Genomic DNA, 61,374 nt, shown 5'->3' with positions numbered 1-61,374 from the left:
AAAACTGCAACTCTGCCTGCAATTATGCAATTAGGCTCTGTCAAAACAACTGCATGGGATGATTTTATCACCTAGCAGATTTCCCCACCTGCTTGAGACACCCACAGCCCACGTTGGAGTGCAGCGTGAGTCGCAGACACTGCTTCTGACCCAGCTTTCTGCTAACCAGAGAAGCAGCAGAAGATAAAAGTGCTGAGCCTGGGCAGAGTTCCCATCCTCCTTCAGCCTGGCCCCGCCCTGGCTGTTGTGACCATTTGAGGAGTGAACCAGCAGAGGGAAGATAGTCTCTCGTTCTCATTCTGGCTTTCAAGTAAAAAAAAAGAAAAGAAAAAAAGCCTTAAAATGCAAAACAAAACAAAAAATAAGTATGAACCATAGCAATTATGCTTTACTGACTAAAAAAGAAAGCTAGTGATTTTTCAGAAGTCATTGGACTGGTCAGGCATTGTTTCCAGCACAGGTAATTTCTGACTGAGTATATTTTTACCTGCAGTGCTGCTCTTCACAAAACAAAAATGCCTCTTTTAAGCTATTTTAGGCATTAGCAAACAGATTGGGAAAATTCTGCTGAGTCATGGTTCCTGCAAGGTTGACCTTGAGAGATTAAAAAACCACTTCAGTGCTTTTGGAGTACCTGGTGGAATTGAAATGAAAGTCATTTCACAGATGTCTCCTTCCTTTTTAAAAAGTCTCCTATGCTCCTGGAGACAGTGGTCCCCTTTATCATAGTGCAGGGATTTTTCCTCTGGGAAAAGAAGAGAAGGAAAGCTAACATTTTGTTGAGTTCCCACTCTTGTGTTAGAAATAAATGAGGGTAATATGTTTTATCTATAGTATCTCACTCTATCCTTGCCACAGCTTTTCAAGCCAAGATGTTATCATTCCCATTGTACACTTGAGGAAACGAAGGCTGGGGAAATGATGCAATCCAATGACGTAATTCAATACTGATGTCAACTTGGGCACGACTGACTCCTAGACTTGCTCTTGGAACTATGTGGGCTATTAAGAATAAACCTGGACTCTTTCACTGGCCTTGACTGTCCTCCTTCCTACTGCTAGGTGATCCTGTTCTCTGCCTCTGTAGATCCTCCCCATCCCTGCCTCATCCCTACCCACTGCCTCCCCCTCTCCTTCTGACTTCCTGGAGGAAGTGCTAATCAACTCAAAATTCTCTGGGGTTAAGGAGGCAATCATGGGCAGACGTGACTAAGCCCAGGGAAGAGATCCAAAGGATTAAAAAAAAACAAACCAAGAGTGCTTGAGTGTATCCCCCATAAGTTCATGTGTTGGAAGTTTGGTCTCCAATACGGGAATGTTAAGAGATGGTAAGGCCTTAAGAGGTGGGTGGGAGGTGAAAAGCGCTCTGGCTCTGCAGACACAGTTCTTTATCCAGCTGATTAAAGTGATTTTCATGGTTGTATCCTGATTATTTTGTCTGTTCCAGGTGGTTTTTCAAAGTACCAACCATCCTTCTATAGTGTCCTTCCCACTTGTCACTTTCTTTGATCCCTTTGCTCTGTAGTTTTAACATAGTCCTCAAGTGTTTCCTCCACATGATTAATTTGGTCTCCTTTGGTGTCATTTCTTCACAGGCACATCAGTTAAAGATTGTGTGTAGACCTGATTAGATAAGCAAACCGACTTAAAGAAATAACCATGGAGACAATGGAGGAAATTTGAACATGGCCTGGGTATGAAATGACACTAAGCAAGGATTATTAATTAGCCTTAGGGGTTTAATGATGGACTTGTGCTTAAGCTTACTAAAAGGAAAAAAGGAAAAAGAAAGCTTTGTGTGGCAGAAATCCTCAAGTGTTTACAGATAAAGTAACATTTATGTTTGGGATTTCCTTTAATACATCCCAGTCTACAAAGACTGGAGGGAAGACCATTTTTTCTTTTAAAGCGATATGCAAAATATTTATCTAAATTGGGCGCTGAGCAAAGGGAAACTGTTACATTACTCTGCTTTTGTGCATCTTTTATACATCACACAACATAAAGCATCAAAATTATAAAAAGAAAGTCCAGATTGTGCTGCTGTTAGTACAGGTTGAATGTATGCTTACCCACACTTTTCCTATACCATCCCATTCCTTTTGTATTTCTGCTTGCCTTGCAATAATCTTCTTTCCCATCTCAGGCTGCTTTAGCTCAGCTTTTATGTCTTATTTCGGAGAATAAAGTAAATTTTTTTTTAGAGCACTAAGCTGATAGACTCCTCTTACATAAAGTCTTTTTCAAAAGCATGCTCTTCTTACCTATCTTGAAGCTATTTTCTCCATTTTGCATTTTTCAGAATCTTTTCATACTCTCTCAGTTCACCTTCTAATTATTAACCTTGAAGAAAAAGTCTTTCCAAGCCTTTCCCCACAAAGTGAGTGCATGCTGTTTGCTGTCGCTCAGAAGCCCAGTTGACATCAGTGGCAGTAAATTAGAATCCCAGTTCCTGGGAGCAGGAAAACACTGAAAACTAGGTAGAGGAACTCCCATCTTTAGACCTCTCTCTACTGGGTTCAGTGGAGCTACTATGCTAGAAAGTGAACTTTATATATGTATTGGGGCTGGCACAGTGGCTCAACAGGCTAATCCTCCATTTTGCAGCGCTGGTCTCCCATCTCCTCACAAAGAGAAGAGACAGAGAGAAAAAGGGCTTCCATCTGCTAATTCACTCCCCAAATGGCTGCAATGGCTAGAACTGAGCCAATCTGAAGCCAGAAGCTTCTTGTGGGTCTCCCAGGTGAGTGCAGGGTGCCAAGGCTTTGGGCCATCCCGCACTGCTTTCCCAGGCCACAAGCAGGGAGCAGGATCTGAAGTGAAGCAGCTATGACACAAACCAGCACCTTCATGGAGTCCCAGCACTTGCAAAACAAGGGTTTATCTGAGCCCAAAGGTGAATTTTTCTATCCAGAAAGCTCCACACTCCATTTCTATTTGGCCACTTCTTCTTGTCTAATACAAGTGACTTTGCAGGGCCTCTTGATGCTACCACCTGCTACGTGGTTCTCAGCTGCCTCTCAGCCAGCTCTGTTCTTGCTAATTTCTGATTGCCACTCCTTTAGAATTTATTTCCTTTAAATTTTTAAAAAATTGAGTCAAAGAGAGAGAGAATCTTTTATTCCCTGGTTCGCTCCACAGATACCCTTAATATTCAGGGTTGGTCTAGACCTGAGCTGGAACTAGGAACTCAGTCCAAGTCTCTTATGGATAGCAGGGACCCAACAGCCTGCCAGAGATTTCTAGGTCAATCTCTGTAACAAAGAAGTGTGTGTGTGTATCCATTTGCCTCCATACTTATACTTGTTATTGCTTCTGCCTCTCTAATTGAAGCTTGAAGAAGTTTCCTTCTGATCTGTGATGCTCTTTACTTCCTTTTATTTCATTGCAGACTTTGAGAAGATTAACTGGTTTCTTCAGTATGATTCTGTGGTTGTTTTGTTGTTCATTTTTCTAGGTGAACCTCTAAGAAAGGCATTGCATGCTGAGTTATCCAAGTTTACCTTTAGAAGAACATGCCAGTTTGGTTTCCAAAGTGTCTATTCCATCTTCTATTCTCACCAGCAAAAGTAGGAAATTTATACTTGAGTATAGCATGAGTAGAGAAAATTTCAAAATGACTAGGGTTCAAGAAGGGCTTGAGAAAGTCAGAGGGATAGAAAGCAGTTAATTATATTCAACAAGGGCCCGGCATGATGGCTCAATGGCTAAATTCTCGCCTTGTATCCCTGGGATCCTATATAGGCGACAGTTCATGTCCCAGCTGCTCCACATCCCTTCTAGCTCCCTGTTTGTGGCCTGGGAAAGCAATAGAGGATGGTTGAAAGCCTTGGGACCTTGCACCTGTGTGAGAGACCTGGAAAAAGCTCCTGGCTCCTGCCTTTGGATCAGCTTAGCTACATCTGTTATTGCCATTGGGGAGTGAACCAGTGAATAGAAGATCTTTCTCTCTGCTTCTCTATAAATCTGCCTTTCCAATAAAAAATTTTTTTTGAAAAAGCCATATTCAATGTGAGAACTTCCCAAATTCAGAGAAACACACAACTATCACACCCAAGCATAGAAAAAGCAAAAGTTAACAGTGCAATCCAAACCCTAACAAGTCTTATACCCAAGGTCAGGGTATAAACAAGCTCTCCAACGTCAAGGAAAAGGAGTGATTCTCAAAGTTCAAGGACAAAAGGCTATTGATACATGAAGTGGATTCAATTCACCGAAGCCTTCTCAGCAGACATTCTACAGGCCAGGAGGGTGAGTATGTGTGGGGACAGGGGAAAGATTTTGTTGTTGTTGGATATGAAATTCTAGATTGACAGTTTCTTTTGTTTGAAATACTAAAACATTTTAATTTAAAAAAAATAAATAAGAATTATACACATTGTGGGGTATCATGTGATGTTTCAGTACATGTGTACCTGGTATAATGTCCAATGAAGGTAAATTTATTCATTTCTTCGAACATTTAACACTTCTTTATGATGAAAACTTTCATAACCATGTCTTGTGATTTTGTCTGCTAGCATTTTCCGTAGTCACCCTGCAAGCAAAAAAAAACTCCAGAGCTTCTTTCTTCCACTCAGCAAGAACTTAGTACCCATTAATCAAAACCATTCGTCATGTTCCCTTTTCCATTTCCCTACTTAATCTATTCCCCCTCTCCTCATCATCTGGTGACCACCATAATACTTTTTAAAAATTCTGATATCATTCTCTTATTTTTTACATCATTTGGGACACTTGCATCACATATAGGATTTGCTGATTGGAGTCCCATCTATTCCACTTCGGTCCATCTTGCAGTTGATGTACATCCTAGGAGATGATGGTTCAAGTACTTGGGTTCCTGCCACTCATGTAGGAGACCCAGATGCAGTCCTGATTCCTGGCTTCAGCCTGGCCTACTCTCAGCTGTTGTGTACATTTGGGTTTCTCTCTCTCTCTCTCTCTCTCTCTCTCTCTCTCTCTCTCTCTCTCTTACTGTGCCTTTACAATAAATAAAATAATCTTTTAAAAATATTTATTTTTGTTGAAAAGGCAGATTTACAGGGAGAAGGAGAAACAGAAAGAAAGATCTTCCATCCACTGGTTCCCTCCCCAAGTGACAACAGCTGGAGCTGAGTTGATCCGATGCCAGGAGCCAGGAGCTTCTTCTGGGTCTCCCACATGGTTGAAGGGTTCCAAGACTTTGGGCCATCCTCTACTGCTTTCCCAAACTACAAGCATGGAACTTGAAGGGAAGTGGAGAAGCCAGGATATGAACTGGCACACATATGGGATCCTGGTGCATGCGAGGTGAAGACTTTAGTTCCTAGGCTATTGCACGGGGTCTATAAAATAATCTTTTTAAAATGCCAGTTGGGACCAACATTGTGGCATAGCAAGCTAAACCTGATGTCAACATCCTATATGGACACCCGGTTGAGTCCCAGCTACTTCCCATGCAATCTAACTCCTTGCTAATATGCCAAAAAGGGAGCAGGACCTTACCCAAGTGCTTCGAGCCCTGTTCACCCACATGAGAGAACTCTATGAAACTCCTGACTGCTGGCTTTGGTCTAGTCCAGAGAGAGAGTGAACCAGCAGATGAAAGATGTCTCTCCCTCTCTCTCTCTGTAAGTCTGCCTTACAAATAAATAATCGAATCTTTTTGTAAAAAATGCAAGTTAAGATACCCATATTGAAGTGCACCATATTGAAGAGTCTGGATTTCATGCCCTGGAAATGTGCACCCAAGAAGCTGCAGAATAAACCAACCAAAGAAATGCTCGCTCAACTTCTTCACTCTGTCTTGTTTATTAAAAGAAAGAAAGAAAGGAAGGAAGAAAAAATAAAAAGGGAGGGAGGAGGGTAGGAAGGAAGGGAGGAAGAAGGAAAAGAATGAAGAAAAAGCTGTGATGCAAAACTATCAAAATCCATGCATATTTTTCCATAATATGCATTTCCGTGGATTTCCTAAAGATCCTTGTGGTTTTCATTTCTTAGTAAATTCCCTTCATTTGTTATTGCATTGTTTTTGTCTTTGACTTTATTTACCTCTTAAAATGTACTTTTCTGCCGAGTCCAACCTGTTTCTGTTGATCCCACTGTCTTATATTGGGGATCATCTCTTGTGTTTTCATATGCCTAGTAGTTTAGATTTGGCTATTGTGAATTATACATTTTGGAATTTGTAGATTTCTCTGTTCTGGGATTTTTCCTACCTCCAGCTTCCAGATTTTCTTCTAGCCTCTAATTCCATCCTTGGAGATGACAGGTGGAAAACACTGGGAGTTTTCACTGTCTCCTGTCAGCCCTGCGCTCTGACACAATGAGTGCTCGGAGTGAGCTCGCCGGGTGAGCCTGATGCCCATTCTAAGTAAAAAACCTAGTATAGGAATTATCCTTGAATACCCATAAAAATGGTGACAGCATTTATAGACATAATTTGGTAGAGTAATCCTCTTGAACATCAAAGTTTGAGACTGTGTGGACTAATAATACAAAGAAATTCCCAGGTAAATGAATGAATTTTCAGATGATCTTGCCATCACTGTAAGAGCCCAAGATGTGAATGAGGGATAGAGAAATCTTGACAATTCCTACTGATGTAGGCTATCATTCCTAAGGTGTTCTGGAATCTGTTGCGTAGATAATCAAGGCCTGACTCTGCTACTTCTCTTTGGCAAATAACCTTGCTGAGTCTTAGTTTCCTGTTGTGTAAAAATTAGGAAAATATGACTTCTCTCTTATACCATGAATGCAAGAATACCTGAAACAGACGAACGAAGAGTCTAAGACATTGTTTTCATGCAAGAGTGTTCCCCAAGGTTTATTCTCTAAGGGCCCAGGCAAATGAATTGCTTCTGTTTTGTCATCCTCTTTCCTGCTAACATTTTGTCTGCAAAAACGTCTTCAGTGAGCCACTTTGGAAAATTGGTAGAGCAATTCCCCTCACATGCTCCTAAGAGAGTGCACCTTGATGAGTAATGTATACTAAGGAGTCTTCAGCAAGGAAGAACAGGCGTACCGGTGGTGGGGATCCTGGAACATCCAATTCTGATACTTTCTATAATTCTGATACTTTGCTCATGGAAACACACTGGCTGCTGCTCTGGGGCCAATCTACAGAAGGCCCACACTTTCCAAAAACTGTGAGGACATAATGATGGGTATACAGCTGTGCCTCTACGGCAGATGAGAGGCGGGGCTGTGAAACCGTACTGACATCAGTCAACCAGAAACACAGCTGTGCCAGAGACCACAGGCAGTTTGTGGAGCCTGCTGGGGGAATGGTGACTCCCGCTCACGGCTTCCTGCTGTGCTAGAAACAGTGTGAGCCAGAGAACAGGAAAACACAACGTCTTGGATGTGCTGGGAGGAAAGAAAATACTGTTAGCCTATGCATCGAGAGCTAGTGAAAATGTCTTTGAGAAATGAAAGACATGTGACATTGTACAAAAGCTGAAAGAATTTATGACTGTTTGAATTGCACTACCAAAAAAAAAAACCTCCACACATTTAACAGAATTCTTCAAATAGAAGGAAAATAACACCAGGTGGAAATATGACTGTTGACAAAGAAATGAAGAACAACCAAAGTAGTAAGTCTGCGTGAGCTACAAAAGATTATTTTTTATCTAAATCTCTTTAAAAAGATAACTGACTGTAAAAATAAAGGTGAGAAACACACATTGTGGAGTGTATAATATAGTTTGAAGTATGATAGATGACGGACATCGCACAAAAACCAAAAGAGCTTAAAGTGTGAAATTGTCCAATTCTTCCTCTATTCATGAAACGATAGAATAGCACGTGAAGATAGGTTGGGATCAATGAAATCGCAAACTCCTGAGGTGTAGAATACAGAAAATAAACTTAAAAAAGTGAGACAGGTATCTGGAGTTGTAGTGGATCAGGTTAAATCGCCACCTGCCGTGTTGGCATTCCATATGGCTACCAGTTCAGGTCCTGGCTGCTCCACTTCTGATGAGCTTCCTGCTGATATGCCTAGGAGAGCAGTTGAGGATGACCCAGGTGTTTGGGACCTGCCACTCGTGTGGGAGATTTCAATTCATATTAGCATGGTATATATTTTTTCATCCTTTTCTATTTAAGCTAATTGTATGTTTAATTAACATGGATTCTTGTAAGCATGATTTATGATTGTATCTTGCTTTTTCTTTAGCCTCATTTAATAATCTTTGTTTTTAATTGGGATATTTACATCAGTTTCATTTTATGTGACAACTGTGATACAGTGGGTCAAGTCGCTGCCTAAGGCGCCGGCAACCCACATAAATGCTGATTTGAGTCCTGAAAGCTCCACTTCTGATCCTGCTTCCTACTAAGGCACCTGGGAAAGCAGCAGGGTATGACCAAGTCCGTGGACTGCTGCACCCATGAAAGAGACCTCGATGAGGCTCCTGGCTCCTGGCTTCAGCCTGGCCCAGCGCTGGCCAGTGCAGCCATTTGGGGAGAGAATTGATAGATGAAAGATATCTCCTCCTCTTTCTCTGAAACTCTGCCTTTAAAATAAATAAATACTTTAAAAATAATGTGAATTTTGGTAATGTTATGTCTGCCATTGTTACACTTCAGACTTCCCATCTCTTTTCTGAGTACTTTTTATAATTCCATTTTATCCCAATTTTATTATTTCCTTTCTCTTTACAAAAGATTTATTTGTTTGTTTGTTTTTGTTTGTTTCTTTAAAACAACTTAGAGAAAGAGAGAGAATCTTCCATCTGCTGGATTACTTCCCAAATGGCTACCACAGTCAGGGTTGAGCCAGATCAAACCAGGAGCCTGGCATTCCATCTGGGTCTCCCATATGAGGTGGCAGGGGCCCAAGTACTTGAAGCATCTGGCACTGTTTTTCCAGGAACATGAGCAGGGAGCTGGCTTGGAGGTAGAACGGCCAGGATGCAAACTGGTGCACATATGGGATGCTGATGCTGCAGCTGGCAGCTTTACCTACCATGCCACAGCAAGTGGCCCCTGTCACTGCACCTTTCAAATAATAAACTTTAAAGAATGAATAAATAGGGCCCGGCGGCGTGGCCTAGCGGCAGCTCCACTTCCCATCCAGCTCCCTGCTTGTGGCCTGGGAAAAGCAGTCGAGGACGGCCCAAGGCTTTGGGACCCTGCACCCGCATGGGTGACCCGGAAGAGGTTCCTGGTTCCTGGCTTCGGATCAGCGCGCACTGGCCCGTTGCGGCTCACTTGGGGAGTGAAACATCGGATGGAAGATCTTCCTCTCTGTCTCTCCTCATCTCTGTATATCTGACTGTAATAAAATAAATAAATCTTTAAAAAAAAAGAATGAATGAATACAGGTAATTTTTCAAAAGACTTCAGAACATATTTGCAGAAATAAAAGCTAAAGGATTCCAGTCATACCAAGTAAGTGCTCTCATCACAATAGAATCAAATTAGTGATTACGGGCAGCTTAGAGCTCCAGAAAATCCCCAGGCACTTGTGAATTGAAGAGCTGAAGTCCTTGTAACCCAATAGTCAGAGAAGACACAGTTGGAGCACGGGTATGGGGGTCACAGGTGGTGGGGAGCCACTAAAGTCATGGGGAAGCCACAAGCACAGGTTAGGAGCCCCAGAGCGACAGCGCAGGTTGGCGGGGAGGACCGCGATGCAGAGCCATAACCTGAAGCCACTGAGCATTTTGAGGAAGGGTTGTGTTGTGGCACAGCACATTAAGGTACTGATTGCAACTCTGGCATTCCACATCCAAGTGCAAGTTCAAATCCCTCCAGCTTCCCAGTAGTATGCCAGAGAAGGGAGTGGAAAACAGCCCCTGCTCGCATGTAGGAGACCACCATGGAGTTCCTGGCTCCTGACTCCTGTCTGGCTGTTGGGATCATTTGGAGGGAAGTGAACCAGCAGATGGAAGAGCACTGCTCGCTCTCTTCTCTCTCTCTCTCACCTTTCTTTCTCCCTTTATATATTTTCCAAATAAATGTTAAAAGAAGACAGAGGAGGTGGCAAAAGAAAAGGAAAAGGAAGAGAAAATGCCTGACCTTAAAAAAAAATAGCAATACTGGGACCAGCACAGTTTAAATAGCAGGTAAAGCCGCCACCTGTGGTGTCCCAGTGGGTGCAGGTTTGAATCCCAGCTGCTCCACTTCCCATCCAGCTCCCTGTTAGTGCACTTAGGAAAGCACGAAAGAATTGCCCACATGCGTGGACCCCTGCACCCATGTGGGAGATCCAGAAGTTTCTGGCTCCTGGCTTTGGACTGGCCCAGCTGTAGCTATTGCTGTTATTTGAAGAGGGAACCAGTGGATGGAAGCGCTCTCTCTCTCTCTCTCTGTCTCTCTCTCTCTCTCTCTGTCTCACTCGCCCACTCTGTGTGAGTATCTCCCTCTCTCTGTAATTCCTTGTCTTTCAAATAAATAAATCTTTAAAAATAACAATATGCAACACTTCAGCGCGCAGGGCACATTTCTGGGAACGTGTCTGTTTTGGAATCGGCTAGGGAGTGGCTGTTGCTATGGCACAGCAAGATGAACAGCGTCTGTGACACAGGCAACCCCCAGGAGCGCCAGCTCCAGTCCCCGTGGCTCCACTTCTGAATGCAGCCAATACTCCTAGGAGAGCAGCCTTTGCACCCACAGGGGGGACCTGGGTGCAGAATTCACTTTGAGGACTGGACACGCACATGTAAGGTATTCTCTCTCTCTCTCTCTCTTTCTCTCCCCTATAACTCTGTTTTTTACATAAATAAAATCATGGATATCAAGGAGTTTGGGGCCAGGGTTATTGTAGCCCGATGGGTTAAATGCCCATGCTCCTATCCAGTGCCAGAGCTCCATGTCACATCCCAGCTGCTCCATTTTCAATGCAGCTCCCTGTTGATGCACCTGGGAACGAAGCTGGAGATGACCCAAGTCTTCCAAGGCGAAAAATCAGATGGACTGTCAAGTTCCTAGTTTCCAGGCCCTGCCCTTGAAGCCACCTGGGGCATGAGCCACAAATAGAAGGTCTCTATCTCTCCTTCTGTCACTCTGCCCTTCAAAGACATAAAACCAAATATTTCCATAAAATCCAGGAGCTTGCAGCCTGCCTGAAAAGAACGCACTCGCCACAATCAGGAAATCATTCATTCCAACCCAGCTACACCCTAACAAACCATCCTACTAGTTGACATCCTGTACATGGACTACCTGCTGCATGTCAGGCACGGAGTGATCAGAAGAGACCATTTGGGCTTTTGTTAAACAAATGGCTTAGTTAAGGGCAGGCTGAGGGTGGGGAGGGGAATGACATCCTGGCTACCATGACAATAACAGCAGAAAGTATGTAATACGGAATTAGGGGCAGTGGGCTGAGGAAGATGAACAACACTGCCCGTGACAAGAATCCAAAGAGGGAGAAGTCGATGGGAAAGGCTGCCCTGAGATGGGGAGCCGAGCCCTGCTGGAACCAGGCGTGTCCTCACTCGCCTTGTGAAGGCAGAGCCCTCTAGTGTCGGGCTGTCTGGCGGTGGGACAGTTGCTTTCCACCGGCCTCCACATGCCAACATATCCTACTGCCCTCAGACTCAGCCAGCACACGCTTCACGAAATCCTGAGGACTGGGCAGCACACAGCTTCCATGAGTCTCACCTACACACAAGGTCCGCAGTCAGTCATAACGGCACCGCGGACAGGTCGGGTGAAGGAGCGTGCCTCCCTGCCAGCCCGACACCTGCCAGCTTCCCGGCCCTGACCGCGGAGCCCTGCACAGGACACAGTTGTCCGGGTGGCCGGCAGAGGGCGCTGCGGATTGCCTCGGCCTGCGACCGTCAGCCCCGGCGCCCTGGACGGCGGCGAGGAGCGCGCAGGAAACCCCGGGCCTCGGAGCGGGCCTGGGGTCCAGGCTGGGGCCACCGGACGCCTGCGAGGCCAGCTACTGGGGGCGGAGAGCCGCAGGAAAGACAACGGCCGGCTCGGTTGGCGACTCCGCAGCGGACGCGGACACTGCGCCGTGCTGTAATGGAGATGCAGGGCAGAGTGAGGTGCAGGTGTAGGTCATGTCAAGGGAGGGAGCCTGGCCGTCGGTCACTGAGGCCCCGTGGTGGGGTACTCTCGCAGGGTGGGGTACTCTCCATCGCACGTTAGCCGCCTGGGGCACAGGGAGGAGAGTTCTTCATCTACACCCTAGCGAAGCTTCAGAAGCGGAGCCGGGCCACAGGTTCTCTGCAGGGCTGGGCCCTGCCGGATGTTAGGGGGTCCTGCCCACCCTCGTCAGCCACCTCTAGGTTGCGCCGTGTTTCAGAGGGCGCCACCTGCCAGCGCCCAGTTCACTTCTGTCCTCCCCACCACCACCACCCATGATCCTCCCCGCCGTGGGGCGCCCCAGGAGCTGCGGGGCGCGGTTGTGGGGCCCTGAACACACCGGGGAACAAGTGGGGTCTGGGTTGGAACTGGGAGGCAAGGAGACCACAGATGTGAAGGCGTACCCCCTAAACGGTCACGCCAGACGGAAGGGGGCAGCACAGGAGTCTCATCCTTGCTTCCCACCCCCGACTGTGAGAAAGCGGCCTTGGCTGAAGCCAGGGGCCTAAACTCCACGCCTGGGTGCAGCGTGGAGGAGGCGCCGGGATGAGGCTAGGGGAGCAGCACCGCCTCAGTGCCCAGCTGCGCTCTCTGGCCTCTGTGGCCTCGACGGCGCGGGCGGGCCGGCTCAGCGCAGCCCCGAGGCCGCGGCAGCAGCTGGGGGCCCCTGGAAGCCCAGGTCCCTCGTTTCCTAAAGACCCGCCCCCCCCCCCCCCCGCCGCAGAATCGGAAAGAACAGCTCCTGCCTGCCAGACTTGACGGCCTCACGTCTGGGGGGGGGGAAGTTACCCAAATTCCTGCTTTAACATTTCTCGGGCGCACTGTAAGTGGGAACACAGAATCTCAAAGAGGGGAGTGGGAGAATGGTTCACTCTGGCCGTGGAGGCCACTGGAAAACCGCAAAGCCAGGGCTCACGTCCCATATCTGCCACAACACGCCCCTTCTCCCGGGAAGGCGGGGGAATGGCATGAAGGCCCCATCGCAACACTTCTGTGCAGTCCCACCTCCGTGGGATCCCGCAGTGGCAGCATACAGGAACCAAAAAAAAAAAAAAAAAAGTCTGGGCTCTTGCGGTGGTGGAGTTTTATGTGCGTGGAGCCGCGCCTGGATCACCTTCCGCTGGGTGTGCACTCGCCACACACGCCTGGCCGCAGCCCTGGTCCGTCAGTATTTTGTCCCAAGAAACGTGAATCCCAGTGAAGCCTGGAGCAAAAAACGATCCCACCAGGAAGTAAGGGGGTCCCTCGGTGCCTTTTGAGGGGTGTGAAGGGCTCCTGGGCGAGTGAGGAAAAGCAGGCCAAGGTGGGGGGAGGTGATGGGAGGGATGGCGGGCCAGCCCGCACGACCACGTGCAGGCCCCCTAGTCAGGTTCCTGTGTGAATGTTCTAGCCAAGCCACGCTGGCGGGAGAGAAAAGCATTTGCCACGGGCCACACGGGAGTGAGCGCGTGTTGATGGCAGGGCCAGTGCTCCCTGACCCCTCCCCGCGCCCCAGTGGCTCCAGGATTGCGTGCCGGCCGAGCCCACCAGGAAAGGTGGCACCAGGGGCCAGCGCTGCGATCCGCCTGCCCTCTCTCCACGGCGCCCACTCCGCCGCACCTCAGAGCCGGGCAGTCAGTCCAGAGGACGTGTGGCCCCCGGAAGATGGATTCAGGGTGGCTGAGTATGGCCTGCAGCCGTGGGAAAAAGCACTGACTCACTCCGTTTGCCCTTTTAGGATGAGTCTAGAGGTGGCAGAAGGCACTGTCGCTCTGGGTTGGGAGCAGGGATGGAACTCCAGAGGCCTGGGCTGGGTACACGCACACGGACACACATCGGTGCCTGGTTGCCCCCAGGCACCTTGGTCTTGAGCTACTTCTCCGCAGGGCAGCCCGCCTGGAGCCCACTGCGGAAGAGCCTGGGCCTTGGGGAGCTGCGAATCCCCGCGGGGGTCGGTGCTGGGGCACGCCATAGAAGCGCGCCGCCCCGCGGGGACCCCAGCACAGTACCAATTGAGCCAAGAGAGCAAGGCGGCGGTGGCGGCTGACCTCACCCGCGTCGGGCTCACGCTGCGACTTGCGCCCCCACACAGCTGCCTGCGGAGTGGTTCCGAGTCCCGGGTCAGGAGCTGCTAGCCAAGTGCGCCCGGGGTCAGCTGTGGGGCTGGGAATTTATTGAGGATGGGATGGAGTGGATCCATGCCCAAGGTGGCAAGGCCTCAGGGCCTCCAAGGATTCGCTCAACTCTTCCCCCTTATTGCAACCCGAATACGTAAAGTGGAGTGGGGGCGATACTCCTGAGAGTAACTACAGAAATCTCGCGAGCTGGCACTAAGCCTCAACGATTTCAAATCTTTGATGTGCCTGATCTGACTTGAGTCCCGCAAAAACCTTGTGGAGAATTTTCTGTTAGCCTCCAGGCTGGAAGAGATGCATAATGTCCCACCCTCGCTGTGCCTTAGACTTACCAACAAGTATGAAATAGTGGAGAGAGATTGACTTGGAAACCCAAGCTCTGCCTTCGACGTGGGGGAGGCAGACCCGCCCGGGACTCGAAATTCAGTGTTGCCTGCTCTCTGGGCTTTCCAGGAGCCTGGCGTCTCCTCCCTCCCCTCCTGGCTTAATGCAAAGCGCATTGGACTGGGTCGGAGTCAGTCCCCGAGAGCATCCCACCCCATAGAAGCCCCCGAGAGAAGGGGCTGCCAGGCGCTTGCCGTTCGCAGCAGAAACAGCGAGTGCGTTCCCCCGCGCAAAAATACAGGCTTGCCTGCTCCGAGGCCTCCGCTGCAGCGGCCTCCAAGAAGCGCAGGCCCAGGCGCCCGGGGCACTCCCTGAACTTTTTGTCCCCTCCAAAGGGAGCTAGGAGGTGAGCAAAGCGAATGCTAGTTTAGAAACCGACTTGGTTACTGAGGAAGGATGGAGCGCTCTGCAATGACTACGTGGATTGAAATCTCCAAGAGCAAACTTTCCCTGCTGCGATTGCTATGAAACAGGAGCCTACCTACCCACGCTGAATTCAGTAGCCCCAAATTGCTGGAGCTCTACAAGGGAGGGGGTGGAGAACCCGTGAAAACAAAACAAACTAAAACAAAACAAAAAACCCACCCAAATTCGTGAAGCCTCCTGGACCAGCCGCCGAACGGTCGCGGAGGCACCTGCAAGGCCGGGGAGCGCTCCGCCCCTCAGTTCCTGGCGCTCTGAGGAGGCGCAGACAGCCAAAGAGGAAGCCAAACAAAAACAAACAACAAAAACGCTGAAAAAATGCGAGGTGGGGGTGGGGGGAGTCCGCGTGGTTCTCAAAATCCGCGCCGCGCAGGGCTCCTCCGGGTAGTCCACTCGGCCGCAGGCTCAGGCCTGGCCGGAGTCCCTCAGCTGACGCCCCCCGGGCCCACCGGGGGAGCGCAGCAGCCCTCGGCTCCCCCTCGCCAGGCGCCCAAGGACCCTCGAGGCGCGGGGCTCACACTTGAAGCCTGGGAACGCGCAGACAGGAAACCCACTTCCTCCTAAGCAGTTTCTTGCTGGCTGGATGAGAGGCGCCCAATTGAAGCCGAATGATCCTCATCTACTAATATCCAGCGCGGTCACAAAGCGACTGGCTATTTACGCCGCCACTTTAAACAAAGATATTTGGTTATTCCCGGGGAAGCAAGTGCACTTTTGCATGGGCTGGGCTCCGGGAGGAGGCGAGCCTCAGCCCAGCCTCCAACCTGCACCGCTGCCCGCGCGCCTTGGGTATCGGCTCCTTCCCGGCCCCGCGGGTGGGTCCCGCCGTGGGGCAGGCGCTCAGTTCCACCGGCTTTAGACCAGCGGGCAGGGTTCCACTCCCGACCCGTGCCCTCCCTGAAGCAGAGGAGAGACAAGAAGCGCGGGACGTGGGCTCTGGTGTCGGGGCTGCGATGTCCTCGGCAAGTCTGCTCCAGTCCCAGGACCCCGCGTGTCAGGGCTATGGGCAAGGGTCAGGGATACCAGGTTTGTTCGCGGTGGGGTGACCTCGGTGAGGGACCCCCTGGGGCTCCGCGCCGGTGGGCCGGCAGCGCGCCTACTTGGCGGGGGGTGGGGGTGGGGAGAGGGAGCTGCGGGGGGGGGAAGGGGGTCGTCGGGCGGGGAAGGGGCGGGCGGAATGGGGTTGGGGGAGGCTGGCCCGCCAAGAAGCCCCCCGAGCTGGGGGTGGGGTGGGGTGGGGTGGCGCGGGGCTCGGGACAGCCTCCGGGCGGCAGTCGATCCCATGCTCGGCGCCCCCTCCGCCCGCGGCGATTCTCCTGGGTAGGGGGGAAGGGGGCGGGGAGCAGAGGTGTCCCTCTGACGGCGGCGGCTGAGGAGGCAGACAGACTGACAGACACGTAGACCGACAGTACGGCCCCAGGGTGCGTCCCCAGACTCGCTCGCTCAGACGGTGGCGACTGGGGGCTCGGCGCCGCGAAGCCCGATGTGGTCCGGAGGCAGTGGGAAGGCGCGGGGCTGGGAGGCCGCGGCGGGAGGGAGGAGCAGCCCCGGCAGGCTCAGGTGAAACCCCCACCCCACCCTCGGTACCCTCCTCCTCCCAAAGACCCGTTTCCGCCCGGGGAACCCCGACCGGACGGGCAAAGTGGCTCCACTTTGTAACTCCGCGAGTTGGTGGCAAAGCAGCATTCACCTTCCTTCCTCCTCCCCACCATCCCTCCTCCTCCTCCTCCTTGACTACTCCCCACCCCACCTTCCTGCACTCCCCGCTCTCGGCTCCCTCCTCCTTCCCCTCCCCCACCTCTTCCCCGCGCGGCGCCAGCACCCCACAAAATATGGGGGGCGGGGGTGTCCAGGGGAGGGGGAGAGAAATGCTTTGGGTCTCGCCTCAGCCTCTCTCTGTGTGTCTGTCTCTCTCCGCTGTCTCTCTCTCCCTCTTTGAGACCTAAAAATCCTGACAAGTGAAACTTAAAGGTGTTTACCTTGTCATCAGCATGTAAGCTAATTATCTCGGGCAAGATGTAGGCTTCTATTGTCTTGTTGCTTTAGCGCTTATGCCCCGCCTCTGGTGGCTGCCTAAAACCTGGCGCCGGGCTAAAACAAACGCGAGGCAGCCCCCGAGCCTACACTCGAGCCAATTAAGGCGGACTCGGTCCACTCCGTTACGTGTACATCCAACAAGATCGGCGTTAAGGTAACACCAGAATATTTGGCAAAGGGAGGAAAAAAAAGTAGCGAGGCTTCGCCTTCCCCCTCTCCCTTTTTTTTTCCTCCTCTTCCTTCCTCCTCCAGCCGCCGCCGAATCATGTCGATGAGTCCAAAGCACACGACTCCGTTCTCAGTGTCTGACATCTTGAGTCCCCTGGAGGAAAGCTACAAGAAAGTGGGCATGGAGGGCGGCGGCCTCGGGGCTCCGCTGGCGGCGTACCGGCAGGGCCAGGCGGCGCCTCCGGCCGCGGCCATGCAGCAGCACGCCGTGGGGCACCACGGCGCTGTCACCGCCGCCTACCACATGACGGCGGCAGGGGTGCCCCAGCTCTCGCACTCCGCCGTGGGGGGCTACTGCAACGGCAACCTGGGCAACATGAGCGAGCTTCCGCCGTACCAGGACACCATGCGGAACAGCACCTCCGGTCCCGGATGGTACGGCGCCAACCCAGACCCGCGCTTCCCCGCCAGTAAGTGAGGCCGCCCCGTGCGGGGCCGTGGGGCTGTGGGGCTGAGCGCACGAGGCGCCGCGCCGCGCCCGGCGGGCTGTGCGCCCGGGCCGTCAGGTTGGGTGGGCGGCCGGGCAGCGGCGCCGGCGCCGGGGGAGTTGGGTGCAGGAGCTGGGCGGTGTGTGTGTGTGTGTGTGTGTGTGTGTGTGTGTGTGTGTGTGTGTGTGTGTGTAGGGGGGTGTTCCTCTCCACCGCTGGGTGGGCTTGGGGTCCGGGAAGAGGCACTTGGCCAGGTTCTGGGGTTTCTGGCGGACAGGTGCTGGAAGCCAGCATCTCCAATTCTTGGTCCAACCGATAGCTCTGCCCTTCGCTGAACACTTGAGAGAGCCGACGGGGCGTGCTCCGTCCTAGCAGCGGGAGAAGGAGCAAGCAAAGCTCCTAGGAGGAAAGCCGCCCAGCTGGGACCCACTCAGGGCGCCCTGCCCTAGCCGAGCCTGGGCAGGTGGGAGGGTGAGCGGCTCCGGAGGGGGCCCTAAATGGGCCAAGCAGGTGCTCTCTTTTGGGGCCGCCTAGAAAGAGAAAGAGAGAGAGAAACCTAGAAGCATAGTGTCTAGGAGCTCAGGCTTTCCCGAAGTGAATACTAGCACACCACAGCTCCTGGCCTGCGCTCAGGTCCCCGCCTGCGGCCAGCTCCCTGTGTCCTGTGCCTGGGGCTGGCCTTGAGAGAAGCAGAAGCGGCCTCTCCCCAACCTTTTGGGGTCTACAGAGAGCAATGAGCCTCCGAGAGAGAGTAGCCGGCCAGCCAGCCGGGGTGTTGAGGCTGGGAGCTGGCCAGTATGCTCCTGGACCACGGCTCGGCCGGAGGCAGGCGCCTGCGCTTCCGTGTTCCCCTCGGCGTGGATGCGCTCCCGGGCCAGCGCTGGGTGGCATGGGGTGAGGAGAGAGCCGTCGGGCTGGGCTGCATGGGCCAAGCGCCCCCGGAAGACCGGGACGGCCCTGCCCGGCCCCAGCCCGACGATGTGCGTTTGTCGCTTGCAGTCTCCCGCTTCATGGGCCCGGCGAGCGGCATGAACATGAGCGGCATGGGCGGCCTGGGCTCGCTGGGGGACGTGAGCAAGAACATGGCCCCGCTGCCAAGCGCGCCCCGCCGGAAGCGCAGGGTGCTCTTCTCCCAGGCACAGGTGTACGAGCTGGAGCGACGCTTCAAGCAACAAAAGTATCTGTCGGCGCCGGAGCGGGAGCACCTGGCCAGCATGATCCACCTGACACCTACCCAGGTCAAGATCTGGTTCCAGAATCACCGCTACAAAATGAAGCGCCAGGCCAAAGACAAGGCGGCACAGCAGCAGCTACAGCAGGACAGCGGCGGCGGTGGCGGCGGTGGAGGCGGGGGCGCCGCGTGTCCCCAGCAGCAACAAGCCCAGCAACAATCGCCGCGCCGCGTGGCCGTGCCGGTCCTGGTCAAAGACGGCAAACCGTGTCAGGCCGGCGCCCAGGCGCCGGGCGCCGCCAGTCTCCAAGGCCACGCACAGCAGCAGGCGCAGCAGCAGGCGCAGGCGGCACAGGCGGCTGCCGCGGCGATCTCCGTGGGCAGCGGGGGAGCGGGCCTGGGCGCACACCCGGGCCACCAGCCCGGCAGTGCCGGCCAGTCTCCGGACCTGGCGCACCACGCCGCCAGTCCCGCGGCGCTGCAGGGCCAAGTCTCCAGCCTGTCGCACCTGAACTCTTCTGGCTCGGACTACACCGCCATGTCCTGCTCCACTTTGCTATACGGTCGGACCTGGTGAAAGGACGCCCAGACGGCCCCAGCCTCACCGCTTCCCCTGCTCGCCACACAAACCACCACCATTCTCTCGCTGCTCCACGCGCTTCGACTTTTCTTAAGAACCTCTCCCCGTTTAGGCCAAGGGGAGAAGAGGGGGGAAAAAAACCCACAAAGGCCAAACTGCTGGACATCTTGTCTTTTTTTCCCCTCTAAAATTTGTTAATTTTTTTTAAAAGAAACTAAAAATCATCAAACAAATACAATTCCGTAAGGAGTCTACAAACAGTTTTGGGGGATTCTTGACGGTGATTTTAAGTGGGTTTCCCACTCTGGGATGGGACGCAGATTGGAGAGGGTTCTGTGCTGACATGGCCCTGGACATTGTGCCAGCAAAGTGGACTCGCTTGTAAATACCAGGATTCTTTTTTAGAAGAGAAGACAGGGGCTGGGGAGAAAAACGACTCTTCGACATAACCCACTTGTCGCTGACACAAAGGAAATGCCACCTTCCCAGGGGCCCGCAGCCCGTCTAGGTTCAACCAACATGGCCTCTGTGAAAATTGTTTTATGTCCGATGTGAACTTGTAGCTGTAAAACGCTGTCAAAAGTTGGACTAAATGCCTAGTTTTTAGAAATCTGTACATTTTGTTGTAAAAAAAAAAAAAAACAACAACCCTACTCTTTGAACCCAGCCCCTTACATTTTTTATGGGCATTGACAAATCTGTGTATATTATTTGGCAGTTTGGTATTTGCGGCGTCAGTTTTTTTCTGTTGTAACTTATGTAGATATTTGGCTTAAAATATAGTTCCTAAGAAGCTTCTAATAAATTATACAAATTAAAAAGATCCTTTTTCTGATTAAAAGTCCTCTTTTTGGTTTGCCTGTGACTTGGCCTTCAGTGACGACTTTGGGTTGGAAGGCACGTCCTTGGCCCCTGATGGGAGCGGAGCCGTGGGAAGCAGAGTTGGAGCTCACACTCTGAGCAGCTCCAAGTGCTGGGCCCAGAGTCTTCACCCCGACCCCAGGAAGAGGGGGGTTTGTTCCGCCTCAAAACTGAATGCAACCCTACCCTAACCAGTCCTGAGCCTGACAACAGCAAAGAGAAGACCCACAGTACGTCCACAAGGAGGGAGATGGGGCAAAGAAAAGAAAGAGACCCGAGGACTCACTTTTAAAACCAAGCTTCCACTTTCCTGTAACTCAGAATTATCTACCCTGGTCTGACCTGGCAAAACCCACCAGATTCCCAAGCAGCCGACCCTGATCTGCACTTTAAATAACCCTGGCAGAGCCATTGTCTTTAGTGAGCCCACTGCCCTTGTAGATTGGAACAACATCAAACCTTTCTTTAGAGTGAGCCTGCTGGGATCTCGGCTCAGGCAACCACCACAGCCTCCCTCACCCCTAGCTTGGCTTCCAGCTGCTGCTCTGCCCTCCCCACCGCTTCCCTCCAGGGTGGGACTGGAGTGGGTGACCAGGGAGGTGGGGGGCATTGCTAACTGAGGTTCCACTCTGTTCCCTGGGTTTCCTTCCCTGGGCTTTTAAGTCTTTGTGGTAATGAAGCTCCTCTCTTCCCAACTCTCACCTTCCAGCTTTCCCAACTCCTGGTCCAAAACTACATTCCCTTCCTGGAATCTAGTTTCCTTGCCTCTTCACGATCTGGCGAACACAGGTGGGACTACTGTGGTTGTGATGGAGGTGTGGGTGGCAGAAGTGATTGTGGTCTGAGGGAACAAAAGGGGGGTTGGCTTCTGGACAGGCAGCTGTAACCCCTGATAGACCCACTACAGGAGGGCAGTGGCAGGTGCCACTGCAAACACCCCCTCCAGGCTTTGCCAGTGTTTAACGGTGGGGGATTGGTCCCTGCTGGGCATGTACTCACTTCTTGTCTAGATTTCCAACTTCTCCCTTTCTTGTTTCTCTTTCCGCATCCCCTTTCCTTCTGCTTCTTTTTAATCCGTCCAGTCTCTACCCTTCTCTTTCCTGACCTTTGGACTTTGTAGGGAAAGTAGATGGCCTGAATTCTTGGATTGCCCCCTAACGTTCTCCCTGCTGACTTCCAGGTGCCTAAGGGTTGCTGGCCAGGGTGTGTGGGTACTGCCTTGGGCAGACAGGATTTCTAAGGTGCTGAAGGGATGCAGGTACCAGAAGTCCTGCTGGGTTGAGGCTGGTGAGGGTGCTAGGTGTGAGTGCCCTCCGATCACCCCCACCAGGCCTCACATTTTGGAAAAACAAGAAACTGGAAAGTTTAAACACTTGCCACTTGGCTTGGGTGGCCAAGGTGCCTAGTCCAGGATGTGGTGTGTGTGTGTGTGGGGGGGAAATGGGTATACTGCAATTGCTGTTTGGCTCTGAGGATTGGAGGCTGGGCGAAAGATGCTTGGTTCAAACAGCCCACTGCCTGCCCAGCACACTTCAGGATGTGGGGGAGCAAGGCGGGGAGTGGAGGCCTCAGCAGCCGCCACCCGCCCAACCCCGGCCGGCGTACCTGGGCCTTATCACCCTTATACTTATGGGGTTCCTTCTCCCGGTCAGTTAGTTTGAAGTCTGTTTACTTGTCTTGGGGAAAGGTGACTTCGGCCGGGTCGGCGACAAGGGAAGACTAGGGAAGAAGCCCTCTGGGAGCTTCCCGCAGGCAATCACATAGGGTCCCCAGGCTGCCTTTCCTGGCCTGGCCCTGCAGGGAGAGGCCCCAATAGCCCGCTGAGACGTCCCGTCGAGTTAGCGAACGAGGTGCGCCTTCTGCCCCGAGCTGCACCGTTCTGCAGCAGCAGAGGGAAAGCCTCTCGCTCACCTTTGGTCGCCTACCTCACCCAGACTCCCCGCCCCGCGCTCTTCAACTTCTGGGGAGCCCAGGTGGGTTTGGGGCTCTCTCGAGGTGGTGTGGAAATAGCCGTTCTGGAACTGCAGCCGCGGGCACTGAGGAGCGCAGGAGCGGCAGCTTCTCCTGGCGTGCACAACCTTGTCCCCACCGCAGAATCCGGAGTAGCCATCCCCACGCCCAGACGGCTGCGGGAAGTGGGGGAGATTTTGTCGGCAGCATCTCCCCCCAACCGCCCTGGCTCCTCTCCCCCACCCCCACTCCGCCACATAAACACGAGGACTTTCTCGAGAGCTTTGGAGAGCCGCTCTAGTGGCTTCGGGGCCTGAAACCCAAGGCTGGGCTTGTTTGATGTTTAGCATCCCAAAGCGGCTGCCCACCCCCGCCCCAGCCCGGGGAGCTGGAGCTGTGGGTCCGGACGTAGGCAAGCCGGGCGTCCTCCAGCCCGGAGGCTGCTGATGGGGGTAGAAAGGACTTCAGCCGCCGGGGCTGCAACTCGGGATTGGGGCTGGTCGGGTGAGTAGCAGCTTCGGGCTGTGAAATCCGAGTCAGTTCGCGGCCACCTCCTGGGCGAGAAGCGCTGGGAGCTCAGCTCCTGGAGGCGGGGAAGGGAGGGCAGCCCAGAGCTCCCGTCCCCGAGTTTGGCAGGAGACGACCCTTCCTCCCACTGCCGAAGGCTTTCACCTTTCCTAGAAACAGACTCGCTCAGAAACCTACAAGGGATCTTAAATCTTCCTGGGACAGGGCTGGAGGGGCTCCAGGGACATTGCCTGGGCTGGGCTTCGGCGTCTTTGATTCGGAGACCCCCGGGAAGAATTCTGAGGCTTGTAGCGCTCTCGGGCGCGTCTGGGCGCTGGCTAGGGGCTGCCTCGAGGCGCTCGGATGCACAAAAGGTAGCTCGAATCTCTTCCCAGGCCATCGGAGATAAGAGGAAATGAGAGCGGGGTTTTCTGACTTCCAACTCATTAGAGACCAGGTAAGGTCAATGCTGTCTCTATTATGTCTTTATCTTAAAAGCGGGTCAATTTAAGATAAGGAAAAAAAAAATCTAGGATCTGTGTGAACCGTGATGATAAAGACTGACCCCTTTCCTGAACCGAAAGCCAGCCGGGCAGACATTCATTTTCTATAAACAAGAGAGTTGTAAGGAGCTGCCTAGAATTCTGATCGCAAGTCTCCAAGCTAGAGGCGCACTCCCCCTCCCTGTTTCCATCACCCCACCCCACCCCCCAATTACTAGAAGAAGCAAGCGGAGCTGGCGATTTTATTTGCGGAGAGCTAGGAAACGGATGGGAAATATGGATCTGAAAAGGCAGGATTCTTGGGCATGATTTGCTGGCTTGTTTGTTTTCCAGCACAGGGAGGCCTTAGGAGGGACAGAAAGTGAAAGCCTTTGGGGAGGCCTGCACTGAATGTGGTCCTACTCTGTCTTGCTCCGTAGGAGGACAGAGTGGACACTGCCTTCCTCCGAGGTTCTCCCAGCCTTCCTGTCCCCTGCCCCTGCAGTTGTGTCCCTGGAGGAGAGGCCACCCCCTATTGGGGCTCAGTTTGAAATCTTGCCTCAAGTTGGAGAACAAAAAGTTTTCTGGTGGCTCCCTGGACTTCTGGAAGGAGTAGCCTGTCTTGAGTCACCCTGCCTAGCAAATTTGTCCACTCCAGGGTTAGGAGGGATTGGATTGGACATGAATGGGGGTAAAATGTGCTTTTATGGAAGGGGGCAGGGTTTGCCTGCACCCTCAGCACGGATCTGGGGTAGTGGCTCCTGAACTTTCTCTGTGAGTCTGAGGAACAGGGAAAGAGCCCTCTGCACCATCCGAAGCCAGAACTGAAGAGGGCAGTTGTCCTTCTCTCTGATAGTGACCTGATGCTCAACTTCCAGGGCCGCTTAGTATCCACCTGGGCTTCCATCCCTCTCGCCCCTCGCACGAGCAGACTTCTCATTTGATCCCTGCTCCCTAGGAGTGGATTACTTTTGTTTTCATGAGTTGTAGTCAAGTTTTGGAAGAACCGAGGTTTAAAGCCATTGTCCTGTTTCTTTTGCTTTGCAGAATCGTGCACCATAAATTGATCACCCTTAATGCTTTGCCTGCAATATAAAACAGCTGTATTGCATGCCATAGATGCAGTTAGAGAATTCTTCATTAAATTTCACACCTAATTCTTCCCACTTTGCAAGTTGTTTTGAATTCCTTTAGCTAAGTGTCTGTCAACATTTGCATTTATGTATAGAAAGAGACACATGTGTACCCAGCTTGTAAATCCATATATCTATCTTACTGATATGATAACACATTTAAAAAGGAACAGTCTAACACTGAATTCTCTTAGTAAGGGATTTTATGAAAACTGCTTGATGCAGAATACTTTCATTATTGAAGTTAACATGTCACATGAGACCGAGTTTCCCCTTAAAAAACAAATCAACAGAAACTCTCTTTAGCTTTCCCAGCTCTGAATTGGGTTGTTTCAGGTCTCATGAAATTCTATGGTACTGATTATGTTTGGGGGAATATTAAAATTCATTCTTGAAGAAACTGAACGACGGATGAGACTTTCCTGGCAATCTGTAGCAAAAAATGGTTGTCCCTTGCCAAACTCACGCTATTTGGTAATGGATGTTGTCAGTGGGCGTCTACCAGATCTCTGAAAAGCATCTGCAAATGTTTTCGCTCCTCCTGTGTAGCAAAACCCTAGCTCAGCCTTCACACACTAGTCTAAGTAAGAAGATGAGTCTGAGCTGATGTCTAACCAGAAAAAAAGGGAAACTTCTGGTCTCTTCCTTCCCGCATACACACTGGGAAGATCCCATCTTTGATTGCTAGGTCCGTGTTGTCAGCACCAGAGGTTGTTGACACTGCATTCCGTGAGTTTTGGTGCCTGTTGATACTTTCATGTCTACAAAAGCAGGGACTCGGGCTGTGGAAAGGGTCTCTGAGTACCCTTCCTCGCCCACCTGTCCTAGAGTTCGTAGAAAGTCACCGGAAAGCAGACGGCTTCCGCCTTTGCTCTCCTTCTCCGTCCCAATGTGGCTGCTCCTCGAAGGTGTCCAAAGCACTAGGAAAACAAGAGCTGGTTTCACTGGCGCGCAGATTTACCTGACCTCTGCGGTACGCACGCCACTGAGTGCGCGCGTGCGCGCAGAAGTGAACCTGGGAATTACCGTAATGACTTGAAGAGGACCGAGTTGCTTCCTTTGAACAGGCTGCTCGCTTTGCCCTAACCCAGAATATTTGGCCACTGATTGAGGAATTGGCTGTGTCTGAGTGTAGAGCAAACCCCTCACAGTTAAGGTCCCTGCAAAGGTCTCCTGGAACAGCAGGTTTCTAAGCAGACTTGCAGCCACAGGCTTTTTCTAGAGAAGTTGCAGAGGATTAAACCTCTGTCCCAGTGAGGCCACTTCAAGGTGACTGGAGGTCTACAAGGCTTGGTGGGAGCTAAGAGGATTTGTGGGGGAGCGGGCCAGGTAGCGACCTTGGGCTCCTTCTGTCTCCTCCTCTGACTCTCTCGGAGAAAGACTTGCAATCTTTACCCCACAGGTGAGCACAGAGCACACCCAGCAGACAGAGCTCTTGCCACTTCTTAAAGAAATTCTTGCCCACCTACTTGCAGCATCAATCGAATGATCATTCCCACTTCCTGGTAGGACTGCTGAGGCTGAGGCTTGGGTGCGGGAAATCTTGCACGTGTTGCATTGTATCAACTTGCACAACAGGTGAAGAGCAAATGTCTTACACAAATGTCCTACATGGGCTCCTTATTTGAAATCAAATGAGAGAACCTATTGGAAACATTTAACCGAAAATAGGCCATTGGATGGGGGTTAAGATGAAAGTCTTGGAGATGTTAGCACACAAGCACCTTGTGGACAATCTTCGTTTATGAATTGTTTCCTTACAACCACAATGCAAAAGTAGTTGCTGAAAATTCTCCATGTGGCTAAGTAGCTAGAATTCTATCTGCTGTGAAAACTGGAGATTGGGCATTGTGGTTTTGTTCGTGGGGAAGATGAGAGCAAGGACTGGGAGAAGGAGTCCAGCCTGGTGGAAGCTGTGGAGATAGTGGTTAGTGGAAGCTAGTGGTTAAGGCACCTGAGAGCTGCGGGTTACAGTGGGGGTCAATGCATTGGAGTAGGGTGCTGGCTGGGAGGGCCTGGGAGATGGCTGGGAGGCCATGTGTGTACAGCGTCTGAGCTCTAGGCCAGTCACACAATGGCCTGTAATTATCTGGCTGAAACATGCTCACATGGCAAAAAGTTGCAAAATAGATCGACCCCAGGGGAGAAGCGAGGGAGCTGTTTGCAGAGGTCTGCAGCCATCATCCTTTTTTCAATACATTTTAAACAAGAGGATCTAGCGAGTGATTCTGATTCAATACACATAATCAGTTTGCAAGTCTTATTTCCATTTGAAAACAGGGCCATTTGCAATCATAAGAGCCGGACACGCTGAAAGATACGGAGCGCATTCCGAGCAGCTGATGGGTGACAGAAGCGAGCACGCACTAAATATTTGCCTCCCAGCCTCGGCCCCAGAGCACTGGGCTTCACTCTCGGTGTATACTTTAGATGGAATTTTCCTGCTCAGTGTATCACTTAATTGCTTAGGAAATAGAGACTCCTTGGGCTCCGGGGAAAAAAACCTGCTTGTAAGGTGACAAGAGACTCAGTGCTATGTTTTCTTCCGTCTTGGTTAACAGCCATTTATTTAATGGAGAATACTCTGGTTCAAAGATTAGATGAAAATTTCGTATTTGGGGTTAAAGGAACGGCCTCCAGACGGTGTTGGTAATCTCCTCCCCTCCCCAGCTCTGCCCTGGGCCCGGGGCCTCGTAGACTTGGTCCACAGCTGCAAGGAGCGGCGGGGAGGCCGCGCAGTGGTGGGGTGTGCATAGCCTGCACGCCAAGTGTAGCCCACGACTTCGTGGCCGTTCTGCTGCACCGCCAGGCCCTGGGACCCTCGAGGCCCAAATTGTTTGTCAGGGGTGTTCGAAATGTGTGCACTTGAAATCTCCAGCTATTTGACTGGTCGTACAAACTTTAGGTATCCCGGACCAGGAGAAGTATCTCTCCACGGCTTTCCCCTCCACCCGCTTGTGGCCCGCAGCTTGGCTTCGACGTCCCCTTCCACTCCCCCTCTTCCTTGGCTCCAACCCCCTGCCCAAGGCCTCACCCCGCCCACCCACAGCCTCTCCCAACCGCCAGCCCGCAGCCTCGCTCTCGCCCGGCTCAGCCCCGCGCCCCGCCCCAGCCCCAGTCTCCCAGCCGGTTCCCGCGCAGGGAGCCACCACCTCGGTGGGCGCTGCCCGCCTCCTGGGGGCCCCCAATCCCTCCTGGAGACCGTGCAGTCCGGTCGGCTGTGCGAAGAGCAGAAGTTTCTCTCGATTTTTGCCCTCAGAATAGAAAGGCAGGTGCTACTTTACAAGGTGGCAACGGTAATGCAAGAAACCTAACAGACGGATCGCAAAGCACAAAAATTTTTTCCCCCTTGAAACAAATAAAAGCAAACAAAGGCTGCCAACTGTTGGTTCCCCAAGGAGTTCTCTTAAGGAAAAGAAAGATTCCGTTTCCGTCCAGATGTCAGCCTCTAGGGAGGCTTTCTAGTGGCCTCAAATTCCATCTAATAATAGTATATAGTCTTAATGCTGATTCCGTTTGGTTTCAAATGGGACTAATTTATGAACCTCCTCAAGTCAGTGCCTCGCAGGCAGACGCTGGGTATTGAGAAGACTTTGCAAAACCACTTATGGCCCTGGAAGACTTCAGAACCAACAGATGGAGGGAAGCCGGGAGGGGTGCTGTGCAGCTCCAGACCCCCAGCATGCGCAGCTTTCTGCAGAAATATCCCCAAACTCTGAGTTCTGCTTAACAGGGGCCAAAGGGTAGGTTCCAGAGACAGCCTTCCTTCCTCTGGACCCTTCCCCTGTTTTGAACCAAACGATCTTTGAATGAATGAGGGTAGCCACATAGGCACGAATTCATCCGCATCAACTCCTTGGCACTGCGGAAAGGAAGCCAGAACTAGAACTGCTGCAGGAAGCGAGAGGAGAGGCGAAGGAAGGTGTGGGGCTGGGAGCAGAGGGTCTCCATCTGCTGGAGCAAAAGGAAGGGCCCTCCGGTGCTTGAGGACAAAGCCCCAGGCTAGGACCGGCTGCCGGGGGACAGAGGGTGGCACGTCTGAACAAGGCTGACGACCACAGGGCAGTCACCTGACAGCTCCGCGGGGGAGAAAGTGGCCACATGACTGTTTCTAGAAGTGGTTGATTTGTGTAGCTTGTTGGCTCTGGTCTCTAGGTACAGCCTAGCCCTAGCTAGGGAGAAGAGCCTGCCAGGAGCATTCTCTCCCCCAAGCCCCAGTGCAGACCTGCTAGACCCTAAGACCACATGCGGGAGCCTCAGGCTTGTTTATGGCTGGATGCTGGCTTTACTAGCGGCTGCTTTTCTTGAGTCTCCCCATCCCATCGCCACTTTCCATGTCTTCGTTTCTACACCCATTTTTACTTGCTGCCTTGTACATTTCCACTCTTACAGGTGCAGTCTTAACGTGATAGGCAAATTCAGTCATTTTCCTATCAGTAATAAAAAGGAAAGGCATATCAAGTGGATGGGTTGAAGAGGCCAAGAATGAAAACCAGTATGGTTCATAGAGGAGACCAGTCAAGGGAGCAGGCAGATCAGAAAACGGCCAAGGTCAGTCTACCAGAGCGCTAATGAGCAAACGGATGGACGCAAAAAAGAAGCAGCATCCTGGAAACAGTTAACGTCGGGCGGGGCGGAAGGCGTACAGGCGAGATCTCAAAGGTGCACGCTCGCAGGGGCAGTGGAGCGGATGAGTCAAGAAGCCGAGGCGCGCACAAGCGTCTGTGTCTGAGCTGGGGGAGCAAATCTAGCCCCCCTCTGCTACCCCTTCTTGCCAGGCTCCCGGGTCTGGACGGCGCCCGGCTCCACACTCACGGGATGGAGCAAGTACAGGGCGCAGGCATGGGTAGAGGAAAATAGTGATTCGTGGAATTAAAACTTGGTGTTGGCACGCGTGCGCCGCCTCGCCAGAGCCTCCGGATTTTCCCGACCCTGGAGTTTGGACAGCGCCCCCTTTAGTTCCTGCGAGTGCCGCCTGGGAGGAACTGGCTGGCAAGCCAAGCGCGCTCCAGCCCCCCGGGCCCCTTCTCCCGTCGGGAGCTCACCTGCGGGGTCTGAGGGCCTCCCCATAGGAAGCGGGTCCCGAAAGGGCGATCCCTTCACCTCCACCCAGCCGGGCCGGGTGTTCTGGCGCCCCCTCCGCGGGGTCCGGTCGCAGGGGACTCGGCCCTGCCAGGAGAAGGCAGCCCCTACTCCGCCCCCTCCCCACCCCTCCCACATCGAGTTGGGTGCTACTGGGAGGGGTACGAAGCCCCCAGGCTTCTTGCTTTTTATTATTTTTTTAAAGGTTCATATACTGTAGTGCTGTGATGGTTACAACCACAAGACTTTTTGGCAGGACACTGCTTCTTTGGTCTGGGAGATGCTCTCTGCGGGTGACGAATGGCTCTCCCTCAGCCCTGGCTCGGGGTGCGGAGTGTGTGTGTGTGTGTGTGCGTGCGCGCGCGCGCCTGCTGAGGTCACCGAGGGGGATCGCGACCCAGAGCTGGCGGCTGTCCCGTATGGGAGCGCGGCCGCCCAGGCTTGGCACCCTCTACTCCGTGCCTGTGGCCAGAGGCCGCGACACCCAGCGTCCTCGTCGCCCGGCGCCGTCGCGGTTTCCTCCTACCTTCCCCCGCCAACCCCGCGAAAGAGAAGACGCCTCAGGTCTGAGCCATCAGCTTCGAGGCCCGTTCCCGCCGCCCGGATCTGTCCCCGCAAGCGCAGAAGCTGCTCCCGCGTCCCTCCACTGCCACCTGTGCGCCCAACCGCGCGCCCTTCCGCACGCTCTGCCTCCCCTCCCCGCATTCATCATTTTCTGCGATAATTTAGGAGGCAAAGATTTCCATCTCTGGGGCCGAATTGTTTTCATCTCTCCTTAAACTCAAAACAAAAACAAAAACCCACAACGCACAACGGAGTCTTGTAAAGTCTTCCTGCGCGTGTTCCTTTTTTGCTAGCATTTAAATGAATGCGAAGCCATGCATCGAACCTCGTTCCACGTTTGGGGTTAGCGTCTCCCGATATTTCACACGGAAAACAAAACTGGGTCCCTCTTATTTGTACTTGTCCTTAACCTTTGCAGCAACTGCTGTAGATGCGGCTCTGTGCATTCTCTAATAGATTTTACCAGGGGCCGGTGACAGAGAACTGATTTTCTTTTCTATTAGGGTTTAGTCCATCTTTGTTGAAGTCCCGCGGAATGACCAGGGATTAGATTTGCATCTCTTAGACGCCCTGTGTGGTCTTTGTGCGGAGCTTGTAACTGTTAAAAATGACTTGTTAGGAAGCGTGTGGGCTCTCAACGTTCTCCTTTTGCCAGAGTGATTGTGAAATTCAGATTGGCCCTGTAGGATTTAGCCCGAGGATTCCACCTGAACCCTAAGCAATTAGACCCTAATCTCACCGCAATCATATTTGAGTTAGCATTCGTTGCATTTTGTTTACTTCAATTAAAAGCAGTGGCATCATTTTCTCCCCCTCCCTTCAAATTTTAAAGCGGAATCTCCAGGCAGAAAAACCTTCAGGACTTACTAGAAATGGTTTGGGGTAGTGACGGAGAAGTTTTGATTTTCTCTGTGATGTCCTCCTTAGTGCCCACGCACCCCTCCATCAAACCCCCATTTCAACCACTCTGTCTCCCTCGTTGGCTCGCTCTAGTCCAAGAGCTCCCTCGGAGGGGTTGAATTCGGGTTGACTGGGAGAAACCGCCACCAGCTGCGACGGGCGTCCACACCTCGCGCTCCCCTCCCCCGCCGGGTCCCCACGCGGGGCGCCCAGGTTGGGGCTCCGGGCTGAGCATTGCCCCTCCCCGCGTCCGGCGCCCGTGGCCTGGTCCCTGCGTGGGCTCGGGCCTGCGGGCGGGCAGCGCTCGCCTGTCTGTCTGCGGTCAGCGCGCGCTTCCCGGAGGCCCCCCGGCGCCAGCCCGCGCGGCCCGGCGACGGCGGGAGGCAGCGGGGTCAGTCGGCTCCGGCCGTAGGTCCAGGGAGGCTAGGGCAGCCGCTTGGAGCCGACCATCCTCCGGGATCCACGCTGCCTGGGCTGTGCCGGCTTCCGCGCTCTGCTTGCGGAGCTGAACGGACACTTAGGGTACCCTCGGCCAGGCCTTTCTTTGCGCGTGTCGCGGCTCGGCGGCGAACCCGGGAAGCTCCAATTGGGCCTCCTCCTGGTTCCCTGCGGAGGAAAGTCGGTCTCCCCCAGGGGAAGGGAGTTGTTCCCCTAGCTCCAACGTGTCGCCAAGGGTCACCAGCAGTTACAGTCAAGTCAGGCTACCTTCGTGGCTTTTTTTTTTCATCTGTGGCGAGTTTATTGCCGTCCTTCCTCCCAAACCTCCCCCCCCCCCCCACACACACACACTGGTGCGACTTTTTCCGCTTTAGGAGCCAGGAAAACGACCTTGGATTATAGTTTCTCCCACTCTGATGCGTGACCTTTGCTTGGGGTTCTTTCCATTCTTGCTTCATCCTTCTGCAGTGACTGCTAATGAGTAGGCCAACATCAGGTGTAGCCGGGAGGAATGTCGCTGCTCTGGGGTATTTTTGAGGGGGCAAGATTCAAGGAGAAAGGAGAGAGGGACAGTTTTTTTTTTTCCAAACTCCAACAAACTTTTGAACAGCAAGCGTTCTCAGGGTCGCTTCCATCGGGCAGAACCTGTTCTCCAAATTGAGCTCCTCAAGATGAAGAGGAAAGCCAGCCGTGTATACCCCAGCTCTGTCTGCCTCAGCAACGAAAACATTTTGAGTGAAGGAGAAAGAGCTTTGTGGATGACTGAGTTTACAGCCCTGCAGACCAGTACTCCCGGTTGAAAAAGGAGTGCTCTCTGCCAGTGTTGACTGAGGCTGAGTGTCTTTAAAATAAGCCACCTCTTTTGCATAATTCCTATAGCTAGCCACTCTTGATTGTGAATTTTTAACGACTCCAGGGACTCAGCGGCCTGAACGTGGACGAGGGGAGGGGTTGAATGCTCCTTGGAGCTCCAGGGGGTACGGAGGGTGGTGAGGGTCCTGAGATCTACCAGGAGAAATCTTGATCTACGGTTGCAGGATCCCTGCTTACAGCCCATTCTGTGTGCCTTAGTGCAGGCTTTCATTTGTGAATAGGAACTGTATCAAAATCCTGGTGTGACCATGACAATTGGGTAATCACACACAAGGCTTCTTTGCTAATGGAGAGATTCTGTAAATATGTTTCTAGTGAATACACAGATAACAGTTGCAGCGGAAGGGTCAGGTGCCACAAATCATAGATTACCCTGCCAAGGGTTGCCAGCCATCTGAGGCTTGGAAGGACATTAACTGCCTTTGCATTCTCAGAATACTCTCTCGGTTCATGATTTCACTTACTTGACCCTACTTCTGTTATTAAAAAGCTGGCAGGCACAATCAAGGGCAAGCAGGTTGGCTACCTACCCTTCTGGCAGCTCTCCAATATTCCCATTTAGCTGCCAGGAGACAGGGAGAGGAGTGAATCACTCGGGTATTGCTGCAGTAGCATCTAGAGAAAGCATCAGAAAAACTTTAGTAGCAGCAGCCAGGGCCACCAAACAAGCTCTCTCTAAATCCTTCATCTTGTACTGTATATGGGATAGGTTACTGAGGAAATTTACTTCCCGAAAGGGCTAAGGCAGGGTGGTGGGAATCAGAAGGAAGGGGGTGACTTAGGGAGAGGTATTCTCGAGCAGTTTTCCTTGAAAAGGAAGTTGTGAGTGCCTAGCTTGACAATCTCCATTTTGAAAACTACCACCGGAAGAAGAAGAAAAAAGGTGTTACTTCCTAACAGGGAGCAAAGAAAAGTCAGAGAAACAATGGGGGTCCAGCGTAGACCTTTTGGTGAGATTTAGAGGAGTTTTACAGCTACTCAGTCAACTTGCATCCAGCTTTTAACATTTGATTTAATGGAAAACTTATTGCTCAATTGGTACAATTTTGGCACTCAAGTATCAGACAAATGTGAAACTGAAATTGTATAAAAGTAGTTTTTTCCACCTCAAATTGAAACAAGAAGATATTTGGCATACTGGGGCAATGTCAAAACAAAATACGTCTTAAATGATTTTTTTAAGCTTTCTGCTCTTGAGGATGAAAAATCTAGAGGTATAACATGAAAGAAGGTGAAATAGCAGTTCCCAGATTTGAGTTGTTGGGGATATAGGACACACCCCATACCCTTACACCGAAAGTGGTTTGAGTTCTAAAAAGAGCTATCATTACTGAGGGCAAGCAAGAACTTTTGCCAGAAAATAATATGAAAAGTAGCCAGACTTTCATGCATGAAGTCTTCGCTAGGAGGTCTGCCTTTGTGAGAGGCCTTGTGGCATCTTTTGAACAGAGAATTTAAGGTAATAATGTTCAGGAAGGCTAGTAAAATTTGTTTTTAGAAGAATATTTTCTAATATTCCAAGAAGTCTCAAGATGTGAAATGTTGCAAAATGATTTTTTTTCTGCAAAATTATACTACCACCTTATTGTACTCTTAAATAATAAATATGGACATTATTCATTACCAAAAAGAAAAAGTATTTGAAAAATCAGATGACAGCTTTGTGCCTTATAATTTAAACAATACTGAATGGTGAACACGTATCAAGTTCATTTAAGTAAGAATGAGAGAGATTGTCTAGAAAAGTGAATTAAAAAGACCTTATTGTCAAATATGCCTAACCCTTCTCATTTTATTAGCTTGTAATGCAAGTCATGACTTGCTCTTGCTACAAGTCATTTTAATGTAATGGATCCATTTCTCATTCTTCAGAAAACCAAAGTCTATATCCTTTTTGTCATTCAATGAGGAATCTTCAGATGCCCCACCTACATTGGGGACATAGGTATATCTTTTCTTGATGATTAAATGATACCACTGAAATTCACACTGATGAACATTTTCCGTCTTGGCTGACTTTTCCTGCCAGTGAAGCTTTTCTTTCAAGAGAACAGAGAGGAGGTGGATGGGAGGCCTAATTTGTGCGACTTGGTAGGTGTTCACTTTTCATATTCTGAAACTTAAAGCTGTAGCCTTCGTCACACGCATCATCTCTCCCTCCACCACACTGCTTGTACATCTGCAGGTCGTTGGCTCCCTGGATGCATAGCACCAGTCATGTAACATTTGCTGAATAAACATTTTCTGAATGAATGAATTGTGGAACACTTGCATGATTTCCCTTGTTGCTATCCTTCCTGGTATACTAAAATGTAAGGATAAGGGCACAATGTTAGCTTTTTTTTTTTCCTGTAAGATGAAAGGAAAGCTGCTAATATTCCACATAAGTGTGGTTCAACATGGCAGAGAAATGTCACATTCTTTGCTAGTCAGAAAGAGAGGATCAGCTTACCTCTCCTCTCCCATTAAAATGAGCTAAGCAGGCAGTGTTTCAGACAAAACCCCAAATGCAACATAGAATGAGTTCTCAGAGTCAAGATCTTAGAAAACCCTCTGAGCTCATCTCTTACTTCATTCCAGGCTTAAACTTTCTATAGCATGTCCACCAATCAAGACCATTAGTGTCTGAAAGGTGGCTGTTGACTGAGAAGAGAGGACTGTCAAGTTGAAATCCTGTCATCCTTTGGGGTACAGAGGTGGAAACCATGTGTAGACCAGAAAGAACTGTGAAGCGAGCCTTGACTCTTAGTGAGAATACCACAGGTGGCTGCTCTGTGGAAGGTGGTGGAGTGACTGGGACGGGCCATGAGGAGTTCGTGGCCCAGGAACAATGGCTGCTATCTCTGGGCTCCCAACTCCCATCCACTCACAACACTCTTCCCCTCTGAGTAGGGACTATATCTTGGGACCCAGGGGAGCCAAGTAGGGCGATGGGGGAGAATCATAGGATTGGTAATGTCTCTGGGGTTGGAATGCCAGGTGTCCTATATTAACTGCAATAGCCATTCAAACATCTTGTCATGGATTTGGGGACTGGCTCAAAGTTATTTACATATTAGAGGAAGAATGAACTAGAAATGTCTTTAAAAAAAGATTTATTTATTTTTATGGGAAAGGCAGAGAAACAGAGAAAGATCTTCTGTCTGCTGGTTCATTCCCTAAGTGGCTGTAACATTTGGAGCTGAGCTGATCCAAAGCCAGGAGCCAAAAGCTTCTTCTGGGTTTCCCATGTGGGTGTATGGTCCTAAGGCTTTGGGCCGTCGTTGACTGCTTTCCCAGGCGGAGGGCAGAGAGCTAGAAGGGAAGCGTAGCAGCTGGGATGCAACCTGGTCCCACATGGGATCCTGGTGCATGCAAGGTGAGGATTTAGCCACTAGGCTATCATGCTGGGTTCTAGAAATGTCTTTGCACTCCTGCATTTTAGTGTGTGTGTGTGTGTGTGTGTGTGTGTGTGTTTGTGCTCATGTAAATCCTTTACTCAGTGGATAGAAAGGTGTTACTTCAAACAGAAAAATTGTGCTTATAAACCAAGGGCATCCCTGGCTTAAGACATTTGCCTCTAGGCAGTCTGCTGGGTGAGAAGGAGGAGACTGGGAGTACTAAATTCCATTCATTTGAAAGTAAAAAAAAATTCTTTTAAAGCACTCCTTTGACTTAAAGATACTGTACCACCTATTTATATGAAAGGCTTAATGAGTAGCAGGTAGGAACTTAATGTTCCCGGTAGGAAATGGCGACATAAGAGGCAAGCCTTCTTCCTCACGTCTGGAAGAATGGTAGTCCACTCTTATCCCCAAGAAATCTCATAATGATTCACATGAAAATAGGGCTTGGTACTTTATCATCAGCCTGGTACCACTGTCAATGCGCTACAGTGAGAGAATGATTTAAACATTTTGCTAAGAGAAAATGGTCAATAGAAACCAAAAACAGCAGCTGGTCTATTGTTAATATGCATCCAGTTTAGGCTTTGTATACAATAGCTAGGGATATCAACCCCAGGACTTAGAGATTCTGTGATAAGAAAAAAAAAATAACAGTGTTCTATTTAGTGTTTCATTTATTCACTCAGTCAATGTTTGCTGGGTGCTTACCTAGGCAAAGTCTAGACATGGAGAGCAGTCTGTGTCTCTGACCTCGAAGACAATGTGTGTGGGAAGATAAGCATACACATAGACAATTACAGCTCCATGGAATGAATGCCGAGGGATCCTTGTAATGTAATGTAATGGATGCCGAGGGATCCCACAGGAAGACGTATCTGTATATGACAGGAGGAGGAAAGGTGACGTTCAAGTCCTCTTTTGAGGGGAGAGCAGTGTCTGGTCAAGCATTCCATTCCAGGTGGAGTAGACAGCCTGGTCAAAGAACCAGAGGCAATTGGGAAGCAAGTCATGTTCCGGTAGGTGTCCCTAGTTTGCTCTGCAGAGCATCAAGTGTAAGCAGAGTGTTAGCTGTGAACAGGTATGATGGTGGTGGGGGTGGGAAAGGAATATCAGAAAGAAAGACCATCCTGTCAACAGAGTGGAGAAAGGACTAGAAGTGGGAGCAAAGTAGCTTCAATGCGACTATATGGGGATTGTGTTTCCCCGCATGCTCTTCGTAGTATACTAAGAGAACCACCTGAATTATCTCAAGACCTGGGAAGAATGAAGACTTAAAGGCATTTTCCAAAGAAGTGTCTTTCTCTGCCCCTCCCCAGAAAATAACTCCACACTGTGTAACACTGATTAATTTGGTGGGACCTGCACCCCTTTTATATACATACATTGTATTCCCTAGTGGTTTAACCGATATCCTTTTGCGTGGGTATTTCTGCCGCTGGGCTGACAGTGTTGTAGACAGAATGCTACCCCAAGTCAAGAGACGCGCCTCTAGTTTACTCAGCTTCACACTGTAGCCGCTGTAAGATCTTGGGAAAGTCGCTTTGTCTCTTTGGTCCTTAGGTCTTTGGCTCTAAACTGAGGGCTCTGTGCAAATGACTTGTAATGCCACTTTATATCATTCTGTGAAGTGCAATTTTATTAGCATTTTATCTCTTCCAATGTTTATTTCTTAATCCTTCGAAACAATTTTTTTTTTCAGAGGGACAGGACTATTTGGAAGATAATCCCCAAATATTATATTTTGGGAAAAATAACATATTCTTTTTATTTTATTACGGTTACTCTGGGAGTATTTAAAAAAAAATTTCATGAAAAAATTTCATGAAAAGAAATTTTTATCCGTGCAAATAGTTTTGAAATCTGTGCATGAAATAGTTTCCAAAAAGTTCATGGACATGAATACAGTGAAAATACTATGCAAAATTTTTGAAAAGCTTTTCTCACCCAAATACCTTCTGATATCATTTGCCAATAACTTTCTGAAGGGTCCTTGTGGTCTTAGATTCCCTCTGGGAAGGAGTAAGAGTTTGGTAGCCATTTTGAAACAGCAGAATTTCTGCTAATCAGAATCATGTTTTTTTTTTTCCCCATGAACAAAAAAGAGGACTTTTAAATCACTTTCAAGGTCTTCCAAGCTAACTAAATTATTTCACTCTAATTTTAGATTGTGCATTTTTCTGTAGAAAATTCTAGGTCTCAGGTGAAATAATTGCATGTTCTCAGAAAACAAGTGTGTGCATACAATCGTGGCTCTTAAATTTATAGAAAATGTGCTGCTTCGAATAATAGCCTCCTAGTTTTAAATTCTGCATTTTTTCAGAAGCTTCCTGTTATTTAATGCTTTTTTTTCCCTCTCTCTCTCTCTCTCTTAAGGGCCTGTTTACATTAGCAGTGTATCTTCTGGAACTCTGGGAGTACACAGGGTTTGTGCCCACAAAACACGATGTCGTTGTTACTTTGCTTGCAACATGTAGGGGTCCCAGGGCAAATCAAAATGTTTTTAAATGTATGACATGTGTGAAATGGATGAAAATTCATGACTTTCCTCTTCAGGGCTTCTTAGGCTTAAATCATCAGTAAAAGGTGAGTGCAAGGAATTTTATTTGATACTTTTAATTCTGGGATCCATCCTATCCTCCCATCGTCCTGTGTTTGAGCTCTGTTCTGTTTAGCAGTCTGATTACGTAAGTACAAAAAAAATTAGCAGCATAGGCTAAGTTGTTGTTCAGAATTTGCTGCTTCCTCCATTGTCGAAAAGGGAAACTTTTAAAGAAGAATTGAAATGCGCTTGAGGCTGTGGTTACATAGAGCACACGGAACACGTGTGAAAGACACCCAGTGCTGCCAGTCTCCCTGATTGTACTTTATTGTTTTTTTTAATTCATTATTTTGCATTATGTGACAGTTTCATAGGCTCTGGGAATCCCCCCACCCCACCCCACGCCCCTCCCCCCTGGTGGATTCCTCCACCTTGATGCAGTATTACAGTTCAAATTCAATCAAGATTCTTTCCTTGCAAACGTATACCAAGCATGGAGTCCAGCTACTTATTGTCCAGATGGGTTGAACAGTTTCTTGGGGAGACCATTTCTGGTCCGAAGTCAGAGCTGGTAGAATATCATCCCAGTCAATTAAGAGTCCCAATTTAACATCAACAGCAATTTGCAACATTATGGAATTGACATGGTTTTGAGTAACCAGTGATTTTACTTTATTGTTGAGGAATATTTTCAAAGTTGTCTTTTCAAATGGATAAGATAATATTGCAGGACAATTTTTAAAAACACAAAAATCCCCAAATTCTGTGGATATAGAGATCAGCTGTCTTAAAGTAAAAATCCATTCAAAGCCAAAGAAAAGGCATTGTGCGGTGTGTGCAGGCGAAAACGGAGCACACAAGAGCACTGCAGCGAATTAGAGCCAATCAACAGGATGCTTTGCAACATTTCTCACACCGGTGCACCATCTGATCCTCATAGTACAAATTTCCCACCATCTCAATGCAAAAACAACTGGAAAATGTGTGACTTGTTACAATATATCATGCATTTTTAATGGTCTTTCCAATAACTATCTTTAAGTCACAGTTAGGATGAAAATAAGATCTTGAGAGTCCTGAAAGAACATTCTAGTTGTGCTTTAAATGAAGAACCTTAACTATGTATTTTTTTGTTTTACCTCTATATGTATTTGAACCTGAGACAAAAGATTGCTTTTTAAAAATCAGAATATGAGCTTGAGTAATATGACTTATGTGTGGATATTAGACTTGTGAAACATGAAAGCTTTTCTGGGCAGTTTTGCCATTGTGTATTATGAATGATTAATTAGTACTTTGCAAATAATGAAGCGCTACATTACAGTTATTTTCATATTGAGAGAATGCTGCACTAAGTTAACTGCACTAACTTCTGCATCATACATATTTATATTAAAAGAACAGGCAATGTTTAATTCCGTTTGCATAGTTCATCCGATACCTGGTTCTAGCCAGGAAAGTTTTGTTTTAGCTTCATGTGTTGAACTCAAGGGGGTAAAATAGGCAGCAATGCTGATTTTTGTCAAATTTCTGGAATATTCCTAGCCTATTAATTATGAGTGACCCTTGTGTTCTTATTTCCTTTCCTGAATCCTACTTTTCTGGAACAGACCCTTGGTTCCCTTGCCCTCTCCCATTAAAGGTAGTGCTCCTTTGGGCCACCGAGGCGCTTCGGAATACACTCAGAAGACAGTTTGTTGAAAGCATGCTTAACTTGGAGCAGAAATGCACACATCTTGGCAACAGCTTGTCATCATATTTGGCTTCCTCTGTAGAGTTTCTTTGTGAAGGTCTGGTGGGCCCCTTTTAGAGAGGCAAAACTGGTTGTGAAACTGGTACTATTAATAATAGAGAACTGTCTTCCAACCAAGTTGATGATCCATTGTCTTAAATTTGCAAAGTGTAACTCGCAGAGGGGAGTAATCTACCCCTCAGACCACAGTTCCTGTTGAAAGCAAACACGCTTTGGGAGGAAGCAACAAATACAGAGCAATTTTGATTGCTTCGGTTTTCATTTTTGTATGTTGGTTCTGTTTGAGTCTGTATGCTTCTCCCATAGCACGTAAGACATCTCAATAAAGTTTCTGGTGGAATATTTTCTTTCTTTACCATTCTTTGTCTTTCGACAGGAAGAAAATACTAGTTTCAAGGAACTCTCTTTTCCTTTTTCCCAGCACTAAACTTGTTTTCTTTGTCCCCTTCTTTGCAAGGATTTGATCTACTTCATTGCAGGCGGGGGTCTCTTGGCTATGTTCTTTTTAGACACTTACTTTTTCTACTGCTCTGCAAGAACAAACAGCCGTGAGGACAAATACTTAGAACACTCCACTCACCAACACAGAGCGGAAAAGGAAATGCAAGTTTGCATATTATTTCTTACCGAACATGGGGTGACATACTTTAAAAATCTATAGATTTAAAGAAATCCCAAATCTGCCTGCTGGGATTGGAACAGTAACTGCAGATGTTCACTGCTCTGAACATAAGCAGTTTCTAGAACTAACTGCCTACAATTGGCTCTGTTGCCTTGGTTCATCAGACTTGGGATAATGGACCACAAATGCCTGTTACGACAACTCTGCTTATCCCTAAAATCGGTATTTCTTAAAGCAAACAGCTTAGGTGGAAAAGTCATTTGATAAAAATGATCAGGGCTGTCATTCTTCCGTCAGATAGCGATTTCAGAGCTGCTCTAACTTTAGTGCTACTTCATTAGACACAATTCTTATTCATCTTACAATCCGAAGAAAAAAAGTCCTATTGTTTCTATTTTTAAAATAATTTTTATTTTTTTTTTTAAAGGAAAAAAGCGTGAGGCAATGGAATAAAGCCTCTATCAGATTTACTTGCTGTGTTTCAATGACTCGCAAATTTTCTTAGGCAACAGGAATGTCATATGTTTAGTTTCGGGACAAAGGCACCTTTTAAAATGAAGAGCTTAAGGAAAATCTACAAAGAAGTTTGCTTAAAAGAAAGTAGGCTACAAAGCTCTTGGTTTTAAAAATTACCTACATTGTAAAATTAGGAAAAAAACTCCTAAAAGTTAATGAACTTTGCAATGAGTGTAAAGTTAGTTTTTGAATAAAGAGAATCTTTAAAAAAAATCAAAGCAATTAAGAACAACTTCTGGGATTCACTTCGAGTAACAAGTCCAGAGAGCAGTCTGCTCTTTGTTTTACTGCTTTTCTACGGTTTTCTCAGCTTGAGAGTTAAAAATTGTGCAACTTCGGCTTGTCCTTAGGTAGTGGTCTTATATAGGATGGTCTATGGTTTAAAAAGCCACCTGAAACCAAACCTTATGAAGGATGTTAATTAATTCACGTAGCAATTATGTATTATTATTATTAGCAGGGCTATCATTTTGTTTGGTTGTACTGGTTGAAAACTTAAACAATTCAGGTTCTTAGCTATTCCATAAAATCCCATTTATACTTTACCAGTTCATTAAAATCCCCTTGCATGTGATTTGCCAGTATTCATTTTAATATTTTGAGACATCTGCATTTATATATTACAGATCCTTAAATATTTTTAGGTGAATATTGTGTTAAGGTAAAAATCTATTGTAAACTAATTGAATTTATTTAAAAGAGTTCTTATATTTTATGCTGCTTTTTTAGTAGACAAAATTACTAAATTCACTGAGACTGCTGCAAAATATGCAAACATTTTGTTAAAATGTTTTATTTAGTCATGAAAGAAATTTCATTAATCTCACTAAATTTTCACTTTCTAATTTGTAGCTTATACAATATTTAATTGCTTTAAAAATACCAGTGTATTTATTTTCTTAAAGGAATGAGTAACACTTGGAATTCAATTTCACTTGAATGGAAGAGAATTTTGAATCTTTGACGAAATAATGAACTCTTTGCTTGGTGTCGGTTTGTCTGCCTTGGACGCAGAGAACTAACTAGTCAAAACTAACTTAAACTAGAAATCAAGTGAGAGAGAATAGGCAAGAGGGAAAAAGGAAGAGTTTCAGGAAGTGATATTCTCCCATCAGTGGATTGGCATGCATACATTAGAGGCATGAAAGGCGGCAGCGGGAGAAACAAAAGCTGGAAGCGAAGTTGAATGAACTAAACGGGAGGAAAAAATGAAATCATTCTGCTTAAACTTGTTCACTGATAGACGGAGTATCGCTTTTGTTAAATATGCTTGGTATGATTATCAGGTGAATTTTTTTTCTCCTAGACATCTATGAATAAAACATGTGTTTGAGCATGAGGTAAACAAACAATAAATGGAGGAGTTCAGTTGCAACATAATAACATTTTATTTAGAAAACATATATAATCATATTTGTATTGGCAATCCGAATTTAATGACTTCTTTCAGTAAAATCAACGTGCCTCACAAATAACATCTAATGCAGAAGGATTGCCGATTCTTGCACATTTTTCCTACTTTCTCAAAGAGTCAGGCTTTTAAGATCGCCGCTGAAATATGTAAGCTAGACTGATGGCGATGTTTGGGAAAATTTTTCTCTTAAATTGTTTTAATTTTAGGTTACAGATACTATAAAAGTAAAATTTAAAAATCCATTTCTGGAACTGGGGAAAGAAAATGTTTTCATTCTCTGTAGACAGGGATGATTTAAATCAGAATCTCTGTGCCGTGGGACCACAGTCTTTGGCTTATTAGCCATTTCATTAACATGGCATCTTCTGGAAAATCTGAATGAAAAGAAGCCATTTACAATAAGGAAGGCAAACAACAGAATGAATTTCCTCTGTTGGTGTTTGGTAAGACTGTTAAACAGAAAATGGAGGGAAGAACTCTCTTTAGACGATATCACTTAATTAAGTAAAGCATCCTAATCAGAGTCCCCTCCAATTGTAATGACTGTAGGGAGTCAAGTACGTTTCTGTCTATATTAGAGTATCTAGCCGCAATGATTTATTGATATTTATTTTAGAAGTACAACACAAAAGCAATGAAACAGAGGAAGCTGGGAGACTCACTGCTCACTGCTGCTACAGCTGGAGCACTTCAGCAAAATGTCCTGGTTTTCTTGAGGGAGGTTTTGCTTTCTACAAGCAGACACACCTTCAGAGGAGACTGTTGCTTTCTGGCATTTGCTTGTCCTAAATGGGCTCTGTGACATTTCTTTGTCCATCGGATGAATCATTGATTCACTTTCCTCACTGCAAGAATCACTGCAAATGAGTGGATGAGCACCTGCTGTTTTCTGCAGTGACATGACTGGATTGCATTCGACACTGATTTTAGTCCTAAAATGCAGCTTCTCTGGATGGGAGAGAGGTTTGGGGAAAGAGGTAAATATACCGTGTAGGCAGACAGACATTGGCTGCCCTCCAAGTTGCACACAGCATAAACCTGTTTATCTACCACATTTCACAAATCTCAAAAACATGTGAATAATCAGGCGAGCAACTGGATAAGTGATTCACACTAGGGAACCTAACCCACATTCTGATGAGAGGATACTACGATGCTAAGCCGTTGGGGCAAAGAGCTGTGGACTGGAGACACTGCAGATAATAAAGTTGATTAGTGGTCCAATGGAGATAACAGACTACACTGAAATGAATTTGAAGAGGTATCCCAATCCTGCGCACTTTGATTTGGCATATTACATGCAGTTTATTTGGGGGAAATGACTTTAAAAAATGTTTTTATAGCATTCCAATAACAGAAAATATGCATTTGGACTTCATGTTAGTTGCTACGATAATTTGCTTCCAGGAATCCAAATGTAAATATTAGGGCTAGTTAACTGAACACTCCAAATTACACTAATATATATATTTGAAATCAAAACACGTTAGAAAAAAATATTCATTTCGAAGGAGCAGATTTTCTTAGACGACTACAATCATTTTTTGTAATTGGAGAAGACAAGTTGGCAATGAGGGAGCAAGGCAAGGAGACTCTCACTGCAGCTGTGTCATGGTGATCTTTAATTCTCCCTTCACTTTTGTTGCTTTTTCCTCATTTGCTCATCACCCTTCCTTCCCTAGTCCAACAATTGCTGTGTTTGAGCATTTAACTGTAAAATGGAGCCCCCAAATATTTTGAGGTTACCCTGAACATTTCTCAAAGTTCCTATGAATTTCAGACCAAGATTGCTTCCGCAAAACCAGACCTAGTTATAATTATAGCAAGGTCAATGATTTACTTGCTTAACATGCCCGTTAGCTTCTAATGCTTACGACAGAGACTTGTTACCTTACTGAGGAGAAAAGAGAGGTTTGTGCACACGTACAAACACAAAACACTATTGTGAGAGAAGGGCAATCGCAAGCATCTTGTACATTCTGCAAGCTTCCCCTGTCTGCACTGTGAAACTGCTGAACTTTTCAACACTGGAAAACTTGGTTAAATTAGTTATGAAAGATAGTATCATCTTAGTGAGAGGAAGTCCTGGAAAAGGCAGGCAGGTAAAACGGAAATCGATGTTCCAAGGGGTGTTCTGTTCCATCTGAGTTTTGTCATCAGCCCTTACCACTAGAGACTGTTGTAGTCTATTGTCAACTGTATCTACCAAGTGTGTGTTTTTTTTCTTTTTTCATGCTTGGTCATTTTCTCATCTTCTCACCTCTTGTCTCAGGTTCTCTTTCTTCAGGATCGGGCACAGACACTGACTGAATGGCTCCAATGATCAGGATTTGAAAACCTGATGCCAGATTCTCCCTCGTGTGAGTCAGCCCTGAGCAGTCTCTTTAGCAACATGACGTTTGTGGAACGCAGGATCATGTTTTCTTCTTTACTGCTCCCTGACCTTGTACAAAATGCAGTGTAAAGATTTTTTTTTTTGTCATGATTTTTAAGCTTGTGGCAGGGGAAATCCTGCAGGAAACAAAAGAAGGGCAAAACAGTTCCTGAAAGATACCTCCAGGTAAGTGACAACTGAGAAGTCTACAACTCATCAAGAGTGATACAAAAGTCATTGCCAAGCTCATCAGCCACCTGAAGGCGCAACATACAAGTTTTTGCCATCATGGGAAATCTTACTAAGCTTTCTGTCTGAGTCCGGGCCCATAAAGCTGAATTCAGTTCAGTGAATCTCAATTCAGATCAACCATAGCTTTTCACTCAGCCACAAAAACCTTTTCATAGGTTTTTCAAAGTGATGGTCATTCCAAATAAAAAATTGGCCACTAAACCATGATATAATCTAAACACCACAGAAAGCTAAGAAGTTACAGACTGGCCACAAGTGACATTTCAAATTGTAAAAGCAACAGAAAACAATTTAAAACTTTAAAAAGTTCCTTTCCCCCTTCCCTGTTTTCATCAATTCCATTGCTTACTGATGACCATTAATAATAATTTCTATTTTTCACCAGCAGACTTCTTTCATATCGTCTTTTAAATCACAATTGAAGCCATAGAGTGTGTTGGCCCTTTGAAACTCCCCCTTATTCCACTAGTGCCGTACTGCAGCTGTTGCCATATTTCCTCCACTTGGCTTACTTGTAGCAGCTGCAAAGGGTAATGCATACTATGGCCTTATGGAGAAAACCATGACCAGGCTGATGATGCATAAGTTATTTTGGCTTACCGTCTTTGCTTTCCACCATAATACTTCAACAACAGGCGTGCAGTGGGTGTACTCTTCTGTGTCCTTGCAGAATTGATTCCCGAAATTAGAACTGCTGGATAAAAGCATACTCACAGTTGTTGCATAATACTGCAACGTTATTGATATCCCCCAAGAGGAAGATCCGCCCGCCATTCTAGTTCCTTACACGCGGCAGTGGCGAGGGGTATCCGTGAGCTGATGGAGAGGAAGCTCCCCCAGGGCCTGTATGCAAGCAGAGCAGCAGGACTGGGACAGGAAGAGCGGGGGAAAAGTAGTTGTCCCCTCCGCTAGGACTCCATCTGGTTTGTCCCATGCCCTTTGCTGGCCTCTTCACTGACAAGCATGGAGGGCTGCAGAGGCACGCTGGGTGCCCTTCCCACAGGCTGCCCGACAGTGGAGATGCGCATTTTGAGCTCTGTCTGTCGCTCTGTCTCCGGCAAGATCCCCCGCTCTGCACAAACCCGGGTCCAAGTGTACATTTTCCTCTGTCGCTGTGCTGGCCTGACTTCTAGCAAGGGCTCGCAGTCACCTGCTGCTGAGCCACATTAGGCACGTCTTCCCCTTTGTGTTACCGGTCCAAGTGTCTGTGTGTGGCTAACCCAGGACGCTCACTCGAGGGTGACCCCTGAACCTGGATTTGAAGGGACAGTGTCGTTCTTGAAATTTCCACTCCGGTATCAGTACCGGATTCAGGATTGAGTTCCGTTTTCCTCTTGAAACAGAAACTTGAAAGTGGCGCTTGATCAACACCTGAATCTCCGCCTTTTGATTGAGGAGCTGCTTTAACTTTCTTCAGGTTACGTTTACTACAGTTCTTGCCTTCCCCAGCTTATAAATCAGGGAGGAGACAGGCAACCGGCACCATCTGACTTACAGGCCATTCTTTGAAAAATGCTGAACACGGAGAATTTCATCAATGTGCTGTCAACTTTTTTTTAAGATTTTTCTCATTTTGATTGGAAAGGCAGATACACAGAGAGAACGAGATTCAGACAGAAAGATCTTCCATCCACTGGTTCACTCTCCAGCTGGCCACAATGACCAGAGCTCAGGTTAGCCAAAGCCAGGAGCCAGTAACTTTTTCCAGGTCTCCCACGTGGGTGCAGGGTCCAAGGCCTCTAGAGGGCCATCCTCTCCTGCTTTCCCAGGCCACAAGCAGGGAGCTGGATGGGAAGTGGAGCAGCTGGGACCCGAACCAGCGTCCGTATGGATCCTAGCACATGAAGGGCGAGGATTTAATCATTAGGCCATCTCACTGGGCACCTGTGAACTCTTAATTATGGAAATCTATTTCAAAGATACATCTGTGCATTTAGGAGAATTAAAGCCATATTTTTTTATTTAAAAAATTTTTTTTTGCTCCAGCATTGAGTTTAATGGTAATGTTTAAGAAGCATCCAAAAGCTCCTTTAACAAACATATGCTATGTAGAATCATGAAGTGACCTCTAGGATGTGTATCTCTAAAGAATTTTATTTGTAAGGTAGAGTCACGGACAGAGGAGGCTGGAGAGACAGAGAGACATTTTCCACTTGCTGTTTCTCTCACTAAATGGCAACGCTAGCAAAGTATGGGCTAGGCTAAGCCCAAGGATCTGGAACTCCCTCCCAGTCTTTCTTATGGGTAGCAAGAGCCCACGCACTTGGGTTGTCATCTGCTGCCTTGCAGAGTGAATTAGCAGAGAGCTTGATTGAAACTGAGCAGCCAGGACTTAGATTGGCATTTAGAGATGGGATACCAGAGCCACAAGTGACAGAACAGTTTTGGTAGGTTTCATTGCTTGAACTTCGTATTTATCAAGACTGTTTTGAGCAGCCACCCCACGTTCCCAGCATGACTCAGAAGGAAAGGCGTGATTTGCCCATACCTTGAGTTAACCCGCTGATGCACAGTTGAGCAATGTGAACATTTACTTACTTAGGCTTTAAGTGACTGTCGTTTGCTGAGTTACACAAAAGAGAAATTAGCTGCCTTACCTCAGAAATGCTGCAATTCTGTAGCAAAGATGTGCTCCGTGCATTTCCTGGAACATCACATTCATGTGATTTGGGGAAAAGGAATTGGATAGAACTAGGTCTTGAGAATTCTCTGGTCGCTTCCATGAACTGAAATTAGGAGGCTTAGAAAGAAGGTGGTAGAGAAGAAATTATTTGTGAGACAAAAATGCTGATGTTGATTTCATAATAATAGTGACTGTTAGGCTATTGCAGAGTAATATGATAATCATACAAATTGCCCAAGGACATAAAAGGCTGCTGGTGACCCAGAGGACTTTGCTGCACATGTCTGCACTGCATCTTGTCACTACTACTACCATTGCTCTCGTCCACTTGTTCTAGTGGTTTCCATCCGTGTGACTCTACGGAGGTGACAAGTCTGGGCTGCTGGAATGCTGAAGGCAAGAGGCTGGCATGTGGAGGCAAATGGGAGCAAGGGAGCTGACTCCCCACCCTCCATGCACCAGAGTCTTTCATTGTTCAGTCCCACCCTACCCTGACGCCCATGACAAAAGCCAGGTAGTCTGGAAGCTGGTTTCAAATCGGCCATGTAGACAGGTCTGACAACTTTTGTGTTTTAGGAACAGGACTTTCAGATATGATGAAGTGGCTATAGACCTTATCTAACCTACACGTAATATCAGTAAGTCATCACTTGTTTTTTATGTGATTGTCACACACATGTGAACATGGCAAGTACATTCTTATCAACAATGCATAGCATCAACAAGAGGGACTTGGGAAGAAGCCTCTCTGACTACAAGTCTACATGTGTATCAGTTGTAACTCCTCCTGTTAACTCAGCAGTTAACTGAAATACTTTTTATCAATGAAAATCTTGGCACAACAATCACACAAACAAACACAGAAGAACAGGGGGAAAACGAAATAAGACTTCTAATATCCACCGTACCAAGACGATGGCTTAATCAGTGCTCCCTTTGTACTTTGTACTTGTAGTTTGTACTTTAAATCCTAAGTATATGAGCATTTATTACACACAATATGAAAATGCTTTAGGAGGTTTGTGATTAACGCTGTGGTATTCAGGCACAGTTCATAGAGACGTTCAAAGACAAAAGGCCCAAGTGGATGATGAAACACGTGAAAAGGGAGTGCATATAAAAGCAAGTACTTAAACTTGCTGTTATTGCTTCTGACCCAGATCTGGTCTCCTTGGCATGTCCGCACATGCGAACCTCTGTACTGGCTCAGGGAAGCCCCAGGGACTAGCCTCTAGGGGAAGGTGGCTGCATAAAGCTCAGAGTGCCCGGTTATGCTTCATTTCAGACAGTTTTTTTTTTAGTATGAGTATGTCCCAAATATTGCTGCAACATTTAATGCTGAAATATTGGTAGCTTATTAGAAATTCAAATGCTTGTCTCATATTTTTATTTTTCTTCAATCTGCCAACCTCACCCAGGAATGCTGAAGAACACACACAGGCCTCCTTTCCCTGCTCCCTGTAGCTAGCTGAGATCTCTCCATCACGTTTGCAAGTGTCCTTTACTTTCTGAGCAAAGGTAACTTACACGTTTGAAACTCCCAAGTGCAGAGCTGCAATTCAGCTCTGTGCTCTGGGCCTCTCTCTCTCTCTCTCCCCTCCCTCACATTTATTTGAAAGGCAAAGTGACAGAGAAGGAAGAAGGAAAGAGGGAAGGAGGAAGGGAGAAGACAGAATTTTCCATCTAACAGTTCACTCCCCGAAATGACTGCAAGAGCCAGGGCCAGGCTAAAGCCAGGAGCCAGGAGTCCAACCTGGGTCTCCCACATGGAGACCCGCAAGTACTTGAGCTATCTTCTGTTGCCTTCTAGGTGCATTAGCAAGGAGCTGTGTCGGAAGCAGAGCACTCCCGTCTAGGATGCCCTTGTCATGTGCTCTGGCATAACTGACTATACCGCACGGCAGCCCCTAGACCTCTTATTGGATATTGCCTCGCTGATTATCAGTTAGGTTTGACTTTTCCTAATAGAACTTTTGACTTGTGTTTTCAATGAATTTTTCAAACATTAGTAATAGGAGGGAAACTCTAGTTGCCTCGTTACTAATTGTAATAATAGAGAAACTTCCAAGATCTACAATTGCTTGCTTTCTCTCTCTCTCTCTCCTTCCTGCTACTCTACTTCACCCTCTGCCTCTTTCTGCATGAACCGGAATGAAAACTTCAAATTTTCAAAATCCTGTTCTTAAGGTTGCGTACCTGGTTTTCTGAAGTTGAGCAGATATGAAATTAAATAGGATGAACATTTTCATATAATTATATCTCTAGATTAGTCTCAGAACTGTGATAAAGGTAGCTACTTTTTAAGAATTTCCTTAAGCTACAGTTTAAAAATTTCTGAGTCAAGGAAGATGCCATCATTACTAAAATCTAGCAACTAAAAGCATGGAGCAGCAATACGGTAAAATTTAAAGAAAGTATAGGGTTTTGGATGGATGGTGTGGTACGGCTACTGCTTGGGGCAACTGAATCCTGTATGGGGGCACCCACTAGAGTTACAAGCACTCCATTGCCAACTCAGTTCCCTGATAGCACACCTGGCATGCAGTAGACAGTGGCTCAAGTGACTTAGTTTTTATCATCCACGTGGGTGAGGAGGATGGAGTTATTTGTTCCTGGTTTCAGTCTAGTCCAGGCTTGGGTGTTATAACCATTTGGGAAAGTGAACCAGTGGACAGAAGGCCTCGCTCTTGCTCTCTCTCACACACATGCTCTACCTTTCTGTTGAAGAAATAAATCAATCTTTCTTTTTTAAAATGTAAACCTGGCAAATTTGAGATCAATGCCCTGACTCTTGCCTGCACTCACTGTGAGAGCCTAGGTAAGTTGCTCAGCTTCTGAGACTCTTGGGATGATGAAGATAATGGTCAAGATAGAAACATTTTTTTAAAGATTTATTCATTTTATTACAGCCAGATATACACAGAGGAGGAGAGACAGAGAGGAAGATCTTCTGTCTGATGATTCACTCCCCAGCTGAGCCGCAACGGGCGATGCGGGCGGATCCGAAGCCGGGAACCAGGAGCCTCTTCCAGGTCTCCCACGTGGGTGCAAGGTCCCAATGCATTGGGCCATTCTTGACTGCTTTCCCAGGCCACAAGCAGGAAGCTGGATGGGAAGTGGAGCCGCTGGGACCAGAACTGGCGCCCATATGGGATCCCGGGGCGTTCAAGGCGAGGACTTTAGCCGCTAGGCCACGCCGCCGGGCCCAAGATAGAAACATTTTACAGGAAGTCAGTAATCAGAGATAATCTGTGGGCAGTCAGAGAGTGAACCAGCAGCTGGGTGGGCACCACTTATCTGTCCATCTGTCCCTCTCTGTCTCTTTTTCTCTGCCATTCAAATTAATAAAATAAAAATTTAAAAAGAAAACATAATGTTGTTCTCTCATGGCTTGAAAAATATGCCCTGAATAATTTCAAACTTTATACTTCTAGAAAACAGCTTACCAAAAGATTTTGTGTCTATAAATGGAATGTTCAGAGTAGAGTATTTTATTTACGATCACCGAAGAAATGGATGACAGAGGGGGACACTATGTCAAAACATTATGTCAAAAGCCTGAATTTTGGAGTCCATGTTAACATCCAGCTTATTCATTTTAGAAAGTCATTAACAAAGTGTTCTCAGATACATTTATTATTATTAATTACTAACATCACAAGCGGAGTTCTCACTACAGAAAGCAAGCTCTACGGGTGAGTATATGCATTTGCCTAGTGGTGAAACAGGGGAGCAAGAGACCAGAGACTGAGCCAGGTGTCTATCTGCTGCCTTTTAGCACTTGCATCCACAGTCAAGGGGAAGGGCAGAGGGAGCTCTGGGCCAGTACTGGCCAAGGCTGCTTGGCTAGGCCCACCAGAGCGCTGGGTGCCAGCTTGGATGGAGGAGTATTTATCCTCTTTTAATTTGATTTTGTTTCTAACTACATAACCAGTATTGGTAAACATATATTATGGAAAACCCAAGAATGTGGACCTGCATCAAAGAGAACACAACAGTCACTCCTAGAGACCAAGGGTGCTATGCATCCTCTACTGTGAGCTGCAAGCCCTGGGAGTGGCAGGGAGGAGGGAAGAAGCAGAGTTCATCCACTCTGACAGAGTCCCCCACAGTGGCCTACAATCGTTGGTTTGCATGAGGTGTCACCCAGCAGGTGTATCTCCAAGAAAACTTCACACAGCAGGCTGAGTAAATCCCACTGCAAACAGAGGACAAGGATAAACGTTCATATTTGAAAAGTCAAATTGCTCATGCCCTCTTTATTTCCTTTCTTCACTCCCTGAATTTCTGAATAAAACACCACTCTTCCCCAAGAAAAGTTCAGAACACACGTGATTGCCAAAAATCTTGGTCAACAGTTTCCAAGAATCATCCTTCAGGATCTCAAATAGCTTTTCCCCTGCCCCCCACTAACACTTCTTACCCTTGGTCTTGAAAGTAAGGGGAGAGGGTCCCAGCTCTAGGTTTTAAGTGTCTACCTTTAAAACTCACAACTCCCATCCCTTTTCCAAGGGAGTATTGGAAGGGGGACCAAGCAAGAGAAGGATGACCCATAACCAGATGGTATTTGTTAGAGCCCTGCTGGGAGCAGTGGGCTCCTGGGTGTGGTGGCAGGGTCCAGCACAGGGACAAATGACCTGGTTCCTGTGCAAGAGTTCCCACAGAGGTAAAGGCACAGTGGAGCTCTGAAGGGCAGAGGGGACTCCTACCATTCCAGTTCTCAGTATAAATTGCTGCACATGCAGGACACAGTGGTTCTCAACAGAACCAAGAAGCCAGAAAATGGCCTCTGGGAATTTGAAGGGGAGGATGTACCAGCTTGGAAGAGACTATGGGACGAAGAGCATATTTAAGTCAGTAGAGAAGGTTGTACTCACAAGAGAGGGAATAAGGAGGAGGTTAAGTGGACAAATCTATATTTGCATGGAACACCGTGGTGAGGGGGTTGGTGAGTAAAGTCGCAGAAAGCATCAAGCACACAGCAGGTACGTGGCATCTTAGTTCTTTCTGTTCTCTTTCTCACAAGTTAATGCAAATATTTCGACTGCACAATGGTGGCTTTAGAACATTATCCTGCATTTCTGGATGTGCTTCTGAGTTTAGAAATCCCTAGAGGGACCAGTGCCATGGCGTAGTAGATTAATCCTCTACCCTGCCAGCACCAGAATCCCATGTGAAGATGCCTAAGGAGCAGCCCATTTCCTCTTTCCATACATGTCCATAATGCCTGCATTGTGCATCCCATTTCTCGAATTCTTACTCTTAGCTTCAATGTCATCCAGCTGTTCCACAGAGACCATGGGCTCCTAAGCACACCTGAGCCATCCCGTCACTCACATGTCACTCAAAATGTCTTAGCTAAGCCACGCTAAGAGGCTTCTGTTTATCATGAAAAGTGGCGCTCTTCTCCCAACACCCTTGGGCCAACGCTTGTCTTTCATTATTACGAATAGTTATGTATAATAGCGTTAGCTGTTGTGGCCCGTTGCTTGCACAAGTCTTCAAAAACCGGGCCTTCTTTTATACTTAGTTCCAATTGACATCTGCCACGTCCTCACTGCTCACCTCACAGCCAATTTTTCACAACCCATTAGGATTCCTCATTCTTCATTTTTTTCTTAGCATTTTGTTACATTTCTTTCTATTTTTTTTTTTGTGCTTTAGAAAAACATAGCTGAAATCATATCACGTGGGGTTTTTTCGCTTGCTATTTTGATGAAAGCATTTTGTTGATAATAGCTAAATGTTCCATCGGACAGATGTACCAAGTTCTATTTAGCTTTTTTTCCACAATCAGACATTCAGGTGCTCACGTGCTTACAGAAATCTTTGCTTACACTGCTGATTTTCTCCTCATACTGTGATACTAGGCTAGGATTGCACTGGCAAACATTTTAACAGGAGTCAGAAAACTAGTTTCACACGAAGAACAGGAAGTGAGGCTGTTTTCTCATCAGCAAGGTTTTAACTTTTCATTTCTCATTGATAGTATAACAAAAAGAACAGCTTTATGAGTCTCATTTTTGTTTTGCATTTTCTAAGTAGATCATCTTCATCTTTAAAATATGAATCATCTATTTGTTTCTAGGTCTGAACACAGTTTGGACAAAGTTTGTAATGCAAAGAAGACATTTAGATGTGGGTATGCATGCTGAAGACTTACCAAATGCAGTCAAGAGTTCATGAAACTACCCCTGTGGCTGGATCTGCAAATGAGTTCGGCATAGACATATCTAAAGGAAGAAAGCCGTTTATTATGTGAACGTGGAACAAAGGAGACTAGTGGGGACCAGTAGGGGACATTCAGCTTTCATCTGGGCCAAGTGTTAGGAATAGATGTGTGATCTGCTCATTCCTGCTGAATGTCTCTTTCGTAACTCATTTCCTTCTTTCTTCCAGAAGATAATACCAAGCGGCTGTTCTCAGAAAGGTATGGCAAATGGCCTGGGCTCAGTTCTGTAGCTTCCTTCCCTATTTCCTTTCACCTTTCCCATGTCACCCTGTTGTCCACCCTTCCCCACTTCTCCATACCCTGTCCCTTTGACAGGTCTCAGAGGAATGCCACCTCTTGACAGTGGGGGTGGTGGGTGGCCCTGGTGTGAAGGGCTTCCCAGGTTTCCTGTTGTTTGTCAGCCTGGAGTTGTGTTCAGAAACCCCAGGCCTGTCAGACCTCTGATTGTGATGTCACTGTCATCTTCAGCTCCTGTGCTCCTCTGGCTGGGTTGTGCTCCTACTACCACAGGGGTGTGTGGTGACACTCTTCCCTGACAGCAAGGAGAGCCCACCCAGATCCTAGGGACAAACCCATTCTTTCCTGCTTCATTCCCGTCAAAGATTTAAGTAGCAGTAATGACAACAGCACATGCTTTGTGAGTGGTCACTGTTACTCCTTTAAACATTAGCTTTCCCCTCCCGGGCCATGACAGCAGACTTGCTGTGATCTATGCCTTGTAATCTGAGGACACATGTAGACAAACATATCATGCAGGTCATCACTGGCATCAATGCTAACTGGGTTTGAATGAGTCCAACACAAAGCGAAAGGCACAGGACCCATGGGCGTCACTGCTCCTGTGCTGAGTCCAGAGACTGTGCTGGCCTTGCTGCATACCACACACAGTCACCAAGCAGGGGTCCTCCAAAGGCAAGACGGGACCGTGAGAACACTCGTGAAAGTAGATAAACAGGCTTCACGCTTGGGCAGATCCTCCTCCAGCGGTTTAGCCAGGCTGTCTGTCTGGTTTTCTCATTCTGCCCGAGTCTGATCTGTGTCTGCTTGTGTTCCAGCTACTGGAGTAGTAGATGTAAATTTGAAAGGAATCTGAATAGATTTCCCCTGCTATGTTAGATTCATGTTACTATAAACCTATGATCTAAAAGTGATATTTTTCTTTTACTCTGTGGAGACTTCAGTCATCTACAGCAGCTCTCTTCCTGCTGACGGAGTGTTAATTATCACCAAATATCTGTCTGCCCAGGGTGACTTACAAATTATGCCAGGTGTTTGGTGAATAATACTAATGTAATTTATTTTATTGCTTATTCTCTCATCTTAAAGTAAGCTTCTTCCTGATCCATATTAGATTTAGCCACTTTGAAAATTTGACTATTCTTGCTTTTCCATGCATGAATCTTGTCATGATTTCCTTTGCCTATTTATTTCTTGAGGATATCGGTTGTGTTTATATGCATGTTGGAACAAGTCTTTATATGCTTGGAGACAATAACCACCTATATTTTCCACGTACACTGAATTTTTGATTATTTATTAAAATTTTCTGTTGCTTAGAAGCTAAAAACATATGGAACTATATTTGACCATTTTGTTTCATTTCTAGTTTCTCCTTTTGCTCTGTGGGAAAATGATACTTTAAAGTGCAAGAAAAAATCTTTTTAAAAAAGATTTATTTTTATTGAAAAGGCAGATAAGATTTATGGAAGGAAGGGGAGACACAGATCTTCCATCCACTGGTTGGCTCTTCAAGTGGTTGCAATGGCCAGAGCTTAGATTATCCAAAGCTAGGAGCTAGGGCCTTTTTTCTAGTCTCCCATGTGGGTGCAGGGTCCCAAAGCTTTGGGTCATCCTCTATTGCTCTCCCAGGCCACAAGCAGGGAGCTGGATGGGAAGTGGAGCAGCCAGGACACGAGTCAGCATGCACATGGAATTGCGTGTGTGGTGAGGATTTAGCCATTAAGCCATTGCGCCAACCCTGCAGCTAAAAATCTTAATCCTCCTTTAGGGTTCCATTCTCCACCATCTTTGCAATCTTACTCTGACATTCTTTGGATCACAAAGTTCAGCCCCACAACTCTTCAAAACACTATTTTCAGGAAACTGAAACATGAAGTTTCATGTTGGGTGACTCATTTTCCACCTGCTTATCCTGTATTTTCATGGTTTTTGTTGTTTAAAGTATCTGTTTGTGGCTTACGCCATTACATCTGTCGTTCAAAGGAGCAAGGTATGGCTTACCCCATTCACCCTCAAGTTCACTGATTCACTTACTCATCCACTGACACATTCGCTTCTTCATTCATGGACTGTATTTGGCACACAGTCTACCATAGTCCCCAGAGATCCCTTTATCCTGGGGTTCACATCCGAGAGTGGACAGGGTGTGATTTATTTAAATCCCACAGAAAGTGGTAAAAATGATGGGCTGCTCCTCTGTGCATGTTTTTCATAGTGTAAGATTGCCTTGTTGGCAGGCTCAGCTCTGCTGACTTGATGGGTTAAAGGGAGAATCCATATTTTTTTAAAACTTCAGGAAGACTTCAATCAACAGCCAGCAAGAAGCCTGTATCCTTTGTCACAGAGCCACCCAGGGAATGAGTTCTGCCAAGAAACCAAGCAAGCTTCTTTCTCAGTTGAGACTCCAGATCTGAACACAGCCCAGGCAACACCTTCACTGCAGCCTTTCGAGATCCTAAGCTGATTCAAGCATTGAGTTGTGGAAACCTGGCAGGTGGTAATCTGTCATACAGAAAATTGAAAACAGATACACTGTGCTATGCTAAATACAACAGATGCATTTTCTTTGTGCTTGACATAAACTCACAAGCTTGATACTAATAGTATCTTCATTTTAGAGATAAAGGAAACTGAGGCTTATAAATTAACTTTTAGAATATTTTGCCATTGGCCACTTTGCTATCATGGCATGTTTTATTTTAATATGTTTCCTTATTTCATGGATTCAAGTTTACTGTGGTTTAGAATACATCTCCTGAAACACACAAAATACATTCAGAAAAAACTCCTAATTGAGATACCTGGTATATAAGGTGGATGTATTTGTAAATTCAACATTTTAAGTAATTTTCCTGTAACTCTTTCGTGCTGCATGTTTTATGAAATATTGCATAGAAATAATATTAGACACATGAATAGAAAAGCTTCTGATTCTTGTTATAAGTGAAGGGCAGTAAACTATTTATAGGGGAAAACAATTGTAGCGGTTATGAGCACCAAACAATTGGAAAATTATCTGGAAGTTTAACAAATGATTGAGCATTAGTTAGACTGTATCAGAGTCTAACACTATAAAAAGCTATAAAACTGAAGCATTTCATTGGTACCCTACCTTTCCTATTTTTGATCAAATTGAGAAGTTGAGAAATTTAGAAATATTTTGTAACCACTGACTCCTGTTTGCCTCAGTGTTATAAGGAGGTGAGGGAGGATTGTGAGCCTAGTACCATGCCTTCTAATGAGTCCTTTCTATTTTGCATTTATCAGATATTAATTATTCATACCGCATGATTAAGGATTTTGAAGTCAGAGATTCACCTGCAATATTTGGAATACCATTGGAGGTCTACAGCAACACAGCATTTATATAGCAGCTGGTGCTAGTCAAAGCTAATGATAGAATTTTAGGTTAATAAAAAGACCCCCAACTGAGCATACCTTCTTGAAAAAAAGTATACTTATCAAACAGCTTTCAATCAGTTCAAGAGAGACATCTTAATTGGGAAGAGGAAGAATTGCAGAGTAGTTTGTCATCGTGCCAATTTCAGATCAATAACTGCATGTCTGCTCTTTGACAAACATCATGTTTGCTTTGTGTTGAGTAACCACATCTACCTCCTCTTCATTTGGATAAGGTAATATTTGTTTCATTTGACAATGTTAATAATGTCCTCTTTTAATTCATCCCTGTATCTTTATAATAAACTTAAATCAGTAAGATTCAGACACCATAAAGGTTAACATTATTTTCATTTAAAAAATGCATCTATTGTTTGTAACAGGAAAATATTGCTCATAAAATTTTTGTATTCCCAAAAATTGTTTTTGAAATAAAGTTGTATAAGCAAAATTAAATTATGCTGGCTTAATTGCAAAATAGAAGAGTGGCTTATATAAGATTCCTTGGGGAAGGTGACACAGAGTAATATACTAACAAACAGGAGAGTGTTTTCCTTTTGGCAAAAGGTTTTGGATTATTAAAAAAGGATAGGCCTCTAAGTTTTGGTTTCCTCAATTTTACAATAAGATAGTCATTCAAATTCTTGACTTTCTAACTATTTGTAGACAATCAGGGGCACGGTTGGGCAGGTGGAGGAGGCAGGCACTGGCTGAGCAGAAGTCCAGTGTGAAGTGGAGGCACAGCCCTGGGGGAGACCTCTGTTGGGCCTTCTTCACTTTGGGCAGGGCACTTGTTTCCTCTCCTCCCTCCCTTCCTCCTTCTCTCCTTTCTTTCCTCCCTTTTTTCCTTCCTTCCTCTCTTCCTTCCTGCCTTCCTGCCCTCCTTACTTCCTTCCCTCTAATCTTTATCTATAGACAGATACACATTTAGTTACAAAAATACTGAGCTTCTATGTAAGATTTCCTTATGAAAACTCGGATTTCACCAGCAAAACACAAACTGAAAATCATTAGACTGTGCAATTCTTTTCCATCTATGCTTTGATTATTCTTGGGATTTCATTTCAAAAAGCAGCAAGAGTGGTTGAGATTCTTCTAGAACTCATAACAAATACCTACATCACCTAATTGTTCTATGAAGAAGCAAAGTGACAAATGGAGCATCAATTAGCAGAGCCCTTCTCTTCCACGTGACTGGAACGAATGGCTCCAGTGGTTTTCTTTTCAGAATAACTGTGCAGAATGGAACCACACTCAGACGATCTACTAAATGTTTAGACAAAGGGTCAGAATTATGACTTAACTTTAAAATTCAAAGCTTCATGCATTTAGAGCCATATACTGAATGGGGAAATAATTTGAGGCCCTATTTAGATAGTCATTGATACATTAAATCAGTATGTTTTTGTTGACTTTGGGTAGGTACCAACCGTTGTACTTAGGGGTTGTTGTTACAGTATTTTTTTTTATCTGTCCAAAATGAACACAGCATATAATTACAAATGTTTTCTGTTAAGCAACAGAAGGGGGTTCTCTGAGACTGTATGCAGGAGAATGAGAGATGACGCTGGTAATGGAGAGTCAAGAGAACCTGCCTCAGGTTATACATCATGCGCGGTGGGGCTCGACACTAGACTTGGTCACCTGTACCTTTTCTTAGCAGTGTGGCTGTGAAACTTACAGGTAACAGTGAGGGGCCCACCACGGGGCTGAGCTGTTTACGATCCCTGTCATGGCTTCTCCATGGCTCTCAACTGGTGAGCAGATTTGAGAGATGTGCAAATTTCTGCACTATGAAAGCAAGTTTTTTGGTTTGGGATAATTGTTTTCTTTGACAAAGGGCTGTGTTTCACAGCGATATGGAAGCTATTTAAGAAACTAGCACCGTAGGAGCTGTAACAAGTCCACTATGAATTATGAAGAACTTGGAGGCTGCCATCAGGCTCAACAGCTTTGTCCACTTTGCTGGGAAACAATGGCTTTTGTTTCTACAAAGGGTCCAGAATGCATGCCAATTTCCACTACAAACCTTTGCCCAGATAAGCTGGCCAGACCTACCAGTTAGAAGAAATTCCAAATTAAACCATTGTTATTAAAATGACTAGGTTAAAAAAAACTATAATCCAGCTCTTACCCCACTTGGAGACTGTGCCAGCTGGAATGGCTGTCAGTCTGTGTGGGTAACAGCAAGTTGGAGGTTATCTTGCAAAAACCTGACGAGCAATAGTAGAGTGGGTTTGCAGGTCCACATACTTTGGAAAGCCAACCACAGTACTGTCTGTCAGTGACCCTGAGTATGCTTCACCTGCCATCCTGAGGGTTTCTTCTGCTGGAAAGACAGCTGCCAGCAGCTAACAGCACTAGCGCCCCTTAGAGTCCGGTGGGAAAAGTGATTGACCTCCCTTACTCTGAAACCTAAGTGATGTCACTGTGGGTTATTTATTTTTTTTTTAAATAATCAGATTTGCATTATGTACAAACTCCATCGATAAATCTTTACATTGGTGAATCAATGTGATAAGAATGTACACGTTGGATTTTTTTGGTGCAGACCAACTTTCTCTTGTTTTCCTTTTGGTAAGCTCCCTCCCTCCCCTTCTACTTTACTGCTGCCTCACCTCTACTGTGGTCTTATCTGATCAGCATGTATCTTTGGATATTTTGAACTCACTGCTATCTAATCTCAGATAAGCGTATCTATACATTACCAAGCAGGGGGTGTTTATCAGGAGAACTTTGTCAAGTTTTTGCATCTTTGATGACGTGGATGTACCATGATCTACTTTGTTCCAATTGCTGCTACATTGAACAGGGTTGTGACAACTCCGTTGGACACATATTCCTGTGTACTGAGGCTTTTATTTTGGTGAGTAGTTTCCAAATGGGTGAATTCTGAATCAGAGTTATTTGGATATTGAATTTTAATAAATGTGGCCAGATTGTTTTTGAAAAAAAAAGGGTGATAACAATTCTCGTTTCCACCAGCAACAGTAAGGAGGCCATTTTCTGAATTCACAACCAAATGGGTTCTAGTCTTCTTGCATTTTTGCCAAACTAATGGGCTTAACTCTTAGTGTCTATTTACTTTCCATTTCCTTTACTATTGAGTTTAAATGTCTTCATGAATTTTTAGGCCACCTGGTTTTGCTTCTCAGCCAATTTCATTGCTTTCTTTTTTGAGTTTTTCTTGAAAGAGCTTGCATATTGATCTTCCATTTTTAAATCTGTGTTAAAATATTTTTTCTGTATTTTCCATTTGCCTTAAAGTATTTGAGATACATATATGTGGATATTGCTAAATGTGTCTGTCATTTCTTGAGTGGCTTCTAGGCTTCCTGTCTGTTGTGCAGGAAGTCTAAGCTCTAAACTAGACTTCCTTTCCTGTCTGTTGTACAGGCCTCCCCATACTGCTCTAAAATCACCTCTTCATGACCAGCAGTTGTGCAGCTGAGCAATTTCATAGTCGTGCCTTACAGAGGTCCACCCCATTGCCCACCTGTCCCATCCTGGTCCCCAACTTCTGCCTCCACCACTCACTCACTTGGACAAGCTTTATTTCACCCTGGTTCAGGATTGTATAGTTAGATGGTCTCTGGGTGTTTACGGTGATTGAGAATTTGATGAATTCCTCTGCAATAGGGTATAGTAAGATACACGTGCAAAGAACAAGCGCTACCATGGAGAGAAAAGCAGAGTATTACTACCTAAGCCATGAGTTAGTAGAAGAGATATTCTCTTCTTGAAGAAAGCATTTGATAACTCAGTAGCAATTTTGATGATCAATTCAGCTACAGACCACAAGGGCCAATTAACATTCTCAGTCTCCTTAAAGAGTGAAA

General features: G+C 47.0%; 1 protein-coding gene and 2 long non-coding RNA genes across 5 annotated transcripts; 2 read left to right on the top strand and 1 right to left on the bottom strand.

The window, feature by feature from the left end:
• The first annotated feature begins 16,331 nt into the window (after positions 1-16,331).
• NKX2-1 (NK2 homeobox 1) lies at positions 16,332-20,180 on the top strand. Of its 2 annotated transcripts, none has more exons than XM_004584772.3 (3): positions 16,332-16,511; positions 17,241-17,626; positions 18,644-20,180. In XM_004584772.3, exons 1-3 carry the CDS (start codon positions 16,435-16,437, stop codon positions 19,390-19,392), a joined length of 1,212 nt encoding a protein of 403 aa, XP_004584829.1. In that variant the 5' UTR covers positions 16,332-16,434; the 3' UTR covers positions 19,393-20,180. The 2 variants fall into 2 exon arrangements, with proteins under 2 accessions (XP_004584829.1, XP_004584828.1); XM_004584771.3 differs by lacking the exon at positions 16,332-16,511 and adding an exon at positions 17,003-17,142.
• A 16,791-nt stretch (positions 20,181-36,971) lies between these two features.
• Positions 36,972-48,894, bottom strand: LOC131480466 (uncharacterized). Of its 2 annotated transcripts, XR_009245553.1 has the most exons (4): positions 48,795-48,894; positions 47,639-47,781; positions 45,554-45,732; positions 36,972-37,141 (listed from the first exon to the last, which is right to left on the bottom strand). It is a non-coding gene; the product is annotated as an uncharacterized LOC131480466 (long non-coding RNA). The 2 variants fall into 2 exon arrangements; XR_009245552.1 differs by lacking the exon at positions 45,554-45,732.
• Positions 48,895-54,437: 5,543 nt separating this feature from the next.
• Positions 54,438-57,573, top strand: LOC105941808 (uncharacterized). Its single transcript, XR_009245551.1, has 3 exons — positions 54,438-54,533; positions 56,433-56,633; positions 57,404-57,573. It is a non-coding gene; the product is annotated as an uncharacterized LOC105941808 (long non-coding RNA).
• Positions 57,574-61,374: the final 3,801 nt, after the last annotated feature.

The sequence above is a fragment of the Ochotona princeps genome, chromosome 6, assembly GCF_030435755.1.
Source record: "Ochotona princeps isolate mOchPri1 chromosome 6, mOchPri1.hap1, whole genome shotgun sequence".
In the NCBI taxonomy this organism is placed as follows: Eukaryota; Metazoa; Chordata; class Mammalia; order Lagomorpha; family Ochotonidae; genus Ochotona; species Ochotona princeps.
The sequence above is the reverse complement of the archived record's forward strand: the minus strand, read 5'-3'. Positions and strand labels throughout refer to the sequence as shown.

Bases quoted from the DNA above. Each gene is read 5' to 3' on its own strand.
- NKX2-1 (XM_004584771.3), top strand. From the start codon at position 17,003: ATGCCCCGCCTCTGGTGGCTGCCTAAAACCTGGCGCCGGGCTAAAACA. The intron at 17,143-17,240 runs GTAACACCAGAA...TTCCTCCTCCAG, and splicing joins CCAACAAGATCGGCGTTAAG to CCGCCGCCGAATCATGTCGA. The intron at 17,627-18,643 runs GTAAGTGAGGCC...TGTCGCTTGCAG, and splicing joins AGACCCGCGCTTCCCCGCCA to TCTCCCGCTTCATGGGCCCG.